The sequence below is a fragment of the Panicum virgatum genome, chromosome 2N, assembly GCF_016808335.1.
Source record: "Panicum virgatum strain AP13 chromosome 2N, P.virgatum_v5, whole genome shotgun sequence".
In the NCBI taxonomy this organism is placed as follows: Eukaryota; Viridiplantae; Streptophyta; class Magnoliopsida; order Poales; family Poaceae; genus Panicum; species Panicum virgatum.
In genome coordinates this window covers 26038048-26108817 of record NC_053146.1, presented here as the reverse complement: position 1 = coordinate 26108817, position 70770 = coordinate 26038048, and the positions used below count along the sequence as shown (strand labels likewise).

General features: G+C 48.2%; 2 protein-coding genes, 1 long non-coding RNA gene and 1 other non-coding gene across 15 annotated transcripts; 2 read left to right on the top strand and 2 right to left on the bottom strand.

The window, feature by feature from the left end:
* Nucleotides 1-23229: 23229 nt before the first annotated feature.
* On the bottom strand, nucleotides 23230-33686 carry LOC120660133 (protein CLMP1-like). 8 transcript variants are annotated; one of them, XM_039938498.1, is made up of 12 exons: nucleotides 29807-33686; nucleotides 29550-29723; nucleotides 29144-29234; nucleotides 28979-29050; nucleotides 28419-28888; nucleotides 26404-26505; nucleotides 25332-25454; nucleotides 25169-25226; nucleotides 24708-24761; nucleotides 24345-24480; nucleotides 24125-24227; nucleotides 23230-23732 (listed from the first exon to the last, which is right to left on the bottom strand). In XM_039938498.1, the coding sequence occupies exon 1, from the start codon at nucleotides 33565-33567 to the stop codon at nucleotides 31219-31221; it is 2349 nt and encodes a 782-aa protein (XP_039794432.1). In that variant the 5' UTR covers nucleotides 33568-33686; the 3' UTR covers nucleotides 23230-23732; nucleotides 24125-24227; nucleotides 24345-24480; nucleotides 24708-24761; nucleotides 25169-25226; nucleotides 25332-25454; nucleotides 26404-26505; nucleotides 28419-28888; nucleotides 28979-29050; nucleotides 29144-29234; nucleotides 29550-29723; nucleotides 29807-31218. The 8 variants fall into 8 exon arrangements, with proteins under 8 accessions (XP_039794432.1, XP_039794427.1, XP_039794428.1 ...); XM_039938493.1 differs by lacking the exon at nucleotides 24708-24761 and adding an exon at nucleotides 27761-27864 and having other exon boundaries at nucleotides 25169-25454; XM_039938494.1 differs by having other exon boundaries at nucleotides 24708-25095; nucleotides 25169-25454.
* A 483-nt stretch (nucleotides 33687-34169) lies between these two features.
* LOC120660135 lies at nucleotides 34170-37481 on the bottom strand. 5 transcript variants are annotated; one of them, XR_005669384.1, is made up of 3 exons: nucleotides 36642-37481; nucleotides 36460-36560; nucleotides 34170-36387 (listed from the first exon to the last, which is right to left on the bottom strand). It is a non-coding gene; the product is annotated as an uncharacterized LOC120660135 (long non-coding RNA). The 5 variants fall into 5 exon arrangements; XR_005669383.1 differs by having other exon boundaries at nucleotides 36466-36560; nucleotides 36642-37249; XR_005669382.1 differs by having other exon boundaries at nucleotides 34170-34422; nucleotides 34637-36387; nucleotides 36466-37143.
* Nucleotides 37482-44918: 7437 nt separating this feature from the next.
* Nucleotides 44919-45025, top strand: LOC120663237. Its single transcript, XR_005670453.1, has one exon. It is a non-coding gene; the product is annotated as a small nucleolar RNA R71 (small nucleolar RNA).
* A 5469-nt stretch (nucleotides 45026-50494) lies between these two features.
* LOC120660132 (serine/threonine-protein kinase D6PK-like) lies at nucleotides 50495-55284 on the top strand. Its single transcript, XM_039938490.1, has 3 exons — nucleotides 50495-50686; nucleotides 50862-51818; nucleotides 54179-55284. Exons 2-3 carry the CDS (start codon nucleotides 50965-50967, stop codon nucleotides 55038-55040), a joined length of 1716 nt encoding a protein of 571 aa, XP_039794424.1. The 5' UTR covers nucleotides 50495-50686; nucleotides 50862-50964; the 3' UTR covers nucleotides 55041-55284.
* Nucleotides 55285-70770: the final 15486 nt, after the last annotated feature.

Genomic DNA, 70770 nt, shown 5'->3' with positions numbered 1-70770 from the left:
GGGGCTTCATTTGTCAGTTTGCTCTGTTTTGTGGGCCCTCTTTGTAAGTGTGATGCAGGGTTGGATATTCTTTGCAATTGTGTTGCATCTTTTGTCTGTTTTCACCTTAATCCGTGTATGGGTGCCTGCAATCCAAGAAACACCAAAACTTGTGGAAATGGTTAGAAATAAGCCCTATAACTACTTTTGGTGTTCAAAAGTTATAAAAAGATGCAGGAGTTGACGGCTTTATTTCTGACTTAAGGACCGTCAACACTAAGGTAGTGACCTCATATGCATGCATGGTGCCCGGGTATGTGGGGTCCCTCGGATATGACGGATTGATGGTGCTCCACGGTTTGACTGGAGTAGACCGCAGGTGGTGACAGCCCTATCGGTCCGCCGGGAAGCTGCTTCTCGGTTAGCGTACTCCCCGACGTTCGGGTATCGTGTAGGAGTTTATGCAAAGATGAAACAAGACTGGATGTTCTCCAGTGCGGGTCATTCTCCCTGATGTCCCTAATTTCCTGGCACCTTCAGCTCTAAGCATGTGGCTAACATAACTTATCTGCTGACATGAATAGTATATTAGGATTTGTGCCTATGCTCCCACTAATCTTAGGTGTGCTTGTTTATACTTTATTCATGAGAGTTGGCTGTTCTATGTGTGTCACATTACCCCTGATTATCTTTTATTTATCACTTACCCCTGTATAATCAATAGTTTGCACCTTATTTCATAATGTCATGGTTATGTAACTAGTAAACATCTTTACACAACCATGTCATCCCTTGGGAAAATATAAATAACGATACCCTGAATACTTCTGGGTGAAATGCTACAACGGTATATCCGTACGCCAGCGGATCATTCTGTAAATGTTAAGACATACCAACCTAGCATTTCTAGTGTCGTTGCTAGGGACGAGCGTAACACCCCCGTTCCTAGTGATTGCGCTAAGAAATGCCAACAAGGTCTGTCGCCGGCGGCGAGGGAGAAGTTGGTGAAGAGGTTCAGGGCTCGGTGGCGAACCTTGGGGTGGTCGGGGTTGGGTCGGAAGGGGTCAGAAAAGGCGGCTCCACGGCGGAGCAGAAGCGGCGGAGAAGTTCGTCTAAGTCCGGCGAGCTCCGGCGAGCTCGGGCCGGCGCGGCTAGGTTTGAAAACTTCACCGGAGGTCGAGGAAGGTGAGACGGGGTCCGGCCGGGGCAATGCAGGAGCGGAGGAGGCTCGTTGGCGCGGCGCAGAGCGTCGCCGCCGATGGAGGAGGAGGCAGAGCAGGGGAGGTGGTGTGTCCGCGCACGAGGGCTAGCTACAGGGTTTATATAGGCGCGGGGGAGAGTGTAGGGGTGGGTTTGTTTCGCCTGGGAGGCAATGCGCTGCTGGGGGCAGTCGGAACTAGGCGGCCGGCGAGGTGGCGGCGCTGGCGGGCGGAGGGATCTCATGGCGACGTTTCCTGACGTCTAGGACGCGTGTGCGCACAGGGAGGAGCCAAGGGGTAGGACAGGTGGCCTTGGCGGGCTCTCTCGGGTCCACTTGGCTGTGGACGCACCGTGGACGAGGTCCACCGGCGGCGTACGGGCGAGCGGTGGCGGAGCAGAGAGGGGAAAGGAACCAGGGATGGTTTTGTGATTTCCAAAAGTTTAGGGATCTCTCTGTAAACTAAAATTATCTCTATCTTCTTGGACTCAAATGAAAAAGTGTTGAATACCCAACTTGTGTAACTTTTCAAGATCTACAACTTTTGTTTTAGTCAAATTTTCATTTGAAGTTCACACTTTGAACTATTTCATAATTACCAACTTGCAATTTTGGGCTTTGGTTTTTATTTGATTTTTGAGTGTATTTGGCTGAAACATGAATAAGGCACATGTCTTTTAAGGTACTAGTTTCAACCCAAACTCGTTCTTGTGCATGTTTTCAAACATGATTTGAATGTATTTTAAATATTCTTGTCCTCACATTCAATATCCAAAAGTGTGATTTAATTTGAATTTGACTTTTTCCTTCCTAATTTACTCTCCAAATTCAGTCTATGGGTTATTTGAATTAAATGGACTGACCTTTCATGTACAGACATCAGAGGTGTCACAGGCGGGGGTGATCCTTGGCTCGCATGCGCCTCAGCCGCGGGAGCATCCCCCCTGGGGAAGCGATCGTCGCGGCGCGTGCTTTGCTCCGTCACCCCCCGCTGAGGGCAGGAGCAGGCACCCATGAGGGGGAATGGCTGGACGAGCTGGCCAGCCTGGTGCGGAAGGCCACACCAAGACCCAAGGCGCAAAGTTCCGGCGCCACCCGTGGAAGACCCGTGGCACAGCCCCAGTGATCGGCTACATGCGTCGGGGGAACCCCTGACCACAGCTCTCACCTCAACACGTTGAGGGCCAACAAAGACTCCCGCACTCTGGAAAGAGTGCGGGAGAGACGGCGCCAAGCCATCGACGAGCACGCATCATCTGGCATGCTCATGGGCATCAGCACCACCTCCGACGACGACACCGGCCCATACAGGGCCGGCTGCCGGGCTTTTAGGACGAACTTGAGGTAGGTCAACTGGCCCACCAAGTTCCGACTGGACCTGCCCGAGAAGTACGATGGCACCATTGACCCGGAGGAATTCCTCTAGATCTACACCACCGCCATCCAGGCGGCCGGAGGAGGTCCCCAGGTCATGGCGACCTACTTCCATGTCGCCCTACGGGGCACGGCCCGCTCGTGGCTGATGAACCTCCCGTCAAGATCCGTCGGATCCTGGGGGGAGCTGTGCGAGCAGTTCGTCACCAACTTCTCCGGGTCATTCACCTGACCCAGAACACATGGCGATCTCCTCGCTGTCTGACAATGCAAGGGCGAAACGCTGTGATAGTACATCCAGTGTTTCAGCTAGGTACGCAACACCATCCCCCGCATCTCACTAACCACCGTCTTCATGGCTTTCAGCGAGGGAGTCACCAACAAACGGTTGGTGGCCAAGCTGGAGACCCACAATGTGGAAACCGTCTTTGAACTGTTCGCTTTGGCAGACAAATACGCTCGGGAGGCTGAGGTGTACGCCAGCGTCGAACGCCGGAGTGCCGCGGAGGAATCTCCGGCGAGTGATGGCCCCAAGTCAGGCACCAAGGCAAACAACCGGAAGGCTGCCACCGTCCTAACCACGAAGGGGCGCCCAAGGCAGCCCCCCAAGGGAAACCCTATGGGAGGCGAAAGAAAACCTGCTTCAGCCCGCCGGGACGGCGACAAATGGTGTGAGCTCCACTCCACTGATAGGCAGGACCTCACCAAGTGCCGCCTCGTCAAGGACCTTACGGCACGCCACTAGCGAGGCCGCAACGACCGTCGCTCTGACGACCGCGACGGCCACGATGAACACGACCAGGCCGGCCCAGGCGGGGCTGGCTTGGGATTCCAGGAGTCGCAGCACATGGTCGCCACCATCTTCGGTGGGGCGAGTGCACCGCTGTCCCGGAGGAGGGCCAAGCTCCTCTGGAGGGAGGTCTGCGCGGCGTCCCAGGCACCCGAGGGCTCCCAACCTCTCAAGTGGTCGAGCACTCCCGTCACTTTTGACCGGAACAACCACCCCTCCAACATGGCGGGTGTGGGCCTCCTCCCGGTCGTCGTGACGCCCACCATCTGCAACATCGGGGTCGGGAGGACCCTGGTGGATGGCGAAGCAGGCCTCAACCTACTGTCACCAGAAGTATTCTGCAGAATGCAGATCGAGGAGCGCAAGTTCACCCCTTCTGCCCCTTTCTGTGGAGTGACCAACGGGAAGACCGTCCCGGTAGGGTAGATAGAACTACCTGTCACGTTCGACGGAAGGGAAAACTTCCGCACGCAGAACATCACATTCGATGTGGTGCACCTCGACCTTCCCTACAATGCCATACATGGGCGCCCAGTGCTTGCCAAGTTCATGGCCATGGTCCACTATGCCTACAACACCCTCAAGCTCCTCGGCCCGGCCGGGGTCAACTCCATCAAGGCTGACGTGAAAGGCTCGGTGCACTACACCGAGCGGCTCTACGAGGCGGTGGCCACCACGTCCTCTGATGATGTGGAACGCCCCAAGAGGTCTGCCCCTCCATCAACAAAGCAGCACCTATCTCCTGACAGTTCTACCCTCGTCGAAGAAATTGCCTCGATAGGGGCAGAGCTGGGGGGCAAATAGGAAGGTGCACTTGTCACCCCCCTCCTGGAGAGTGTCGACGGAGTCGCATACAATCCGATCAGCGTCCCCACGGTTCCTAGAGAGGTGATTGGGCACTCTGGTGTACGACCGATTCAACAGAAGACCCGGCGCCATTGTGTCCGCATGCCCTTCGGGCTCAAGAACACTAGTTCGGCATTCTAGCGGACCATGCGCATCAACCTATAGAACTCCCAGTCCCACAATGTCGAAACATATTTTGGCGACATTGAGGAAGAGGTTCGGCAACCGACGCCCTCCCTGCGGATCTGTCGGAAGTTTTCAATAACATGCGCATCACCCCGTGACGATGACGCAGCACAGCGTGCCACAATGCCCCTCCTTGTCGGGAACCCGGCACTGCGCCAATTTCAATCACACGAAGGGATGAACAAAACCCCCACCCACATGGGAAAGAAAATCCCCTTCCGTGTGACAGAGAAAAAACCGGCCCGGCGTGCCTAGGACTACCGACAAGGGTGGGGTGCGAGTGCCCAACGCTTGGTGAACCCAAGCATCTCTGTAAGTCTCGTATGTAGATAGGGGAGAGTCTTCATGCTCTGGCATAAGGACCAAGCGACCCGAGGCCACCTCGGGAAGCTTAACCCGGGGGGCTCCTTCCTACCTATGTACCTTTTTGCTTCGTAAGCATGTTTTGAATACCTTGCCAAATCAAAAACTTCCTGCGTCTCTTGCTCAGGTCGGCACGCTGGTCGCGGGGATCACAGGCTCTTCCCGGCCAACTTCGACTCCCTGCTTGGTCTCCGGACTCCAAGATCAGTTGCCTGTCGGCAACCCTACGCCCCCACCAACTCCTCGCACCGAGAAGCTCCGGAGTAGTGAAACAAGCAGACTGTCCCGGGACGTGGAGCTTTTTCGCATAAGAAAACAAATGACCATGTATAAAGTTTTCCACAAACAACAAAGGTCGAGGCCGGCTAGGATCTCACGATCTCGAAAAACAAAAACTTTATTGTTTTTTCTTGCATATACCTAGCGCAGGACATAAGCCCGGATGAGCAAAACCGCAATGGAAGATCTCCTACACGGGATTGCCAGGCACCAACAGAAGAGAAAAACTCCTGCTCTGGCATAAGGACCAAGCCACTCGAGGTCACCTCAAGAAGCTTGGCCTGGGGGCTCCCTCCTACCTAGATATGGATACATGAAGCTGCCGCGAAGAACTTCCTGGTCGACCAAGAGCACCACGCCGCGGCCAGAGCGGGGCTATAGTGAGGCCAAGGTGAACTAACTCGCCGGACCGCGAGTAGGAAGGGCAACGGGACCAATATGTAGCCCCGAAGTGTGGGAAGAGATGAGAGCATATGCTCTCGTCCACCCCGCGCATCCTGGGCTAGCATATTGGAGCAACTGCTGAAAGCAATCGCCCCGCTGAAGATGCTACCGAAGGACCCTGACGACTTCTGTGCAGCCGACAAAGCAAGCGGCGCCCTCCCGCGGGGGGTTGTTGGAGGAAATGGCAGCACTGGGGAGGATGAGAAAGGCTCCAAGCCCCTCATCTGAGCCAGCAGCATAAACTGGCCCAGCTCTAATGCCGACACCAGCACCAACAGCCAGCTCCATCATCCGGAGGTGGGCCGCCAGTTGATAAGGAAGATGAGGATCCCTCATCGAAAATGGCGACCTCCAATGGACGGCGGCTAGCCGGGGGCTAGCAGTCCCTGAGGAGCGGCAGCAGCCCCAAGGAAGCCGCTCCACCGTGGGTACAAGACTGCAAACGCCCTCCTCCCTCACAGTGGAGGAAGACGTCAAGCCGATGAAGTGGTGGAGCAGCAGCTCCCTCATTTGGACGTGCTACGGATTCCGGCAGCAGTAGGGGCAGAAGGCAGCGGGCACGAGTGCTATGAGGAGGAACACTCGTAGCAGCTCTTCCCCCTCTTCCCGGGAAACAAGCTCCCCTTCGACCCCTCTCGACTACACTCAAGTCAGATGGGGATGCTTTAGGGGGGAGCTTCCCGGGCTGCCGCTAGAGAACACGGAGGACCGCCTCCTCCGTGCTTCAGGAGAGCCGTGGGTGCCCAGGCCCACGGCACCATTTCGACCCGACTCTACTACACTGGAAGGGTGAGGGGTGACAGCACCCCCATGCTCTCCACCGACCGCGGAGGGCAAGACTGCAAGGGTGGCCCCCGGGGAAGACGAAGGCATGCGGAGGGGTCGTCTACCTCCACATACAGCCACTGCCTCTCCCAGTTCTCCCACTTGCCCTTCCAAGCAAGGGGAAGGAAGTCGTCGCCGTGCCACCTAAAGAAAACACCGCTGACCGTGCGGTTCTGTAGGGCAGCACCGGGGCCAGTGGAGAGGGAAGGAGATCTCACTAAGCTAAAGAAGTGGTAGAGCAGCGCCACCGACGGGCTCACCCCCATGAACACCTCACACGCGTGCGCAAAGAGCGCAAGAGTGACGACGGCATTGGGAGTGGGGTGCACGAGGAGGAGGCCGTACTCCTCCAGCGCCACCATGAAGAACGATGAGAAAGATGGGACCAGCCCCACCAATAGGAAGGGGAGGAAGGTCACCACCTCCCGCGAGTTCCGCGGTGCCAGGAGGGCTCTGCCCCGGTGCAACACGGTGCCCGCCGGCACCAACTTCGCCACCACCCTCAAGGCGGCATCATCATCCGCCGCCGAAGGGGCGAAGTCCAGCACTCGCAGACTGCTGGCTTGGGCGCCTCGGCGAGCCATGGCAAGAGCTATGGAAGCTGGAGGAGGAAGGCAAGGAAGACGAAAGGGTTTTGGGGTAGAACGAGGACGTGGCGGCCAGTTGTGCCCGCCTCTCCGCTTATATACTTATGGGCGGGGAGGGGCGGATCGACAGGTTAATCTGCTGCCGCGGCGCCTTGACTCCACCGACGGATTCGGCACGGCCCCCACGACAGCGACATGGGGAGCCGTGGCTACTGCATTAATAGGGCTCTTGGCTCCACCACCAACCCACTCCGCGGGTTACCAGTGGGCCCGGGGGCTACTGTCAGCGTAATGGGAACGGGGTCCCCATAACCCCGAATTCATGCGTGATAAAAGAGGGAGGGGCCCACCAGCCGCGTCAGCCAGAGATGTTAGCCGAGAGCAGTCGTGGGCCCCACGAACATCCACACATGGGGTGTAGGCACCCACCGAAAGCGGGCTGGGCCTGGCTCGACGCGCAAAACCCGGGGGAACGTTTCCTTTCCCTCAAAGACACCCGCCCGGTAAAAAGGATCTTTACCAGGCGGTTACGGCGCCTCACCGCAGGACTCTATACAGAGCTCGAGGGGGTGTGCGACTTCCTCGTAAGAGCATCATGATTACGGGGATGCCGTGCGCTCAGAAGATAAGACGATAGGTGATGGATAGCTTATCTCTGTGCTGCCCGTCCCATCGACTTGAAAAGGGTCTGTGACCCACCTCCATTTACCATGCCCCCGTCGCGGTAAAAGCCGAGGTCACCCCGAACAAATCCCCGGGGTTGGCCGGGGTCGCCCCGGGCCAGAAGGGTCCACCGGACGACCCTGGAGGCCACCACGTGGCCATACTCTCGCTATCCCGGATGCCCCGGAACGCTCAGATCAAACAGAAGGTCCCGGAGCGCCTCGGGAAGAAGGGCCCACCGGCCAGTGTCTATGACCACCCCGGGCTCTCTCGGGGTAACCCCGGACGGCTCTGATGCTCGTGGGGCCCCAGGTGGCTATTACAGCAGACCCGACAAGAGGCCTGCCTGCCTGGCAGGGGCAGGACAGTCTGGAAGACGGCGCCCACCATGCAAAGGGTGCATTCACATTAATTAGAGAGCAACAGAGAAGGCAGATGTAGTCTATAAATAGAAAGATCCCAGGACATGGAAGACCGATTTTTTTCGGGACCTAACTAGATCACTGGTTCCGTGCTTGGGCTTTCCAACTCGGGATCTCCAAAGAACCAATGCATACACTCACACAGGACGTAGGGTATTACGCCTTCGGATGGCTTGAACCTGTCTAAATCCACCATCTCAATCCGCTTCCTTAGGGAAAATTCTTGTGCGGTTTATACCCCATGGCCGAATCTCTAAACGGGGGTTACCAATAATCCCTGCTAGCTGTAATCGTACACCATCATGGTGAGTGTGCATACGTTGTGAATATCTGAGTTGTACTGTGTAATCACAAAAAAAAAGTTTATATAATACAAACGAAAACCAGATATCATCCTTAGGCAGAAAAGAAATGGTAAAAAGGGTAGAACTCATCGTGATCTGATGCGCCATCCTAAAACCATGACTCAGATGAGTTTGCAGAACAAAATTTTCAACTATCCACTACAACAGAACATGGTTTTAGTAACACCAAATTGTGTACTATAGCTATATAAAAGTTTTACAAGGCTTGCTAGTAACACATCCTTTTAGCATTACTATAGCTGATGTTGATGCAGCCTTGCGAGATATGATGCGAATCAATAACTGGTAGATGAATCTAGACGAAACCACAATGATGCGCCCGGTAGTTAAAGCCTAGAACACTGGTAAACAGCGACACCTGCAGATGAGTGTTTGTGGTCGATTTCGATGATTTTTACCGCCAACATTCCTTCGAATTGCATGCTTCTAGAACTATGTAGTTATAATTTTCACTAACATTAACAAGTTCCATGAGTTTTGGTGAGTATTTGAATCCAGGAGCAACATGTACGAAAATGAGCCAAAATGGGGTGAGTCCCAGGCCGGCCGGCCTAGGCAAGGCCGGCCGGCCTACCCCTGCTAAATTTCGTCGTGCAACTTTGTGGAACATGGCTTGAGCACAAGATCAAGTTCACACCAATGTGGTTCAGGCAGAATTCACAAGTCAAGATCGAAAGGCTTGAACCAAGTTGAGTTAAGCCCAAATCCAACGACAACAAGAAGAATCAGAACCCAACTCAACTTGAGGAGCAAGTGGGCCCTGTGAGCAACGTGCTAGAGTGACGGAGGCCAGAGCCGAGCCAGAGCCAGGCTGGCCAGCTTGGGAGAAGACGGCCGGCCTCTAACTGCCTCCGTTGGTGCCACGCAACCAACACAGACTTCAGGAAGAGATCCAGAGCGTCCACTCAAATGTGGTGGCCAGATGGCCACATTCCCAGGCCGGCCGGCCTAGGGGAGGCCGGCCGGCCCCACCTGGCAGCCTCTGATGCTCTCCCTTGGCGTGAAAGACAAGCACAACTACCTCACCTGCATACAACCGACGCTCAGCTCAGTACCGACCATAGAGTAGTATAAATAGAGCCCAAACCCCCTCTTGTAACACACACCCATCCATTAGAGAAGAGAGTCCCTTGTTACACTCTTGTGTTGAGTAGGAAGAGAGTGAGGTGAGTGCTTTGGTGAAAGCCGAGCTGAAAGGAGCGGACTCGAGTTCTCTCGGTCTTACTCCACTTTTGTATCCACCTCGGAGGAATATACTTGAGTAAGTTCTTTGTCTCAACTTCAGTTTCTCGCTAGCTTTACTTTCTGTCTTAGTTACTTGTTTAAGTACTTTCCTTGATCTGCAGAATCCTGAGTCTGTGTAAGTAGCAAGTTCTGCTTATTTGAGATTGCTTTCTATCTAAGTACACGGTAGGAGCAAGTAGCTCGAGAGCTGTGGGCGTGGTGCCCAGGCTTGGTAGTTATCTCAGGTTGTGTTCCACCCCATGGAACCGTTGTGGTAGGCGGTAGGTGGTGACAGTCCTATCCGTCCCTCATAGTCCACCATGTTCGGGTGTTTTCATAGAAGTAGTTGCAGGTTGCCGTCGGACTCCCCTCTCATCCCTTTCTGAAGTCCTTCCTCTTCCAGCCGCCGAAGCAGATCAAGTCAGTAGTTAGCAAATCAACTAGTCAGAATAGTAGGTTATCTAGAGTTAGGCCCTCTTTTCTTGGTCTTCTTCTCGCTAGTTGTGTCCAGTTGAAGATCTCTAAACTTGGTCGAAGCTTTACCGTTCCTTGTATTCAATATCCCAGGTATACTCCCTGGTGAAAGCTACAATCGGTCTCTGTGTGCTTGCGGAGTAATTCGTTAGGCTAAGGAGTGCCAACAAGCTTTCTGGCGCTGTTGCCGGGGAAAGGAAGCAACACTAGATTTAGAGCTAATCAACCGTACGACTTTCCATACATCCACATAGAGTTTTCTCCTATTTATTCGGCAGTTCCATCTCGCGAGTATTTGGAACCGCCACCATCTTGCCACCCCATTCTATCTGATGGTTACGAGATATGTCCCAGTCTCGTAGCCATGGTTCGCGCACAGTCCTTCTTTGGTAAAAAGGACGAGTGTCCCTATGCTCACTTGCAAATATTTGAAGAGAACTGTTCTCTTCTGATTATACCCGGTATGACCCAAACACCTTACGGTGGAAGATTTTCCTGTTCTCTCTGACGGGGGAAGCCAGGATTTGGTACAACCGGACGGCAAGGAGAGTCGGAGGAGATTGGATACAGTTGAAGGATGAATTTTGCTTGTTCTTCAATCCTATCTCCAAAGTTATTCCCCATCGGAAACAACTGCTATCATTTGAGCAAGGCGATGAATTACTTGGAGTAGCCTGGGCTAGATTCATGCATTTTGTAGACTCCAGGTCACCACATCAGATGCCAGAGGAAATACTTGTGCAACACTTCTTCTATGGCCTTAAACCAAAAAGTGCACATTTCAGGAATGTGGCTTCCGAGGGATCCGTCATGTACAAGACAGTGGCTGAAGTTAGAACTCTCCTAGAGAAGGTTCTGAATAGCACTGACTACACCGGTATCTATGACGATCCACCAAAGCCGATAGAGCAGCCCAGCGAGACACAGCAGCTTCAAATCCTTTCAGCCACATCCTCTCCACCTCCACCATACATAGAGGAAATAACCGAACCACCAAAGTCCCCAGATCATGAGCCCCTCATCGAAGACATGTCTATGTTCATACCCGATCTCTTCACAGAGGAAGAGTACTTGGAACTCGATAATGCTGCAAGCATGCCGAAGGAACATAAGTGTATTTGCTCAAGATCTGAGGCGTTCATTCCCGAAGCTTCATCGCAGATAGAGGGTCTTTCTGCGATCATAAGTAAGGAATGGACAGAGGAAGCCGAGGCCAGCAGTAGCATCATCCAGATCTACTACAATCCTAGAGTGCTCCTCTGCACTATTGGGGACGCTGAACCACAAGAAACTTTTTACGACCCGAAGGTCGGGGTGAACGTGATGTCCAAAACCTTGGCGGATCACGTTTTATGTGAGCCCCTGACCTTCTCGCGTAAGCACCTGAAGTGGATCGACGGCCAAATCATGGAAAGTAAGGGAATTCTCCATGCTATGTCCCTGAAGATGGGACGTAACAAGGTTTTCCTGGACTTCCACATCTTCGATGTCCCGGAAGGTGAAGAGTTTGTCTTGATTGGTCAGCCAATAGAGCCCCTTGTCAATCCAAATGGAGACCGAGCAACTCTCGAGGTCAAGATTGGCAAAAAGAAAAAGTCCCGGTCAGTCTAGTTCATTCATGCAACACCATTGCTGAGGTTGGACCGGAGCAGGACCCATTGGAGGACGCAGTGAACATCAACCAAGAAGAGCAAACTCAGCCCATTCTTGAGGAAGATGTCTCACACTTCATCCAGGAAATAGATTCGGCTGGCAAAAGTAAGCTCGACGGAGAGGAAATCCCGCAACCTCCTCTTCCTGAGCTGAAGCCACTGCCCCCTGGTTTGAAGTATGCATTCCTCCACGACAACAGAACCACGCCAGTTGTTATCAGTGATAAGCAGACAGAGAGTGAAACTCGGCGACTTGTTGCAGTCTTAGAGAAATATCGGTCCGTCATTGGATATTCTCTCCAAGACTTGAAGGGGATCAGCCCAATCTATGCACCCATCGCATTCCAATGGAGCCGGAACATAAGCCGTCACAAGAACATCAAAGGCGGCTTAACGATGCCATGAGGGAGGTAGTCAAGAAAGAGGTACTTAAGCTACTACACGCGGGCATGACGGTGAGTGGGTCAGCCCAGTTCAAGTGGTCCCGAAGAAGGGAGGCATGACGGTAGTCCGAAATGAGAGGAACGAGCTCATACCTCAGCGAACAGTGACCGGATGGAGAATGTGTATCGATTACCGGATGCTTAACAAGGCTACCCGGAAAGATCACTTCCCTCTTTCCTTCATTGACGAGATGCTTGAACGGTTGGCAAAGCACTCATACTTTGGCTACCTTGATGGATACTCTGGTTATTATCAGATCCCTATCCACCCCGATGACCAGAGCAAGACTACCTTCACCTGCCCCTATGGTCCGTTCGCCTATCGGCGAATGTCCTTCAGTCTATGCAACGCACCAGCGTCATTCCAAAGGTGCATGATGGCAATCTTCTCAGACCTGATTGAGCACATCATCGAAGTGTTCATGGATGACTTCTCAGTCTATGGCAAAGACTTCGATCAATGCCTTGAGAATTTGGAAAAGGTTCTCAAGAGGTGCCGAGAGACACACCTAGTTCTCAATTGGGAAAAGTGTCACTTCATGGTCAGAGAGGGGATTGTTCTCGGACATAGAGTGTTTGAGGGAGGGATAGAAGTGGATCGGGCAAAGATCAATGTTATCAAACAGTTGCCACCCCCAACTAATGTCAAGGGAGTCAGGAGTTTCTTGGGTCATGCTAGTTTTTACAGGAGGTTCATTAAGGACTTCTCCCGTATATCCAGACCCTTGACGAACCTGCTGGCAAAAGACGCCGCGTTCAACTTTGACGAGGAATGCCTCGTGGCCTTCTATACCCTAAAGAAGGCACTCGTGTCCGCGCCCATCATCCAGCCTCCCGATTGGAAACTTCCTTTCGAGATCATGTGCGATGCAAGCGACTATGCCGTAGGCGCAGTGCTTGGTCAATGTAGAGATAAGCAACATTACGCTATATCCTACGCAAGTAAGACATTGAACGGACCACAACTCAACTACACCACAATGGAAAAGGAACTCCTGGCGGTAGTATTCGCCATGGACAAGTTCAGATCCTACTTGGTAGGTGCAAAGGTGATTGTGTATAGGGACCACGCAACACTAAAGTACTTCCTAACCAAGAAGGATGCCAAGCCACGACTCATCCGTTGGATTCTGCTCCTACAAGAGTTTGATCTGGAAATAAGAGATAAGAAAGGAGCAGATAATTGTGTGGTAGACCATCTCTCAAGAATGCAAGTACAAGGATCGGATCTGCCGATCAATGATTACTTGAGAGATGACACTCTCCTGAAGGTCACCTCATCCAGTCCATGGTATGCAAACTTAGTGAATTTCATGGTGACTGGATATATACCTCCAAGAGAAGACAAGAAGAAACTGATACACCTCAGCAGATTCCATTTATGGGATGACCCGTATCTGTTCAAAGTCTGCGCTGATGGTTTACTCCGCCGTTGTATCCCGTTATGTGAGACCCGCAAGATTCTAGAGCGTTGTCACTCCTCACCCAATGGAGGACATTACGGAGCCTTCCGAACACATGCAAAAGTTTGGCAAAGTGGATTCTTTTGGCCAAACATGTATGGAGACGCGAAAGAATTCGTGCGGCGTTGCCCAAGATGTCAAAAACACGGGAATATCAATTCCCGAGACGCAATGCCACTAAAGAGCAATCTTCAAGTGGATATCTTCGACGTTTGGGGAGTCGACTTCATGGGTCCTTTCCCAATGTCGAACAATGCGAATACATCTTGGTGGCAGTGGACTACGTGTCCAAGTGGGTCGAAGCACTTCCTTGTGTTGCGGCCGATTCAAAGAGCTCCAAGAAAATGTTCCAAGAAATCATATTTCCTCACTTTGGAGTTTCGAGAGTCATGATCATCGATGGAGGCTCACACTTCATCGACAGAACCTTCAGGAAGTGCCTCAGCGAGTTAGGAGTAGACCACCGAGTTGCAACACCATACCATCCCCAAACAAGTGGTCAGGCAGAGACGTCCAATAAGCAAATCAAGAACATCCTGCAGAAGACGGTCAATGCCATGGGGAAGGGTTGGAAAAGCAAATTGCCCGAGGCATTATGGGCTTATCAGATGGCTTTTAAGACGCCGATTGGTATGATACCATATCAACTAGTTTATGGCAAGACTTGCCATTTGCCAGTTGAACTCGAGTATAAGTCCCATTGGGCAATTAAGAGGTGGAACATGGACCTCCAATCAGCCGGCATCAAGCGTCAAATCCAACTGGCTGAATTGGATGAATAGAGGGAGAAGGCCTACCACAGCTCTAAACTCTACAAAGAACGAACAAAATGATGGCACGATAAGCGTATCAAGATCAAACATTTCAAAACAGGAGATAAGGTACTCCTCTTCAACTCCTATGTTCGTTTGTTCGGTCACGGTAAGCTTAGGAGCAAGTGGGAAGGCCCCTTCTCAGTGCTTAACGCCACTGACCACGGCGCTATAACCCTCCAGGACGATGACGGGAATGTTTTCAAGGTCAATGGCCAGAGATTGAAAATATTCCTCGAGCCTGAAATTCCCGAGCTCGAAGAAGTAGATGTCTACGAGCTTTCTGAGATAGAATAATCATCTACGGTCGTCGCCGTACCTAAAACATGCCCTATCTTAGGCTAGATCTTTCTTTTCTCTTCCCCTCTATTCTTTCTTCCCTTTTCTAGACCAAACCACCAAAATACCTGAGAAAGGAAAGGATCAGGAGGAGCTTCCAGAAGATCTGAGCCCACACCTGACAAGGTGGGTCCGGCCGGCCGGCCTGGCCCCGAGGCCGTTCGGCCTCATCCTCTCGTGCAACGTTCACCTCAGCGCAACCGTTCCATTCCTAGGTGTTCGGTGCATGATGAGTCGATTTAAACCGAAAGGCTCCCTTCTCTTCCTCATTTCACAACCATTCACCAGATCTCTTCCCGAGTTTCATCCCTTTCTCCGAGATCACCACCATGGCCTCGCAATCTTCTCCTAAAACACCAAAATCCGAAGCCATGGACACACCCACTCCTAGAGCACCCTCCAAGTCCAACCAAACCCGTGCATCATCGAGCAGCGTCAGGATCTTGGAACCGGTGGAGATCGACGCGTTCTCACCATTGCCGCCGGCTGGCCAGGGGCGCCAGCTCCAGGCCGGCCAGCCTATGGGAGGCCGGCCGGCCTCACCCCAAGGTTGCCTGTCTCCCAGCTCGGTGGAGAGTTCTGTCCAGGGCCCGGGATCAGGGGCCCTCGTGCACTCCCGCACGCGTAGCCCGACACGACCTACCACAGGGGTTCTTTCCCCTAGGAAGGTTGTGATGAAGCGCGCGGGAACATCGTTGGGAGGGGCACGTGTCGCTCAAGTCGCTGCACTCCAGATGGTGCAGCAGGACTTGTCCACATACTCCCCCGAGTACTCTCCCGCCAGTCCTAGCTCTCCACGCCATCGCGTGACTGGGGCAAAGGTCGGCAGGGGGAAGATGCTCACCCCCTCTATTGGATCGCACCGGCACAAATCTTCTGCCGAGTTCGGTGCGTCGCCATATCCGGCCACCACCGATCCATGGACCACCAGAGGTCCACGCCTACACCGACTCCGACGAGGAGGAGGAGGAGGAGGAGGAGGAGGAGGAGCCCAACGACATCGCTTCACTCCGCGAGCAGCTCACTGTTCTCCGACTACGCCTCAACAACATGGATGAGCGCGTAGTCGAGACGGAGATTGATAGGATGGAGTTAGGGGATAGGGTGGACACCCTTCGCAAGGCAGTTTGTTCCAAGATCAAACGCCTTGCGAAGGCGACCGGGAACGAGGATCTCTATAGATCCCCGGATCCCAAGTAGATGTTAGGTCTAGATTAGTATTATTTTAGTTTGGGTGCTTTATTTTCCTTCATTTCTTTGTTTCATTTAATTTGTAATCAACAGCACCCCCATCTTTACTTTGAATAAAATAAAATTTCAAGTTTATTCCTCTTAATGTTTATGTGGTTGGTGCACATGTGTGTGCCAACCACACCCCTGCTCTCACGTTTGACTACTGCGCAGCAAAACCGAATGAGGAGGGCTAACTCAACATTCAAGAAAAAATCGGACGAATTCCAAAAGAAAAGCAAGCCGGGCGGTTCAAACCAGGCCGGCCGGCCTGAGATCTTTGAAAGATCACCAAAACAACCCCCCTGGAGTAGAACAGACCGAACTTGAACTTGTGCAAAAAGGCCACGAAGGATGGCCACAGGTCCAGGCCGACCAGCCTCTCCTAGGCCGGCCAGCCCCACCTGTCGGCTATTCTCTGGCCCCCTTCGCGTACGCATGGTTTGCTATCTTTACTCCCTGATCCTTCCTGGTTTCGTTCAAATTCATTCAAAATTATGCCAATTAAATTCAAATAAAATGCTTGAATAAAATGACCAGAAAGAGTTGAAATCTTTTCATGAACATGGTCTTGCTAAGTTTTATTTCCTATGCAAGTACTGAATTGCCTCCGAAACTCATGTTTAGGATCACTTGATTGTTCGCTAATTGCTCTCTATGATATAATGACATGATGTTGTGCTAGCTCTTTACTCAAGGTCTTGGAAACTTTTATTTCGAAAATGCAAAACTAGGCAAAACTCTTATGCTCATCTTTACCGATACCCATTCCAGAGCCATACTTATGAATTCCAAACCTATAGCTATCCACTGCATTGTGAGCTTGCTCAAATTTAGTGCCTCCAAAAGACGTTTAGATTGATTCATCTTCTTGGGATCATTCACGCACACGTCCATCAACCCAAAGTCCATGAGACGTGGTTGCAAAACAGCACTACACCCCCGTAAAAAGAAAAAAAGCATGAATGACATTCATGTCTCTCAAAAAAAAAAGAGAAGAAGAAGGGGGAGGTGTAGGGTGCCAGACACAAAACCACCATGGAAATATATCTTCATTTCTCACTCGCACTTGACCCATGAGATGAACATCTGGACTACTAAGAGACACAAGGTTTGATCTTGCAATATAAATGTTGAGGGTATGCGACATCCTTCACTTAGCTCCACATACTCGTATACAGAACAACTACTGGGAGAGCTAGTAAGGTTGTGAACAAAAATCGAGTGAATGAGTGACTTGAGCAAAAAGAGTATGCCTTGAATTTATTTAAAAACAAAAATCTTCCAAGTACTGTGAAACCGGAGCTAGTCATGATCTTTGTTGATTTATTCTAGAGATCAATAGGTGAACATGAAGGTGTTAGCCACCCAGAATCCGAGATATGAAAGGAAAGCTCTGAAATAATTCTTATGCATACCTGAGTTCGTGAACCTCGGACTTTGCTTGATCCTCAGGATCTTTGTCGACTCCTTTTGCTCGGGACGAGCAAAGTCTAGGTGTGGGGGTGTGTTGGCGGTCGATTTCGATGATTTTTACCGCCAACATTCCTTCGGATTTCATGCTTCTAGAACTATGTAGATATAATTTTCACTAACATTAACAAGTTCCATGAGTTTTGGTGAGTATTTGAATCCAGGAGCAACATGTACGAAAATGAGCCAAAATGGGGTGAATCCCAGGCCGGCCGGCCTACCCCTGCAACATTTCGTCGTGCAACTTTGTGGAACATGGCTTAAGCACAAGATCAAGTTCACACCAATGTGGTTCAGGCAGAATTCACAAGTCAAGACCGAAAGGCTTGAACCAAGTTGACTTAAGCCCAAATCCAATGACAACCCGAAGATTCAGAACTCAACTCAACTTGAGGAGCAATGTGGGCCCTGTGAGCAACATACCAGAGTGACGGAGGCCCGAGCCGAGCCAGAGCCAGGCCAGCCAGCCTGGGAGAAGCCGGTCGGCCTCTAACTGCCTCTGTTAGTGCCACGCAACCGCCACCGACTTCAGGAAGAGATCCAGAGCGTCCACTCAAAGGTGGTGGCCAGATGGCCACATCCCCAGGCCGGCCAGCCTAGGGGAGGCCGGCCGGCCCCACTTGGCGGCCTCTGATGCTCTCCCTTGGCGTGAAAGACAAGCACAACTACCTTACCTGCGTACAACCGACGCTCAGCTCAGTACCGACCATAGAGTAGTATAAATAGAGCCCAAACCCCCTCTTGTAACACACACCCATCCATTAGAGAAGAGAGTATCTTGTTACACTCTTGTGTTGAGTAGGAAGAGAGTGAGGTGAGTGCTCTGGTGAAAGCCGAGCTGAAAGGAGCGGACTCGAGTTCTCTCGGTCTTACTCCACTTTTGTATCCACCTCAGAGGAATATACTTGAGTAAGTTCTTTGTCTCAACTTCAGTTTCTCGCTAGCTTTACTTTCTGTCTTAGTTACTTGTTTAAGTACTTTCTTTGATCTGCGGAATCCTGAGTCTGCGTAAGTAGCAAGTTCTGCTTATTTGAGATTGCTTTCTATCTAAGTACACGGTAGGAGCAAGTAGCTCGAGAGCTATGGGCGTGGTGCCCAGGCTTGGTAGTTATCTCAGGTTGTGTTCCACCCCACGGAACCGTTGTGGTAGGCGGTAGGTGGTAACAGCCCTATCCGTCCCTCGTAGTCCACCATGTTCAGGTGTTTTCATAGCAGTAGTTGCAGGTTGCCGTCATACTCCCCTCTCATCCCTTTCTGAAGTCCTTCCTCTTCCAGCCGCCGAAGCAGATCAAGTCAGTAGTTAGCTCATCAACTAGTCAGAATAGTAGGTTATCTGGAGTTAGGCCCTCTTTCCTTGGTCTTCTTCTTGCTGGTTGTGTCCGGTTGAAGATCTCTAAACTTGGTCGAAGCTTTACCGTTCCTTGGATTCGATATCCCAGGTATACTCCTTGGTGAAAGCTACAATCGGTCTCTGTGCGCTTGCGGAGTAATTCGTTAGGCTAAGGAGTGCCAACAATTAGCCGGAGTCGAGGTGATGCAGCCCTACTCATTGAAGAAGCCACCGGAGAACTACATTACTCCTACTCCTAGGGTAATGGCGTGAAGCCGAAAGGTAGATACATAAAGGTAAATGTGTAAAGGTAAATGGGTTTGTTTGATCGAGAGGTGGTAAATCTAATTACAAGCCCATACGCTAATATTTATAAGCTACAAACCCTAGTAGATGATGACATGACTTGACTAAAAGAAATAAAGTTTCTAAAACCTAGTTTTGACACGATAACTTGCTGACGAAGTCTACCTGCCCAATTCTTGCTCCATTAGCTACGACGCCCTTTTGGCCCATAGGCTCAATTTGCTATTATCCTTTTCCTGCCTTAACGTCGGCTTGCTTCCATCAGCTTCCTTATCATGCAGCATTCGATTGACACGTTTCAAAAAAAACCAGTTTCGGGGTATGAAGATTTCATGCTTCGAAACTTTGTGCATCCAATGTCTCAATCTACACGATGGACTCAATACCTCGACTTTTTTTATGCTGCCCTTTCGTCACCAATGTCTCCCTTCAATTTCCTTGCCAGAATTTAGTTAATGGCTCCAATATGACAACCTTGATACTTTGATAACTAACAGATGAATCTAGACGAAAAGACAGTGATGCGCCTAGAAGTTATAGCCTCGAACACCTAACAGATGAAGATCGTAGCGATGTGGAGACCATAATAAACTTTTTTGGTACAACCCTTTTTCATAGTAGATGATTCTCTTCAGGCTTTATATCATAATTTTTAAAGCCAATGTGGAGAGTCAAACCAAGTCTACTCTTGCCAAATAACTTTTGTCTTTTGAAAGAAAAATATAACTTTGCTCCACGACTATTCTCTCGGATCACTCAATGTGTATGATTCCTCACCAAGGCATTGGATCATCTCTTTCCTCCCTATCTCTAATAAGGCTTTTTGTGGAGCTCAAGGTAGGGGATGAAGAGGAAGAATACTTGTACTGCATATTTTGCAAAGTCAAAAACTGGATCATGGAGAAAATAAGTCATACAATCAGATCAATATGTGTATGTGTGTGGAATTTCTGGATGGAACTTGCATCCCTTTTTGCACATCTCTCTTTTTTATTTCTTTCTTGAGATATGGGCTATCTTTCTTTCTTCTCTTTTTTTTTCTTTTCCATACTTTTGGGCACAGATATGTTTTTTCCTTTCTTTTTGCATAGCCAATATCTTTCTGCATGATGAATATGAAGAGCTGTGTCAAAGTGATGGAGCACTTTTGTACGGATGGAAGACATGTTTTTTGCGTAACTTCCATTGTAGAAGCCCGCATATGAGTGTCTGAGTAGATGAGTCTAGATAAAACCACAGCAATGTGCCCGGTAGTTAATATCTAGAAAACCCAGCAATGGAAGGATATGTGGAATGTACGTGATGTTGATCTTAAAAGCATGAAATTAATCTCAAAAGGGTCACAAACAATTTGACATTGCTCAGTGCAAAAACAAGTAGCATATGTATAAGATTTTCAAATATGTATCCACATATGGATTTGGTAGGAATTTATCATATCATTGAGGAGCTAAGCTACTTTTATTTTTGCAAGATAAAATTCCCAAGTATTTTGCAGTAAGAAATAATAAAGTCTTTCTCGTCATATCGTCTCAGCAGCATTAGCAACAACATAATCATGTGATCGCCCGTCCCTACTGCTCAATAATAATCATCGGCTATTTGTTCGTGTCTTCATCATGATCATCAAAGTCTTGATCTATTGACACGAGCTTTTAGAGCCAATTGCTCGAATCGGCTCTAGCCAGAGACTCGTAGGAAGTCGTCCTCTTAGACTTTTCTAGAAAAGCACTCCATGCCTCTGATCTACCATGCAGGTGCATCGGCCGTAACGACTGACTACTGACGTATCAGTAATGAGGACATCACCATGCTGGACATGCTCAAGCCGGCCTCATCACCAAGCTACAAGTCGTCGCCAACTTGGACTGCGGGTTCGGTTTGGAATCAGCCAAAAGCCCTGCACTCAAACGGTGATGTCTCCCTCATATGTCTTCCAAATAAGGTGTTCTCAAATGCATTGGAAACTTGACGGTGAGACGCTTCTTTTGGTTCGGGTCCCAGCTCCAGAAGATTCATGGATCATTCTGTGTCCACGACAAGGTGCTACGTCACCTGTTTTGGGCCGAGCAGGCCTTTGTATCGTGTCGGGCCTTAAGCCCAAGTTGTGGGCACCCCTTGGTCTCCCCCAACCCTAGGACGTCCCTATTTCTGGTATAAACTCAATAGCTTCCGCCACTTAGGGTTTGGGTTTTGCTTAGTGCTTGTTTTCCATTGAGAAACAATCATCTTCATTGTAACTGAGATGTCGAGTCCTTTTGCTTTGAATCAGGGCGTCCGTTCTTGTTTTTCACCACTGTGGTGATTAGTCCTTTTATGATCAGAGCTTGAACCCCATCTTGGTTTTTGCTTCATACACATCTGCCATTTCAGATTTTGTGTTTACCCTTTCTTGCTTGTGTTCTCCGATTCGCTTGCAAAAAAAGTTTTCTTGGCGAAGCCAATCGAGTTGTGGTTGGTTGATAACTAACGGAGCAGCGGTGTAACAGTTGCATGACTTTGAATCGTGTGTGATTAGAAGCTGTATCGCCAACATCGAGGTTCCACCTATCAAATTTACCTCTACCTCTCGAAAGATCGGGTCACGTCCCCATCAATCAACCGATACAACCTTGTCGATGGTGAATTCCACGTTCAGATCTTCCTCTACCCTGCAAAAGATTTCCGCCGAAGTCCCTGAGTATCAGATCGGTCTTGATCAAATCTTCGAGAGTTTTCCGATGCTCTCAACATGTGGTGTACAACACAAAGTTGATTGCAGCGCCACTTTCCACCAGCACATTGGTCGTCGGCTTATTTGGAATGAAGCCCTTTAGGTACAACAACCTGAGATGCTGATGCTTCCTCTCGTCAGACTTCTGGAATACGGTGTAAGACTAAGGAAAAAAGTGACACTTAGCCCCTTTTTAAATATTTATCAACAAACCACCAGAATTTTTCTTCCAGTCTTGGTGAGTAAGTCGGCTTTTCCAAAGCAATCTTATCAATGAACGGATGGATATGATTTCTTACAATTTATGGGCTAAGAGGGGTACTCCTAGATATTTATATTTGCAAGCAAATCTGAGATTGAGCAACGAAGGCTCTCAAGCAATATTGCTCTGTCCTATTCTTGACAGTGTAGTGGGAGAGCAGAACTTTTGTACATATTAGTTCAGAAGCCCGAGGCTTCACCAAAGACGGTAAAATATCGAGTGATTCCAATATCCTCTGCTGCTGGTTGGAGGAAGATGACTACTTCCTCCGTCCACAAAAGAATGCAACTGTAGGATCCGTGTTTGTCAAACTAGTTCAAATTTGATCAAATTTATAATAAATAGTATTAGCACTTATATCTCCAAACAAATTTATTATGAAAATATACTCAATAACCAATGTAATGATACTTATGTATCATGAGTATTATTACATTTTTATATAACTTTAGTCAAAGTTCAAACTGTTGACTCATCAAAAAGCGAGAATTGCATTATTTGTGAACCAAGGGAGTACATCGCTAGCGTAAAGAGAGATCCGTTTCTGCATTGCTCTTGCAGCCAGTGGTTGGAGAAGCCCCTTATCCGAGGCCTTTTTCACCGTAAGACACAAAATATCCATCACAAGAATGAAGACACATCAGGGGTAGAAGATCCTCTTGCCTCACCACTGCAGTGTGCGATTCTATTTGCAGGGGAGCGAACTGTGGAGGGTGTCCACTAATGCAGTGGTGAGGCAAATAAGTATCATTAGATTTTGTGCCACTAATGCAGTTTGCGCCTCGATGGAAGAGCAGAGATGGTCTGCCAAAAAACTTGACCTGCAAATCGAGGGGAAGGCCAAATAAAAAAAAACATAACTTTCATGGGTTGTAGCTTGACTACTGGTTTTCATAAGGAGTGCGATTGTCGCAATATTCTCTTATGAGTGCGATTGATTCGGCACTCTTTGTTGTCCAAATGATCCTTACACCACTTTTAGTCCACCACAGGTTTGGGACGAAACTCATGAAAATATCCAAAAATTACGAGTTGCGACATCATTTTCGTTTTCAAAATAAGCTTCAAAAAAGAATAAAAAAAAGGTCTTCAAAACGATATTCAACACAACAAATTCGAAAAAAGTAGAACCCATCATGGCTGCAAAACCAAACAAACACTAAACCCTATTAACGACAGACCACGGCTTCAAAATGCATGCTCCATTATTTGTCTTTTTAATAACAGGAAAAGTTATCATCTACAATGTACAGCTCCCACATTGATGCCAGTAAGGTAATGAAAAAAAGGGAGGAAAAATTTCTGGGCAGCCACAGCACAAGTACTGGCAGGGGGTATAGCAAAATCTGAACAGATGTCTACTCAAATCCTTACTCAGCAAATGAAAAAAATAGGCTAATTTCTCCTTTCCCGGGCGACCGCAAAAAAATAGGCTAATTTCTCCTTTCCCGGGTGACCGCAAAGTTTTCATGCCGAGCTTGGACCTACTTAGTCCCAGCCTTGCTATGTGCGGCCACGGGCCACCGTCACAGTGCTGCTACTGCCACCTGTCTGTTTCTCTGCCGCCTCATGGGTTTTCTCCTTCGCCTTGAAATCATCCAGGGTCCAGAACTCCTCCCTAAGGAGCCTCTCCAACTCTGGATGCTTATCTATAGGGCCGGTATCTGGATTTCAATAATGGTGAAATGCCCTGGTCCAATCAACAAAAGAATATATCAGTGACTAAGCATCATAATCCTACAGCTGCTGGTTTGGGCAGTAAATCTGGCCAAAGTTTGAACCAAATTTTTAGTTCTCATTTTAAGTTGGGCTTGCAGTTTTGCAGTTTTGAGTACAAATTTTACACCCTTTTTCATGTAAGAAAGCACATGTTTAACCAATTATAGGAATTTGCATGAACTTTGGCATCCATGCAGCAAGTCATAAGGTGACACAAGAAGTTACAGCAACAGCCAGCAGTTTGTTCCTTCATTAAAGATAAATAAATAAATCTCCAGCAACAAATTCACATAAGTATGGGATTGCAGTAAGCCAGTAGAGCGGCAACTAATAGAGTACTGCAAAATTTAAGAAGAAAGTTACCAGTATTTTTCGAGTCCATAAAAATCACCATTATGGTAGAATTCGAGCATAAGCTTCTCGAAATTCTCATACATTGGGTTGGAAGTTTTTCTCCAAACCATAACTGCAAAGGAGTAGGTGGTAAATGATGCTGCTTTATTGCAATACTGATCCAAAAAGGATATTGCAGATGTAAATAAACAATGATTGGAAGCTTATTCCTCAAATTTGCATGCCATACCTATAAAATCTGAAGAGACACTCAAGTCCATATCTGTAGCTTGCTGCTGCATCCTCCAGTGCAAATTTCTTAAAATGCTTTCATTAAAATTGTCTCTCAGATAGTATGACCAAAACCGATACAGCGAGTTCATTTGCTGCAGACCATTGAAAGCACATGTGTCAATAATAATGAAAAATATTAACATTAAGTTCATGACACAAGGGCATACATAAAATTTAATTAAATTAAATAAGTATCCAACAATCCAACAGGTAATGTAGCCGCACATAAAAATTAACCTGATCAGCTTATTTTCTTTCCTCTATAATAAGTATTACAAAGTTGCCATTACAAGACAAATACATAAGAGGAAGACTGAACCTTGCTGTGACCAGTGCCTAACTTCTTACGTTCCATAAGGCAGTGATCTTTGAACTTATTGTACCATCACGCAGAAAAAGAATGTCAACAGATCAGTTCAAAAGGTGGGACTGAATGTAGTAGAGGGTGCTGATGAATAATGTTTTTCAAGGGCATTAGAACTTAAAAGTTTGCCATCGTAAAGGCAGCTGTTGCTGGAGTTTATTTTTTCTAGAAGATGATAAGTTAGATTCTGACATTGTGTAGAAGATTTGGGCATTGATCCAATAGGTGAGCTCCCAGTAGGAATTCCGTGATTGAGAAGAACTCAGCTTTGAACTCTTATAGCTAATCATCATAGGGATCATCAAACCAACAACAATTTGAAACAGTAAATAGGTAGGTTTTACTGTAAGTGAACATGGATCAACTATTAACCTACCTGTCTACTGTAAGTGAACATGGATCAATTATTAACCTACCTGTGATTTTCTGGAGTGGATCCGTAGAAATACCCAACTGAATTGCCTGGAGGACTTTCTGATACAGCACCATATTGGTCAGGGTTACTTATGAAATTACCAGCAAAGAACCTCTGTTTATGTGAGCTGTGTGCTTTTCTATTGCCTCTACTTTGGCACTTACGTGGAATAGGCTGTCCAGTTTCTCCAGTACCATTTGGACCACTGCTAACGTGGTTCTCCTTTGAACCACCAGGTGGTTTAGAATCGGTGTCTGGAGTATCAGCCTGCACCGACCATGCAGTGCCTGAAGTCAAAATCGATGTCATAATATTAGCATGAGCAACAACAACAACAACAACATAGCCTTTTGTCCCAAGCGAGTTGGGGTAGGCTAGAGATGAAACCCAAAAGACACAAAGGTCATGGTTCAGGTACGTTGATAGCTAGTCTCCAAGTGCTCCTATCCAAAGCTAACTCCTCAGAGATATCCCAATCTTTAGCATGAGCACAGAACAAAATGTAAAATTATAGAATTGGTAGCCTTTGAGAGACAGAAAAAGGCTACCATAACAGTCCAATGTGTCCAGTCTGAGATCAAGCCAACTTGATGAAATGTGCCCTCCTCCCCCACCCCCACAACCAAAAATAAAAAAAATACATGCACTTGTTTCAAATAGTTCCAAAATTTAAATAATAAACATGTGGATTAGTGATACAGCTGGTTGGAATCTAAGACTCAAAATAGCAACAGGAAACTAATACCAGGCGAGTTGACATTAAAATTAGGTTAAAATGTTTATTTACTTCTCTTGGATGAAAAATTGAATGGATGTACAGCCAATCAATTATTTAGTAGGGAAATGGAGAGCAAGGCAGAGCAACTCCAGTGGAGTGACTAAATTTGAGTGACTAAAACTCATTTTAGTCACCCACTTTCCAAGTTTAGTCACCCAAAATATAGTCTCTACTCCAGCAGCACCGATTAAATAGACTTCTAAATAGACTAAAAGGAAAAGAAAATGGTGGGCCCTACTTTTGGTAGCCTAAGTAGAGGGTGACCAAATTGAGGGGGTGGGAGAGGAAATTTAGTCACCCAAGTAGGGACCCTGCTGGAGATGAAAATTTGAACAAAGTGACTAAAATGTGGGATTAGTCACTCAAATAGGAGCCCTGCTGGAGTTGCTCTAAGGTCACTGGTATGTCCTTTGGGCATTTGCCAGTGTCATATGAACTGTAAGTCTGTAATGTGTCACCTTATAATGATATAAGGCATCGCTTATTCTTCATGCTTCCTCTGCTGAAAATGCCTGATGTATGCTTGTGCGGCTTTTGTCATCCTTTGCTAACCCAGGATCCTGTGAGATGTACAATTTTAACAAGATCTCAGTTAAACATACTCAAAATGTTAATAAATGATACTAGCTGCGGTAACAATAAGTTTCATTTCATACATTTGTTCGATCTGCAAAATACTTTGATCTGCTGAAAAGCTAATGAATTCTAATGTATGGAAATACTTTTCAAAAAATTCAGTCCATATCATTTCATATGCCTAATCCAAATTGTCACTTATTTAACAGTCCTAAGTGTTCTACTACAACAATCGTGCACAATCTGAAAGAAACAGAAGAAACAAACAATTTATTCCTAAATTATAAATGATTATCCAAAAAACAGATAAATTATTGTAGTACCATAAACATGATTTTGGGCATAAAAATACTGAAAGGCATCAAAGTCTATCTCAATCATGTATATCTGAGCTAAACCATTAAGGGCCTGCTCACCCCCTATCCAACCCCCCCCCCCCCCCCCCCCCCCCCAGGCACCAAGATTTTTTTTGGTGAAAAAAATCTTATAAGTGCAAGCAGACTAGAAATAGGCTGTGTTCCTCAAAAGCATAAAGTTCCTTCAGAAGCCCATAAATACAATTGCATATAACTGATTAAGCTAAACTGTCAAATTGTCATCATACAAATGCTTTACGATGGATCACAAGTTCACCACATCATTATCAAAAATGACAATATAACCTCCTGATGGTTAGTAGTAAAATAAATAAATAAAATTTACATGTATGAATGAAATTAAGAGAATTAGAAGTTTAGAATCTAGAGATTCACCAAGTAGGTGCATAGCTTTTAGCCTACTAGGAGAATACTATCCAATCTGTGTCATGTTAGTGCATTACATATAGAAAACAAGCAATTGTATTTCATGATTTCAGAACAGATTTTATCGAAGAACTACTTTCTACTCAACAATGAATTTACTCTCCTTAAGGGCATCAATTGCAATGCGAATGCTAAGACCAGTAATTTAGGCCGGTAAACCATAAGGGTGATGCCCCGTCTCTTTATAGCATAAAAGAAAATTAATGCGTACAGGGATACATGACATACTAATTGAAAAAAACTCAACGTTGTAAGTACAAGTCAGATAAGATATGAAAAGGGCGACCTTCTAACCGTAATTACCCAGAAAAAATATTTAAGATGCGTAATTGCCCAAAATTGTTCAACCATTGTCCATAAAATATTAAGAAAATAAAATGGAGGCTAAATCAAGTGCATTATTAGTTATGACGGCAAGCAGGGAAATTAGAGGCACCATATTGAAGTACAACAAAAAAAAGTCCAACACATGTGACAACTTAATAAGCCTATTAACATCTTGGTCGTCAACAAAAAAAGTCCTCATCCTCTTCATCACCCCTGCTTAAAACAAACATATTACAAAAAAGAAATATTTGTAGTACCCGAATCATATAATATGAGCAATGGAACACTACTTTGAGGTATACACAAACATCATCAACCTGACTTTTGATCTTTGTGGTAATGCATGCCATTTAGGGCACTAAAATTCTTTTATAAGATGTAGAAATGAACTGTTCTGCTATGGATACAAAATATTAGTTTGTGGAAGAATATGTTATGCATAACACAAGTTGAACACACTATTGTAGTGTAATAATGCCATTAAATATAGCGTATGCCCTAAAATATATCCTTACATTACATATCTTGACATATATGCGAAATACAAATAAACACACTGTTATGACTTCAACAGCTAGTTTGCCCATTGATGAAATATCACATTGATTTAGCATTATTGTTCATTGATGAAATATCACATACACTGATACATATCAGTTGTCTTCACAAACTCAAAGAATCTCCTAGATATATCCTACCACATGCATACATACTTAGAAAAGAACAAGTAATGTGTGAAACATAGACTTATACTAGCTAAAGTTTACCTTTTATGGTCATCGCGTGCATGGTCCGCATGTTCCAATTCCAATTACTCATCAAGCATGAAAATGCTTTGGTCACCACCAAAGCTAGAAAAGTCGTTTTGAGAATCAGGCATGTGTGTCTTTGACTTCACTTTCTGAACTTTGAAATCACCATATCTAAAAGAAGGTTAATGTTTGCTTGACTTTGTAGGGTGTGGAGCAAGACTCTTAGGCTTTTCATCAATACTAAGGGCAGATAAGTCCCTATTCAATGAAGAGCTATGTGAGTCCTGGACTTGTTCATCAGCAACTTCTGCTTTCATACCATGCTTATTTTGATCTTCAGAATCAACATCCTTATTTGAAAAGCCACCAATATTCCTCTCACCCATGCTGCTATCCATACTCGCAGATGATGGGCTTGCAACAGATGTTGTTCCAGAAAAAGAGAACCACTTTGACCAGTCAGAACGCCTTCTAATTTTATCATCCTGGTAATAGACAAGCAAAGGATAAGATAAACCAAGCACCTAGACAAAACAAGAAAATTGTGCGATAACAATTGAAATAAACAGAGAAACCTGGACTTCTAGAAGACTTGAGTTTGTCGATGCATCTACAATCAACTGTATATCCGTGGTCATTTTCTTAAGCTGCGCATGAACCAGAAACCAAAATGTTATTTCCTAACACAAGGGCAAAATAATATAGATCCAATTTCTGAAAAATCTGCAAAGAAGTCATACTCTATTGAAGTCTGCAACTTTTGAAACTGGAACCCAGCCACTCTCATCCATTAAACATTTCAAGAAATCATCACGATCCAGATTTGAATCACTGAAACACATCATAACAATTAACAAGTAAACAAAGGTCGCATGCCAAGGCATGTTTTGTCACACATAATGTTATGAAAATATATAAAGTTCTCAATTGTAGGCTGCATTGGTATTTGCATGCATGTTGAAGCAATATTAAACTGATTTCATGCAGGTCATGTTTCTGAATAGCAGTGTATATCCAATGAAAATAAAATTGCCCAGTACCAACTGAAACTAAATGAAAATTTTCCAACATATTGTACAAACTCACATGCCCATTTTATAGGTATCACACTTTCATGTAGCTTCAACAGAAGATAATAAAATTTACCTGAAATAGTACTCCACCTGAGTAAGTATATTATTAGATCTTAACTCAGCAGCTTCAGGGGATAAAACAGGGCTAGGCGCTGGTTGGTTTTGCCGTTTTGGATGTAGCATGGTGGGCCTCTCATCGGCTCCATAGGTACAGCAGGCATGTAATAGTACATGGGATGCATAGGGCCTGAAGTCAAAGAATTCATCATTGTTAGTGCCCAAAAAACTCCAAAATAGCAAACATGTCGTATCCAGTGAGTAGAGAATTACCAGGATATGGTGGTCCATTGAATCCAAGAGGAGGCACCATTGGTCTGACAAAAGCTCTCGGCCCAACACCTCGTGGCAAACCTGTGTTTCCTTCTTGTACCAAACGCCTGAGGGTTTGGCCAAGTCTGACCAAAATGGCCATGACCTTCAGGACCAAGATGGGGTCTAGCACCACAAGTACCAACAAGAGGCCACCAAGAATGAGGATCTCCCCTAGGATGAGGCATTGTCCTGTTACCTTCATTGGTACAAACTTGATCTACTGGAACAAATCCAGATTTTCCAACATGTCGCTCATGATTCAGGACTGGAACAGGAAATGGATGGTAAGGATATTCTTGTAGCATCATCGGACTGGGAAGCACAGGGACGGTAAAAAATCGGTTGCCCCGGATGTTGGTGATATGGCATTGGGATGGTGCACCATTAGCTGCAGGAAAACAGCGCTTTGGCCCATTTTTATGGTGTGCTTGGTGATTTCTGTTGGGATTCCCATGGTCATCAAACATGTGCGTACGACTAGCCACCTAAAAAGTTCTCCACATTTTTATCAAACTGAAGCAAAGTATGACTAGTACACGAAAAATGCTTTTAGGATTTAAGCGGGGAAGAGTGAGTCTATGCAACAGTGGTACAAACACTATAACTTCAGTCCACAAACTAAGATGCTCTCATCGGTTACATAGAGGGAGATACAGGGATGTAATGTAGCAAAACCAAATCCAAATAATGTTGACATTTTAATGCAACAGAGGAAGGATATAATGGCTATGTTGTTGTTGTTGTTGTAGAGGAAGGATATAATGGGAACAACACAATCTTTCAAGATGTTTATCACCTTTCAGAACAGTGCTTGCCTCAAATGCATTCCATAAAATGTTTTTCAGCTGTTCAGGTAGGCGACAACCGACAAACTGGCATTACCATTGATAATGTAACCCACTTCAAACATAGCACAACCTGGTTAGCAAGAACCACATCTAACATGAATGCACCCGACAAAGTTGGACCCACTCTAAAAGTAGCAAAGCCCTTGCAACTTACCAATGAAGCAACAAACGCCAGGACCCTTATGGTTACTCACATTATTACAATGAAATATGAAATCTACTCAAACATAGTGCAACCTGGTTGGCAGGAACCCCACATACAACATGAATCTGTTGAAACCAGTCTAAATTAGCAAAGATTCAGTACCCACCAATGAAAACGACAAACACCTACACCCTGCTAGTTAGCATAAAAAGGTGATATTGATGCATATCTACGAAAACGAGTAACTGCTACTACTTGCGAGTTGCCAAGATGTCACTAACAGATGACCATATTACCAAGAACAAATGAAGTCTATCAAGAAATTGAATACGATACACATTGATGCCATTCAGCTTCAAACCATGAGCACTTAGCTCTCAACTCTCAACCACACACTTATCCTCAATATTGTCATTTGTTTGGGAAATCTCTGTGCCTGAAGTCATGACTTTCTTCTCTTCACACTCAGAGACTGCATTAGAAAAGTGATTCTTCAACACTGTCGAAATATCTGATTTCGAAGCTCCAGCCAATTTAAACCTTTCAACAGACGCATCAAGATTTTTCTTCCAATCACCAACACTGAGCTTAAACTCCACTTGAGAGCGCTCAAAAAGCATATTACCCCAGAAGAGGTGAATTTGTTGCCTCATTACTGCTGCTTGCTCAGCTGCCTCTTCTGATGTCAACTCCGGCTGACCATCTGTGCTGTGTTGTTTCCTCTTTTTCCTCAGTACCTCATCCTTTTCACCTGCACCTGGTTCTCTTAACTCTGTCATTCTCTGTTCTTCCACCTTTTCCCACATCTCTGTTGCAGCCCTCATATTCTGCTCAGCACTGTCAAAAAGCTTGAATGTCTCTGAAGAATCCCAGGTAGATAGGTCTACCTTATCTGTCAATGCAAATGACCAATGAAGCTTTGCAGTCTCAAAGTGTTGCTGGCCTAAAGCAAGAAGCCCTTCATAGAAGTCTGGCTTGATTTTTAGGGCCTCCTCATACTTGTGCCCTGCAAGAGCATACCTCTCTCTCACCCAATCATAAGCTGTGTGGAGCTGAGCAGCCATGACTTCCTTTGGAGAAGATTCGTCGAGAGGGATGCGCTTCCTTGCTGCACACATGTGCACGTTTCCCCAATTGAATAAGGCCAAGGCTGCAACCTCCTGAAATTTAGAAGCAGCCATCTCAAAAAGGACCTGAGCCTCCTCACTTGTCACAATTTCCTCAAGAGCCTCTGAACACAGCTCCATTCCCAACTCATGCAAGTCTAGATGTGCATCTGCATCAATCCCAACCTGGTTCCGGAACAACTCTACAAACTGAAGCAACCAATCATCAATTTCAGCATCCTTGCACTCAGCATGGCCACAGTCCTTTGCAGTCTCCATCATCTGTTCAGCAACTCTGTTCTCCACGTCTTGCTTTGTGACCTCAGTGTCGGCTACCTCTGAAGGAGTATGTGAAGTCTCCTGAAGGAGACTATCTTCACCCTTGATCAACAGCTCCTCATCCTCCTCCAACTTCTCTTCTGATGACAAATCCGGCTCCTGGTCTGGGCTCACTTCAACAAGGTGCAGCCTCAACATTGGGAGCTTATTGTCCCCCTCCTCCTTCCCATTATCTATAACCGAGTGACCAACTTTATCAACAAACGATTCAGCTAACCGGAGCTCTTCCGTGGATGTGATGGTAACTAGATCCCCTTCAGCATCCTTATACTTAATCAACACTGCCTTAGATGATGGGAACCTCTTCGCCACAAATTCCCGGAGCATCACGGCGCTGCATTTCTCTGGGATCTGCCCAAGCCTAATGTCATGGTCATACACCAGCTTGAGAGGCCTCCATCTCGTCACAACCTTTCTGTCTATAAGGGGTGCTGCTGTTGCCAGTGGCAAAGAGTTCACTGGTGGTGTCAGTGTGGCCTTCTGGGAGCTATTAGCAGCTGAAGCCTTGGCTGAAGATGGTGGAGAATTAGAGAACGGTACCAGCTTAGGCGATGATGCTTGGTTAGATTTCAAGATCACATTAGGATTTGAATGCGAAGGAGTGACTGGGGCCAGGGCTGATTGTTTCTTGGGGAATGGGCGGGCGGGGAGGGAAGGGCCAAGTCCGGCGACAACAGCAGAGGCACCAAGGGCAGCAGGGGAGGGGCGGCTGGTAGGCTCGGGCGCAGGCGAAGCCGAGGCGGCTGTCGACGCGTTGACACGGGAGCGGAGTCGGTGCGAGAGGTCGATGGCGTCGCGGTGGTCGGGGTCGAGTGCGAGGAGCGCGAGCGCGTCGGCGAGGGCGAGCTCGTGTCGGCCGAGCGCCTCGAGCGCGCGGGCGCGGCGGAGGAGCGCTCGCGGGAAGCGCGGCTCGGCCTGGAGCGCGAGGGAGCACTCCTGGGCGACGGCCTCGTGGTCGACGGGGCGGAGCTGGAGGAGACAGGCGGCGCGGTTGCTATGGAAGACGGCGCTGTCGGGGTGGCCAAGCGGGGCGATGCGGAGCGCGAGCTCGTACTGGCGCAGCGCCCCATCGTACTCGCGCGACTGGAACAGGCGGTTGCCCTCCTCCTTGAGCTCGTGCGCGCGCCGCAGGAGGACGCCGGCGTCCACCACCTGGTGTGGCCCCGTGCCGTTCACCGCGGAGGGCGTGGTCGGAGGCGCCGTCGCCTTTGGCTCGGCCAATGCGGGCGCCGGCTTCGCGGCGGCGGCCGGCTTCTTCTTTTTGGCGCCGGACTTGCCCATGGGGATAGATCAGGAGGAGCGAAAGTTTGGAGGCTTAGCAGCAAACCCTAAAGAAGTTGAGCGCCGCCGTCCAGAACGTTCCATCCGGGATGGGGATGGGGGCTGTGGATCGGGATCGAAGGATGCTGAGGTTGTTGCCAATTTAGGCCTTTTTTAGATCCCGTCAAAAAATTTACACTCCTACCACATCAAAGAGAATTTTACCCTTTAGAAATATTAAATAAATTTGTTTAATTTTTTACACAGATGAATTGTAAATCGCGAAATGAATCTAATAGACCTGCTTAATTCATGATTTGCAACAGTGATGCTACAGTAACCATCCGCTATTCATGAATAAATTAGCTAATCATGAATAAATTAGTCTCATTAGATTCATCTCGCGAGTTACAACTCATTCGTGCAAAATGTTTTATAATCAGATTTTTATTTAATACTCCTAAATAGTAGAATTCTCTTTCAAAAAAAATTTACGGAGGAACTAAACAAGGCCTTAGGTACATAGTTGTGTGTTGGAACGGAAGTTTAAAAGAACTAGAACATTTGGCGCGCTTTGCGCGCCCTACCACATAACCCCATTCAGAGCAATGCTCCCAGTCACGTTAAAAAGAAGCCAATAAAAATACATTAATTTCTTGACAATGCATATAATGGTCAATCGTGACAATAAGCAAGTGCTACATGAATGCGTAATATTCGTAGTATAACCGTAAGAGACAGTCAATGCCCCGCAGTCTTGATTAAGCTTTTAGGACACCTTAAAAACCTTCACATAACTATCTTCTTATATAATCCCAGGGCCTTTTAACTTGAGATCATCAGAGTATCTGACCACCAGGTATTCTAGCTGTGGGGCTGCACCAAATTAAACATTCTCTAATCAGTAGTTAGCAACATGAATGGCAGTGAGTGGAAAACAACAGCATCAGGTTTATGCCGTTAAACAATAGAAATGGAGTAACTTAAAGCATTTTTCAAGCAAGCAAGCATGATGCAGCCCTGCAGGGGAGCCCAAGACAGGCCATGAATGATATAGAAACATGCATGATGCAGATGCTTTTTTTATTACCAAGAGTTCAAGAGGTTAATGTGGAGCCATCAAAGCAGCAGTTTAGTTGTGTATACTGATGTTTACTCTTTTCTTTTTGCTCCTACCAATGGATCCTTCTGCACATAGGACAACTTTCGACATAGGGATGCAAGAGGTTCAGTTGATCTAAAACAAGTAGTGCTAGAACACATTACCTTGTCGTTCTTGTGTCTGTGCAATTGCTTCCATAGCTATCCTACTGATGGAAGAAGGAATTAGCACATGTGTAGCTGAAGGATATTCTGTTTGGTGAGACATTTTTGAAATAGTTCAGATGTAAGAAAAGAAAGGAAAACTATGGCTACCATGATTTGATAATACGCAGTATTTTCTGGAACCCAGCAGCCTAGTTAACCAGGCTACTAAATTACTAATTTGCAGCCGGAACCACGTTTCCAGACTTCCAAGATTTTAATGCAAATGCCAAAAAAAGAGAGGTAGTCATACTGATGCACTGGCAAGAGTTATGCATAACAGTTTTACAACAGATAGATGATATTTTATATTTATGTTTGCTACTGACGTACTATCAAACAGCAACTGGTTTTCCTTCTTCGCTAATTGTAGTCATTTATTCATTTTACAAACATTAGCCAAGTCACAGGCTATATATAATTCTCTTCTTCTTTCAAAGGAAGCTAGTGAGGTGTCCAATGTAACCATTGTGGAATGAAAATCTAACTACCTAACAATGGAGGCAGAAATCTTATGAATGATCCACATTATTTATCATAAATAAAAGAGATCCATAATCATGAGAAGCTCCTAAATAAGGCATGAGATAGCAAATGGAAGAATACAAATGTAGGAACCCAACATGGCATTGAATACAGATTGCAGTCACAATAAATTAAAAGACACAAAAATGCAACAAAAGGAAAATATGAAGTTTTATATTCCAAATGGAGGCTGTCCTAGGTTACATGACAAAATAGATACCAAAACACATGAACAGATGAGGCCACAATGAACAAACTAAAAGTCAGGCAAGCATCTCAAATATATTTTGCAAGATATAATGCACGTGCATGCTGGTTAGGACAATCAATGGCTACCTAATTGTATGCCTTCTGTTCTGTGTTCTCCGTGGTCAGACCAAACATATTTATGAACACTTACTTGAACAGAAGACATCACAACTCATTTTGATTTAATCAAAATGGAATTACTATATTTAACCAGATGCAAATGCAAACAAAATGGAGCATGAAAAAAGCCAGTCAGTGCAATATACCTGTTAAGTTAAAATATCAGAAATGTGTTTACATAAAAAATGGTTTCCAAGTTATTCCCATTGAACTATATATGTCACATAATGCAGGACTTCACAAAATCACTACTGCTAAAAAAACTATGTTCTGTAGAAGTAACACATGAATCAATGGCCATCTGATTAAACCAGCATAGTCAAAATCTTACTGAGTGCGGGTCTAGTTTCATTACTTGAATCAGATTGGAGGTGAGCAAATAGGACATGAAAGCATCGGTGAAGCAGGCGTTGCAGTGGATCAGTTCAGCGGATTCTTCTGCCTTCAGTGCTTGGATTCTCCGCGCGCGAAGCAGCAGTAAGAAACGAACGCCGCCATGTGCCCATGCAGGCATGCGAGCCACGCCGCCGCTTGCGTCGAGTCCAACAAGCATCGGGCGCAGCCCGCATCCTTCTCCTCCTCAACCAATCATGGCTGGCTCAGAGAGAGGAGACACGAAGCATGGCTACTGATTGGAGTTGCCTGCAGGCACGTAGGAGCACCGACGTGTCAGCGGAGGGGATGAGGAGGCGGGACCGGCGCTAGGGTTCGTACCCTTACTTGTGAGATGCGAGCAGTATCCAATCCTTGCCGCGGCTCATGTAGAGGAATCCCATCCCTGACTCCGCGCGGAGGCGGGAGCGGAGGAGGAGGAGCTGGTCAGCCGTCGGGTTTAGATGCGGATACGGAAGAGAAAAGGAGGGAGGGCCAGAGGGGGATCGGGAGACGCGGATGACCTCGCCGGATCTGAGAGCGAAGGGAGGGACTGCAGCTCTGCGACTCCAGCCGCCGCCGCTCCCTCCAGGCGCACGCCACTCCCGCAGTCGGTCGCCGTGCCATCGCAGCTCCTGCCCCCGCCCGCGCGAGATCTCCGATGCCGTGCCCGAGCCCGGCTAGGGCCTCCGCTCCGGGGACCTCTGGTGCCGTGCCCGAGGCCGACCAGGGCCTCCGCACCGGGGGGTCGCCGGCCGCCGCGCCGAGCACGCCCCCGCCAGATCTAGCGCGGGATGCCCTGCAGCCGGGCTACAGCCGCGTGCCGGCAGAGGTAGGGGCCGGGGTGGGAGGGGCAGGCGAGGGCCGGGGAGGCGAAGGCTGGGGGGCTGAGCTGGGCGAGGCGGCGTGGGAGACGATGCGGCAGCGGTGTAGGCAGGCGGAGAGCTAGATAGCGAGGGGAGGCAGAGGCACGAGGGCAGGGAGAGTGGCGGCGGCGGCGGCAGGGAGAGGAGAGGGAAGAAGAAGAGAGAGAGAGGGGGGGGGATGGAAGTGGGTGAGGGTTTGGATTGGGGAGGGGGTTTTCCGAAAAACGATACGCGGGCGGTTTTTTGTAAAATGACAAGAATTCCGATTTTTCTCTTCTTCATGTTGAAATAAGATTTACAATAAGGATCTAAACGCAAAAAATATAAAGTTTTTACTGTTCCAATCTGATAAGTTAGACTGCTGGATGATTTTAAGAAAGTGGAAGGGCCTTTTTGGAAAAATGCCATACCGAGCGCTGATCGACACGCGTCCGTTTTTTTACCGTCGAACGCGGGGAGGAGCCCAAAGGGCAGTAGGTTTTAATCAACCTGATTGAGTAAATTGCACTCAGATCCTCAAACTTATGCAGTAGTTTCATCCACATCCTCAAATTCTCTAATCCTCCCATTGGATTCATGAATCATGTTAAATGGTTCATCCGAAGACTTAAACACGCCACACAAGCTCTCAGCGCCGACTTGGCATGACATGTGATGTCTCGTTGGCGAATATATGCAAAGAAGCATTTATTTTGTCTGCATTTCTCCAATTTGCTCCACTCTCCCTGCATCTAAGGTCCCTCCGCCGCCGGCCACTCCCCCTCCCTCTCCAATCTCTCTCTACCCCTAACCAAAGTAGCATCTACATTGACCGAGCTCTACCTCTCCGGCGTCATTTCCCTCCCTCTCTCTCCTTGCTGTCGGGTGTGAACATTAAGGATACCCAAAGACGATGGATTAGTAGATAAACCACCCGGTTAAGGTCGAAAGATGATGATGCCCAACCGGGTGGTCCGACCTTCACGGAGGACTCCGCATCGCCTGACCAGCGGGAGGAGGCCCCACCTCGCCCGAACGACGAACGGGCAAGCAAAACATGCCCAACCAATGTGAGGGCCCACCATGACCCGCATCGCACGGGGAATGACACCGGCAAGGACGGACAGATGACAAGATGTGCCCTAACATAGCGCACAGTGGACCGTCCCTCCCCATCATGGCCTATGACGGTGTAGGCCGTAGAGTACGGGCGTGCCGCGCCTCAACGAAGGCGCCTCCACATTTCCTGCTTTGCAGACCATGCGACGGGACAGACCCGGCCATGGAGGAGGAGGGTGGTTGTTGACGCTTGTTATAGACCAATTTCAAGAGTCAATTTGATCAGAAAATCTTGAGAGTTTAAATATTTTACATTCATATTTATCTAAAATAATGCCTAAACCCACTATGCTCTTAGAAAATATGCAATGTTGGAAATTGAGCTAAAATGCAAGTTATAAGCACATTATGATCCACGGGAAAAAATCGTCGACCAATCAGAGCGTAGGAATCAGGCTCACATGAATGAAGGGCCCACATGCAGTACCAAACCGACTTATCAAAAGCCAAGGCACGTGGAACAATGACCAGAGGACACGTGGAAGCCCACTAGAGCAACAAGAGGTCGATGGGTCCAGTGGGCAGTCGGTCGACCACCTGGTTGGCCGACTGGCCCAAGGCACCACCATCTTACTCCTTCTGCAAGCAGTGTCGTGGTAGGTTCCATAAGGCGGTTCTCGGTGCTTGGATGGTTGGAACACAGCTGAAGACACCCCCTTGCATCCTCTATAAATATGAGAGGGGGTGAGAATAGGGACACACAACCAAGTGCAAGCTCAAGCTCGTTCCTCCCTTGTGTAGTACTAGGATAGTAGAGTTTAGGTATGTGTTCGATTCTAGATCGCCTTTGTAATACTCGGTCGTTTGTAATAGACTTATCTTACAGTTATTTGTGTTTGCATAATCTATGTACTGTGGTGTCAGATAAAGATTGCATGATTAGTTTGCTTTGTTACTATATCCTTTGCATGGTTAGACAATAAGAATTTAAATGTTTTAGTTTTCGAATGTTTGTTCTAGTATGGTATCTGTCCATCCGAAGGGTGGGGGCTCCGCGCGGGATACTAGAGGATCGCTTATTAATGTAGACATGGTGTCTGTGTTAATTAAGTGTTGCTAGAAGTCGCCCTTTCCAATGGTTTGTAGAGGTAGCCTGCAGGTAGTGACAGTCCTGTTTTGTGCCATCGTAACCCTTCACGTTCGGTTAGAGGTAGAAAGGTTATAAAATGCTGTGATGGCTAGGCAGTAGTATGCTAACTAGAGTTAGGCTAACCACGTGTAAAATATAAAACGCTTAGTAAAACTATATAATTAATGTAAGTACATTAGAGACCTGATCTGCTAACTTCTGCCTAGCTTCCTGCCCTTTTTATCTTTACTTAAGCTAAGTTCAGTTGTGTGTCACACTACCTTTTATCCAATATTTATCTTACCCCTGTTTATGCAATTGAATATTCCATTGCAATCAGTTCATTTACATGTCTACACAACTTAGTTGCCACCTTCCCTGCGAAAGTATAAATGATACCCCAGAATACTCTCTGGGTAAAATGCTACACCAGTAATTCCGTGCGCTTACGAAACGATCCATAGTTCATGAATAGATTTTTTCCCCTAGTAATTGCTTTATAAAATGTCAAGGCATTTCTGGCGCTGTTACCGGGATTAGGCTGCCCCCCTCCTCTCTCTCCATTCAATCTGCCCAACCCGCCGCCGCTCTCATTCTCCCTCTAGAGAGCGAGCGGGCGGTGTAAGGATCGATGGACCAAGAGGGGGGGTGAATTGGGCCTTTTTTAAATTTCTAAGACAAAGTAAAGCAACCTTAACCTATGCAATACTAGTAAGTCTCAATTCACCCACCGGCTAACTTAAGCAAACTACACAAGCTATAAAGGATATAACAAGATATGAAACTAAGTAAGGTAGAGCTAAGTTATGATCTCTAAGGTCAAGCACATGAATAATTGCATGAAAGTAAGTGCTTGAAAGTAAAGAGTGGGCAAGAGACGACCGGATTTTTTTCCGTGGTGTCGATGTGTTGGCACACACCCCTAATCCACGTTGTGACACTCACTAAGAGTCTTGTCACCTCCCAAGTCACCGAGACTAGGGCGCTCACTAAGTCTCCGTTCACCATCCCGGCGTGGTGGAGCTCAAGCCACGTACATAACTTCTTCGGGCTCCCACAATCCTTGGCAAGCTCCGGAAGAAACACCTCAATCACCAAGATCACCTAGGTGCTGCCAATCACCAAGAGTAACAAGCTAGGGCCTTCACTTGAGCAAGAGCCGATCACCAAGAACGGATGCACACAAGCTTCTCTCTACTCAAGTCCTTAGTCTTGCTTCTTGAATGATTGAATGACCAAATGTGTGGAATATGAAGCTCAAGGTGGCTCTCAACAATAGTATGGGTGTATGAATGTTGCCTGGTGTCAAGACACCTCAAAATGACCCATTGGAGGGGTATATATAGGCAGCTCACACGAATAGAGCCGTTGGAGAAAAGCTGCCAGAAAAGTACGCAACGCCGGTTAATCCGACGGTCCTCCAAAAGTCATCGTCGGTTTAACCGATGAATGTAAACTGCCCATTTGGAAAACTAGCCGTTACAACTCGGGCATATTAACCGACGCATCATCGGTTTAACCAGTGAGTGTAGTTGTCCACTGATCAACTGAAAAACCAACTCTCTGGACAACTGCACCGATGCTAACTCAAATCCATCGTCGGTTTAACCGGTGAGTATAACTTCTGAAATCCCTGGAAAAACCAACTCACTGGACAATTGCACCGACGTTAATTTCAAATATCGTCGGTTTAACCGGTGAATGTAACCTTGAAACACCCTAGAAAACCAACGTTCTGGACAACTGCACTAACGTTAATTTTCAAATACCGTCGGTTTAACCGGTGTATGAACTTGTCCAGACTCTGATAACTGCGTTTAACCGACGTATAGAAAGTTGGAGTCGTCGGTTAAATCGGTGTATAGACTTTTTCTGATTTTGCCTTTTCTGATTTGAGTCTTGAATGAAATTCAAATATTCTTTAGATATAAGTTGAAAACCACTTATTTGAACTTCTTAGAACTTGAGTGACCATAGTGTGCATCCATTTTTGATTGACCATGTCCATGCTCAAGTTACTTGGCCTTAACCCCTCTTAATAGTGTGATCTCTACAAAACTATAAAACCTATACTAACCTAAGTGTCCTTCTCAACCTTGTGACACTTAGGACTAGAAAGATCCTTAGTCTTGTTACATACTTGAGTTGAATACGGAGATCGCCTTTTTGAATAATGAAATTGAAGGGCCTCTTTAACATATGACTAAATGAGCGATAATATTTCATTAAGCTGCACAAACTCATTAGTCACAATAATGGTTGTCATTAATCACCGAAACAAACCTAGAGGGCTTAGATGCTTACAGGCGGGCTCGTGCCAGCGCCTCCACCGATGACAGATCTGGGGCCAGCGGGCAGCGGCGCCACCTCGACCCCTGGCGTTTCCATGTCGATGGTAGCCAGCACCTCCACCGGTCGGCCAAGCACCTCCACCAGCAGATCCAGGAGGCTAGCAGCTGATCCGGGCAGGGGCGTGGCGGATCCGGTCGGGGCGCAGCGTATCCGGCCTGGGGACGGCGGCGACGATCACAGCAACGGCGGTGGCCGCAGGCTCGGCGGCGGTGGGAGGACGCGGCGTGCGGTCGGCGGGGCAGATCTGGCAGGGGTGCGGCGGATCCCGCAGCGACGACGGGTGTTGGCGTTCCTTATGCCCAATAGAACAGATATTCCGCAAGCGCACAGAATCACCGCTGTAACACTTCACCTTGGAGTATTCCAGGATATTGTATTTTTCCTCAGGGAGCACTATGGTAAAGAGCACCTCTTGCATGGCCGTAAGTCTGCCTCTTCAGTAGCTCAAGTGCTTGCCGTCCGTAGTCGTTCTTGACGACAATTTGTTCAACCATCGTCAGGATCCTGATGCGGAAACGGCTTCGTGGGACAGTGGGAACTTCTTCTTCTTCCCGGGATGCGTGTGAACGGTGACTGGAGTCGACTGACATGTTATCCCGGGAAGAAGACAAACTCCGCGAGCTTCTTGACCTTCTCGAGAGTACTTTCTTGACCTTCTCCTTGGCTCGATTCAGCATGGTGCCTGCAAAAGATTAGTACAAGCAATACCCGAAGGAATCAAGGAGTTAAGAAGAGGGTTAGCGTTAGTGTTAGTCGTTCTTGCGGGGCGTTAAACGACCACAAACGTTCAACGTTCAGCGTGCCATGATTTTATTTGGAGGGGAAATATTTTTGTGTTTTCTGGTTTATGAACTTCACTAATTACTACTCAAGTTTTATTTATTTTTGGGGTGAGCTGGCACTTAAGTTCTTTACTTAATCAACTCAATAGAGCTCAATTAAGCAAAGAAACTCAAGGAAGGGAAAAGAGATGAAAGTGCTCGGGCTGAGGCAATTGAACCTGAGCTTGTGGTGCACCGAGGAACGTCGAGCTCGTCGGCTTTTATAGCCTGGCGCCAGGGCCAGGACGGCCGGCCTGGGACAGGCCGATCGGCCCCTGCGCGGCGGCCAGCGAGCCACGCCGTCGTCCTATGCCCCTAGACCTGCAGGTAACGTGCCTTCGTCGGTGGTGATGGCACTCAAGTGGAGGGCAGAGGCCGGCCGGCCTGTATGGGGCCGCGCGGCCTGCCTCCTGCACGTTCAGTGCTCCTCCTTTTGTCTTTGCTTCATGATTAATCAAAGAACCCACTCCCTGCTGCCCCTGCCAGAGAAAAGAAAGTGCGGCCGGCCAGCCTAGGTGGGGCCGGCCGGCCTTGTACTCGGCCAAGAATTTTCGAGGTTTTTCTGTGAAGTTCTATGGATGCAAACTTTAGAATTTTAAACATGCATTAGTTAATTTTCAAACATGCTTATGCAAAAGGAAAAGAAATTTATGCAAGGAAAAATTAAACTATCCTATATGCAATGCAATGATGTATATGTGCCACGTACCTCATGGCGAGGGCTCGGGTTTAGAGTCCGGAGCCGGACTCTCCATTCCTTTGGTTTGGTTGTCGTCGCCGGATGGAGTCTTTGGCGATGACACTTTCTTCCGCCACACTTTCTTAGGTGTGGGTGGTGTTTCGACCTTTGTCTTCTGTGACTCTAGAAATTTCTTGGGCTGGATTCTTCGTTTGGCATTCCTTTGATTGTGAAGCTTGATTTGCTTCGCTTCCTCCTGAATCCGCGGGCTCTCTATGAACTCAATGAGGGCTTCAATGTTGGGAAGTGATGGATCTTCGCCTCTTTCTTGGGTTTGTTTTTCCGGTGGACCTCCTTGACTTGTGAGCATTGTTCGACCTTCGGTTTGAAGGCGAACTTCTCCTTCTGACCATTGATGTTGAGCTGAATTTTTCCAGCTCCAACATCGATATGGGTGTTTGCTGTATTCAAGAACAGCCTACCCAGGATGAGCGGCGTCTTGGTGTCGACTTCCATGTCAAGCACGACGAAGTCGACGGGAATGAAGAAATTCCGGATTTTCACCGGAATGTTCTCTGCTATTCCCGTGGGGTAGCGGACCGTTTGATCCGCTAGCTGCAAACACATGGTAGTAGGGGCAAGTGCATGATGGTTAAGTTTGTCGTAAACTACCTTTGGCATGACACTGACGCTTGCTCCTAAGTCACGGAGGGTGTTCGAAAAGTGTTGGGCCCCGATTGAGCAAGTGATGGTAGGGCAGCCTGGGTCTTTCTTCTTCACCAGGAGAGGATCGAGTATAGCAGCGCTACACTCTTTTGTTAACTGCACGACCTCGGTGGTGGGCAGCGTCCGCTTGTTTCCAAGAATATCTTTGATATACTTGGCATACGTGGGTACCTACATAGCATCAAGAAGCGGTATATTTACATACAACTTTATTACCTCGACAAACTTGCCGAATTGTTCGTCGCCCACAGGCTTCCTTATCCGCTCTGGAAACGGTAAAGCGGTTGTGTCATGATAGTCCCGTGAAGTTCTAGGGGGTTCCACGGGGTCTTCCTGGGTAGCAGATGTGTTGGATTCATCGGTCTCCTCCTGCACTTCATCTTCAACTTCGGTATGGCTAGCGGTTACGGTCTTCCACTACTTTCCTGCATCATGTGGAAAAGGTGGCTCTTGCGTGGTCCTACCACCACACATGGTCACCGCACTAACATTTTTTTCGGGGTTACTTCCGGTTGCCCGGGCAGTTTCCCTGTGTTAATGTTAGGACAAGAAGATGCAAGCTGAGCTACTTTAGTTTCTATTATCTTGTTAAAAGCTCAGTTGGTTTTTAATAATGGAATTAAATTCCTCTAGCTGTGCAGCCATGGACTCCAAAATTTTGTCATTAGCAAGGAATTTCTTACTAATGTTGTCGTTAATTTGCTTTTGGCCGTACAGTAGGTCTTTTAATGTGGGTCGAAAACTATTATTAAAATTCATACCTTGTTGTTGACCGAAGGGGAGGTTGGGCTTGGAGTTCCAACCCTGCTGAGGACGAAATCCCGACGAAGTTTGCGTCCTCTTGAGTTAATGGGCATGAGTTGCCCGAGTACCTAGTCTCGCCACATGTTTCACATGTCATACGAGATTCTGAAACCTGATTAACCTCCTGATGTGGAGATTCCAGCTTCTTCATCAAAAGTACCATTTTGGCAGCTAACATGTCGATACTATCGATCTGATGCACGCCCCTGGGATGGACTGGCTGCCTTTCTTCTTTCCAACTCTGGTTGGAAGCTATCTTGTCAATCAGCGTCTTCACTCTCGCAATGTCGAGAGAAAGGAAGGAACCGCCCGCTGCTGCATCGACATGGTCCTGGGCTTGCTGATTCAGGCCATGGAAGAAGTTCTAAATAATCAGCCACTCTTCTATGCCGTGATGTGGGCATGCTTGAATGTATTCCTGGAGACGTTCCCAGACTTCCGGAATGCTCTCATCCGGTAATTGTTGAATTCCGGTGATCCTATTCCGGAGGGCATTGGTCTTGCCTACTGGAAAGTACTTTGCTAGGAATGCATTTGAACAAGCTTCCCATGTGGTGAAAGCTTCCTTGTTGGAATAGAACCACGTCTTGGCCTTCCCGACCTGTGAGAACGGGAACAGCCGAAGGCGGACGATATCCAATGTAGTTCCTCTGGGGTTAATGGTGTTACTCACCTCCAGAAAGTTCTGGAGATGGGCATTGGCATCCTCGGATGCCTTTCCGCATAACGGACTTGCTTGGACCATGTTCACGAGTCCAGTCTTCAGCTCAAAGTCGTCATTGCCGGCTTGGTTGACGTTCAATCCAGTAGGAATGTGGTTACTGGACGGGGCAGAAAACTGACGAAGAATCTTCTGAGCCATGGATGAGGATGCTGAAGTGGAGGGTGAACTAAAGGGCCAAGTGAGTCTCTTCTGAGGTGGGACGACGCAGCATCTCACAATTCTCCCAATTCTTTCAGGATTTGGGTTGAAGTTACTTGGTAGGTCGAAACCGGTCATGCACTGCTCTGCATCGATCAAAAGATAGAGAGAGCAATGGTAAGCCTGCTAGGGTTAGTGGCGACAAACTAGTAGAGTTTATCAAACTATCTACGATATCTTTAGCCAATTGCTTCTCCGGCAACGGCGCCAAAAATGTTTGTTGGCGTTCCTTATGCCCGATAGAATAGTTATTCTGCAAGCGCACAGAATCACCGTTGTAGCACTTCACCTTGGAGTATTCCAGGGTATCATATTTTTCCTCAGGGAAGCACTATGGTAAAGAGTATCGTAAATCGAATGATAACCGTACTAGCTTGATCGACCGACTGACTAGACGGGGGTAAGCCAGATAGGTGAGTGAGATAAATGGCCAGACAATGACTGAGTGACACACGGAGATTCAATTCCTTAGAGAGGTAGCAGCTGGGAGGACAACGAGCGAGATAAGACACATGATACACTTCTGAACTATCGAGCTAGCCTCTCTAGATCAGACTAAACACCTAACTAGTTTTCGGGAAAGCAGAGCTTACTTCAGCGGCTAGAAGAGGAAGGACTTCAGAAAGGAATGAGAGGGGAGTCCAATGGCAACCTGCACTACTGCTATGAAAACACCCGAACGTGGTGGACTACAAAGGACGGATAGGGCTGTCACCACCTACCGACTACCACAACGGTTCCGTGGGGTGGAACACACTTTCTAGCTAACACTAAGATCAGACACCATGTCTGTACTTGGTGTTAGGATTTCTCTCGAGGCCTTCGAGAGAAATCCCCCTCAACCTAGAGCACTAACTTGAGATACTCTAGTCCGGGCGAGAAAACCCGTAAGATAAGATCCCGATCACTAAGAAGGATAACTTAGTCTAAGCTAAAGGAAAACTTCCGCGCTCGAGCTGGACACTCAGACTCGAGTAAATAAAAGATAGCGGAAGGTAAAGCTAACTCAGAAAAGTAAAGACGATAACTTATATTGATAACGTCAAAAGAAAGATACAAGAGCTATACCAGACTTCCTACGACTCCGGAATCCCGAGCAAGCTCGACTCGACTCTAACTCCCAAGCTACTAACCTACTCTAGAAAGTACAAGTGAAGAGAGAAGAGCTCCAATGGTGTGTGTCTTGAAGTGATGGATGGTGCTTCTATTTATAGCCCTTCCAAGGTCAGTTCTGGCAGTTAATCCCCATAGCGTCAGTTGTAAACAGGTAAGGTCGGTGTACTTGTCTTCCATGCGAAGCCGGGACGCGAGACGCTACAATGTGGGGCCGATCGGCCTCCCATAGGCCGGCCGACCTGGGATTTCGGCCATCTGGCCACCGCCTTTGCACAGACGTCCTGGATTGCCTCCTGAAGTCGGTAGTCGTTGCGTTGCCCGAACGCTGACAGTTGGAGGCTGGCCGGCCTCTCTCTGGCCCAACTCAGCCCTCTGTTGCGCCGACGTGTCACTCCACATTTGCGCTGTCTCCAGGAAAGTGGGTCACTGATTTTCACTTGATCTTGTGCTGCCTTGTGGGTCTTTGGATCAATGCCAATGCCCTTTGGTCCATTCGATTAAACCGAGACCCAATCCTTGACTCAGAGCATCATGATTGTGCCACATTGCCATTGGATCGAAGCCGGGACCGTGTCCTTAGAGGTGCCAGGCCGGCCGGCCTAGGAGAGGCCGCCCGGCCTAGGTTTTTGCCCATTTCTGTCCATTTTTGGTGCATTTGTTCCTGAAAGCAAAACTCATCCAAAACTTGTGGAACTCGTTAGAAATAAACAAAATATGAATAGAACATAGTGTAAAGCTCATGTTATTTCCGAGAAGTTGACGGCTAGAATGTGAATTTATGGCCGTCAACAATGCAAGAGGGTCGGTTGACGTAACTTCCATGCGAAGTTGAGCCTGAGACGCTGCAAAGTGGGGCCGGCCGGCCTAGGGTCCTCCGATTTTCGCTCGTGCCCCCCATATCCTTTCTTGCAACGTTGGTTGGAGCAACTACCAACTTGATTTGGTCCGAACGGCTAAAAAGTGAGGCCGGTCGGACTAGGTGAGGCCGGCCAGTCTGGGATTCCTTCGTCAGGCGTCGGATCAACCACCATTATGTGATGGACGACGTGTAGTAACTCCTCCAAGGCAGTTTTGAGTCGGTTGGACGTTATTCATGCGGAAGGTGGGTCCTTTGATCCATGTGACAAGCTCATCCATCCATTAACTTGTGTTATCTTCCATCCAATGGTTGGCATTAATTTTACTTGTGTTTCTTTGCATGTAGGTGCAGCTCCAATACTTGGATGATCATCCCAACATCGAGTGCCCATTTCGGGAGCCCATCGGAGGGACATATGAGGCCTTTCGGTCTTACTTTCACTTCTAGCTTGCCTCCCAAGTGTTTGGGGGGTCCATTGGTGAGTCCCCAAGGCTATGATGATGAGTGGCAAGTGTTTTGGGGAGGTGCCAGGCCGACCGGCCTTGTCCAAGTCTGCCGGCCTATATCAGGCTAACCGGCCAGGCAGGGCCTCGTCGGTGATTTTTCCGGAGGCATAATTTTTTCGTCCGGATTTCAAATTGGGTGATCCAAGTGTCCATTTCGATCATCTCGATGAGCTATTCAACATGGTGGTGTCCAATTTGGCATTTGATAATATTTATAATGGTGTTATATTATATCAATATTTCACCATTATTGCATATGCTCCATTAAGCGTTGTTTCTTGTGTATTTTCAGCATAGTCCTGCAAAACATCTCAAACCACCAAAACTCGTGGAACCCATTAGTTTAAATAAACTTTATATCCCAACTACTTCAAGTTTCTTTATTATTTGCAATTGTTGGCGGTCAAAATAGGAATATAATGACCATTAACAGTAACAAAGTAAACTAATCAGGAAATATATGTCTGACACCGCAGGACATAAATTATGCAAATATAAATAACTATAAGATAAGTCAAGTATACATGACCGAACAATACAAAAGAGAAATAGTAGCGAACCCATACCTCTTCTCCGAAGCAGGTCCGCCGAACTGACAACTACTTCACCTAAACTCCACAAGCCTAGAACTACTCAAGAGAGAAATGGAGCTAGAGCTTCAACTTGTGCTTGCCTCATTCTTACACCCCCTTCTCATATTTATAGTGAGAACCAACAGAGGGTCTTACGCCGATTCACAGCTTCCCAGGCATTTGGAACCGACTTAAGGAAGGAGGGAGGAAGCTTCTTGCAAAAGGGATAGGCCGGTGGAGGCCGGGCCCTGGCAGGTGGGCCCCATCGGCTCCCCTTTGCTCAAAAGCAAACCCACATGTCCTCTTATCATTTCCCCGCGTGCCGGACTTCTGGTAAGTCGGTTTGGTACTGCATGTGGGCCCTTTGATCCATGTGAGCCTAAATTTTGCGCTCTGATTGGTCGACGATTTTTCCCGTGAATCACAAGGCCCTTTACAACCTGCGTTGTAGTCATTTTCCTAATATTGTATAGTTTCTAAGAGCATAATAGATTTTTACTTTATTTAAAATAAATGTGCATCTTAAATATTTAAACTCTAAAGATTTTATGATCAAATTAACATTTGAAATTGGTCGCTAACAAACATCAACATGCAACATGCACCAATAACGGAGAAGTTGTGGGTGTCGCACCGTTGCCCGTGTGGGTGTACTCACTAAATGGTTATCTTTTTTTATCACTGCTTTTAGGTCTAGCTAAAAAGCGTAGAAGATTTTTTTTTTTTTTTTTTTTTGCAGTGGTTGTTACCGTGCACGAGGAGGCAGAGGCCTGGCAAGCGACGGCGGCGCGGCCGGCTGCAAGTCCCCCAAGGCGATGTTCTGGTTAATTCAATTATTCCGAATAGCTTCTTGCATATGGTAGCCCTCCTAGAAAAAAAAATAGTGTAGCATAGGGAAAGCTTTGTGTACTTGTAAGGATCCGCTGGCTCTACAAAAAATTTGTAAATGCTATACAAATCCATTTATTACTGTAGAATTAAAATGGTCTTGTTTGATTTGTCTTTATAATATACTAGAATGCACTTCGACCGCTAATTAGGGGTGTTAAATAAAGTCAATTTACAACCAACTTCATAACTCCTGCACTAGGAACCCTGAAGAATCTAATGAGGCCTTCGACCACATGATTAGAGAATGATCACTGTAGCATCACTGTAGCCGATCATTAATTAATTACCGTCATTAGATTCCTCGCAAAATTTTTCATGAAAATCCTTGACAAAATTTTGTAAATAAATTTAATTTAGTATTTCATGTGCATTCCAGAATGTTCCAAAAAAAACCAAACAAGGCTAATATTTGGTTAGTAGAGGTGGCCTGATGATTTTATTGCATGGCTCATTGGCTAAATATTGTAGCATCGAATGGATACCAATATGCAAGTGAATCATAATCAAAACCAGATAAGCTTTATTGTACTTGTGGACATTTTGATGATACATACTCCCTCCGTTACTAAACAAGTGTTGTTTGCGCTTTCCGAAAAATAACTTTGATTAATTTTATATTAAAAGATATTAATAGTTATGATACATAATTAGTATCAATTATCACTGGAAAGATATTTGAATCTAGTTTTTAACAAAATTATTTGGAGACTCAAATATTGCACATATTTACTACAAATCGAGTCAAATTTGTGACACGCACACCAACGGCGACGCTTATTTAGGGACGGAGGGAGTTCATGTAAATATGTAATCTCGTAATAAATCAAAGCTAGACAAATCGAAGGACCTGCATGCCACCTTCGAACCGATGACCAAGGACGTTGGCCTTTTAAAATGACACCAACCTATCTATATCTATATATATGTTGCATCTTCCAATCTCATATTTAGTTGAACTAATTTGCTAGAATTATTTTTTAAAAATAAGTTAAACGAGGATCGGTAAAGAAATAGAAAATACTAAAACTCTATCAAACGGGGCCTAACTGTACTACATTATTTATTTCAGTCTTAATATAAGGCTGCACGTGATATTTCCATCGGAGTCCATAATCCATTCCCCATTTTTCTTTTTAGGTTTCTCCCGTTGATTTCGCCCTTCCACTGTGCTGCCACCACCACTTCGTGGGGAACCACCCTCCTCGATCCCCTCCCGAACCCACCGGCGGCGGCGGAGGAGGCGGAGGCGAGTGGCGGCGGAGAACTCCCCCGAGGTCACACCTACTCGGTAAGCAGTCCTCTCCTCTCCATCGTGCTGCCTCCGGTTTCCTCGAGTAAACCCCTCCAGTCTCAGATCCATCGACTGTTATTTGGGCATTTCTGGGTTCTCGATTGGTTTCGTGATCAGTTCATCGATCCATCTCCCTTCCCCCATCCTAATCTGCGCGCAATCTCTGTGGCAGGATCGGATTGCCTTCGTGGTTCGTGATTGGTTGGTCGCCCGCGGCAATGGGACGAAGGGCGTGGTGGTCTCCATAGGGAACTCTCGATTGCGTCCTTGTTGTGATGGCTTCGACTGCCGCCCCTGAGGTCGTCGCGGAGAAGAAATGCGACAAAACCGTCGCGGGTAAGAGTAACGCCGCACCATTGACTTGCCAAGGGCAGTCCAAGGACTCGGCTGAGAACGCCAGCAAATTGGGGCCCGCTTCGCCATGTGAAATCATGACCAGCGATGCGCCTACATCCAGTGGGGTCAAAGAAAGCAGCAATTCTGCTGATGGTTCTTTGAAGCTGGATGACAGTGAAGATGCTGAGAAGAGCTCCCTACGGGGAAGCGTTAAGGATAGCTCTGTGTCTGCTAAATGCAGTGACAGGGAAAGCAGCCTGTCCAAAGCCAGCGGGAGCGCCAAGGTTAGCGACCAAGCTGCTGATATGGTTGAGAGTGGCAAGAGTAGCCTCTATCGGGCGAGTGGTGGCAGTGATGTGAGCGATGAGAGCACCTGCAGCAGTATATGCAGCAGTGTCAGCAAGCCTCACAAGTCCAATGACTCAAAGTGGGAAGCGATTCAGGCGGTCCGAGCGAAAGAAGGCTCAGTAAGTCTAAGTCATTTCAGGCTGCTCAAGAGGCTTGGCTGTGGTGACATTGGCAGCGTGTATTTGTCAGAGCTTAGTGGCACGAAATGTTACTTTGCTATGAAAATTATGGACAAGACATCTCTAGCAAGCCGCAAAAAGCTGCTGAGGGCACAGACTGAAAGGGAGATATTGCAGTGCCTGGACCATCCTTTTCTTCCAACATTGTACACTCACTTTGAAACAGATAAGTTCTCATGCTTGGTGATGGAGTTCTGCCCTGGAGGTGACCTGCATACCCTAAGGCAAAAGCAGCCTGGCAAGTATTTCCCTGAACAAGCTGCCAAGTAAGTGCCTTGTTTCCAATAGTTTGTTGTTTGGCAGCTATGAATGGAAAGTCTTTTATTCATTCTTTTATAAAGCACTCATTTGGCGTATTCTAAATATTGTGATTCGAATTGCCTGGGCAACCATTAGAGGGTAACGTCTAAGTTTTTTGTTCTTACTATGTAATCATTAGTATGGATGATATTATGTTTAATTAGACAAGATTACATAGTAATGCCTGATTAGAGGATAACTGTCAGCATCGTACCTCACTTTGGTGCTGTGCTCATATTGTTCTTCCCATCATTTCAAATATGTGAAAGTTATAAAATCTGTTTCCTTTTATGTGCCAGTTTTTGCAATTTAGCTAGCTTTCTTTGTTTTGGACATTTACTCTTATCCTGTTAAACATTGAATGATAAGTTTTGGGTTATGTGAACTGTATGGCTGCTCCGAGTCTATTATTTCTACAGGGAAGTGCTTTCTTTTGTGTGGGTCATCTTTCAATGATTGATGTTACCAAGGAACCATTGAAATTTAGTTGTTCCTATTTGTTGTTTGCTTGTTGAAAATTGAGTGCTGCTTATATGTTTATTGGAATCAAAATCCAAAAGGATGAATTTACCTGATATTTGTAAAAAGTGAAGGTGCATCGGAGCAACAAAATACTGAAATCATTAGACCTGTCAGCATTTTATATGGCAATGACTTGGTGGTTGAATGAGATTCTTGGGTCTTGGATTTTCAGATCGTTCCAGTTTTGATACAATTCTGATATATCAATTTCATCTATTTATCAATTTTCTGTGTTCCCTTTTGTTGGAGTATAAGTGAATTGCCCACCTTTCCCCATCAGCTTAGGCTTTTGGGTTGAACTGGTTGGTGCATGCAACTCAATATGGTATCAAAGCCAGAGGTCTCGAGTTCGAATCCTGGCTGGCACAATTTAATAAATAAATTGCTGCCCACTCCAATATTCCACGTTTGCGGCCTGGGGGAGCCTGCACGTGAGAGGGAGTGTTGGAGTATAAGTGAATTGCCCACCTTTCCCCATCAGCTTAGGCTTTTGGGTTGAACTGGTCGGTGCATGCAACTCAATACCTTTTTTATGTTGTCAACCAAGAAGTGCTTTGCAAGTTAATGTGGTTTCTCTCCTATTGCATTTGGTTAATTTGGGCTCTGTTCTTTTCTTCTCTCCATTTGATATGAATCATATGATTGTTGTTGTACTCCAATGAAAAAATTCATCCATGTGCACTAGTTATGTAGTCCCTAAAATATATATTAGCATGGCATTTTATTCTGATAGTAGATGTGGTATAATATAAATGATGGTATTTTTGTTTGTGTAATGCGTTTTCAGTGAAATGTTTAATTGAATTTCTTAATTTCCTTTACAACAGACGCACCTGATTTTTAGATTGGTTTCTGAAAATGACATGTAAAATACTTCCATATATTAAAAAAAAAACTTGACCTGGGTTGGGACCTATTTTCCATGTGCTTAGGCATGTAGGCAGGTGAGGGAATTTTTTTAACCCCAGCCTGAATTTCACTCCCCATCAGGAGTCGAACTTAGGACCTGAGGAGTGCTACTGAGGCCACCTAACCAATCGGCTAGGCACCTGTTCGCATACTTCTATATATTATAAACTATTTAGCTTTACAAATATAAATAATAGAAAATGGACTTGTAATCTATAATTGTACCCCTCCATTCTTGAATGCTTGATGTTGGTTAGTTCAACAAACATCAAACATATTAGGATGGAGGTAGTACCCATTTTTGGCTGGTTGGAATCTTCATTCTGGATTTTAAATCATGTCTTGATTTAAATGGCCTGGCATGTCTTTGGATCATGAACATTACGGCCGTGTCTTCCACCTAATTTAGTTTCTCAATTTTTTTTTGGTGACATTGCAGCACACGTATCAAGTTCTTTAGCAAATCTTATTGTTATTGTGCGATTCCTTTTGCCCCCCCTGTGCTGTGTTTTGATACTTAGTGTGTTTGTGATGAACTGTGTGTGAAGCCTTTATTCTAATAACCTTTCAAACCTATCTTGCTCGTCTCGTGTTGATCCCCCCTTTTCCCTTTTAACTTTTTGAGATATTCATTACTAGTTTGCAGGCTCAATTGTTTCCCCACCATTTCATTATATCAGGTGGACGTGCGTAAAGGAACTTCACTTTCTTTTTCTTTCTTAAACGATGCTGTTTTTGACAGTTTCTTGTTGCTTTGATATGTCCACCGATTTTGATGCTATAGAATAATATTCTTATTCTTTCTTGGTATTTAGCATGATATGCTGCCCTGATTCTTGTATCATGGACAACTACAGTTTTTTAAGAACTTGCGTTGATGTTGAAATTTATGCAGGTTTTATGTAGCAGAGGTTCTTTTGGCTCTTGAATATCTGCACATGCTTGGTATCATATACCGTGATTTGAAGCCAGAGAATGTTCTTGTGAGAGAAGATGGCCATATCATGTTGTCAGATTTTGATTTATCCCTCCGATGTGCTGTGAGCCCTACACTTCTCAGATCTTCTAACCCCAGTGCAGATAACCAAAAGAGCAATCCAGCTTACTGCGTGCAGCCTGTGTGCATTGAGCCTGCCTGCATTCAGCCATCTTGTGTCACGACAACCACATGCTTCTCTCCTCGCTTTTTCTCCTCCAAGTCCAAGAAAGAGAAAAAGGAGAAGAAGGCAAAGGCAGACTTGGCAAATCAGGTCAGACCACTACCTGAGCTTGTTGCAGAGCCGACAGATGCAAGGTCTATGTCTTTTGTTGGCACCCATGAGTATTTGGCACCAGAGATTATAAAGGGCGAGGGACATGGAAGTGCCGTGGACTGGTGGACATTTGGGATATTCTTGTATGAACTTCTTTTTGGCAAGACCCCATTCAAAGGTTCTGGCAATAGGGCAACTTTGTTCAATGTAGTTGGACAGCCCTTAAGGTTCCCAGAATCACCAGTAGTGAGTTTTGCCGCAAGGGATCTTATTAGGGGGTTGCTCATCAAGGAACCGCAGTATCGATTAGCTTATAAGCGTGGAGCCACAGAAATAAAACAGCATCCCTTCTTCGAAGGTGTTAACTGGGCATTGATAAGGTGTGCTACACCACCAGATATCCCCAAACCCGTTGAGATCCCTCGTTCAGTAGCCTCGTCAAGCCAGAAGGCTACATCAGCAGCTGAGAAAGGTTCAGACTATCTTGAATTGGAGTTCTTTTAGTGGAGTCATCTATGATCTCCCATGTGCAAGTTGTAAAGTTTATCTTTTTCCCCTTAGACTTCTCCTTCTTCTCTGGATTCTAATAACTTTATATGTTGATGCATATGGTCCTAGTGTCGTTCTCTTTCAGTTTGGTTCTCAGTCCATTTCATTAAATGGGAGCCTCTATCAGGTGGAATTTGTAATCTGTCATTGGTTACCTTGCACTAGGTTCTCTCAATAACATGGAAACATTTTTCTTTCATATGCGGCTGCGATTTTACAATCTGTATAGTGTGCTTGGAAGCTCATCACACCTTGTTAGTATGGTAGAGTATCAGTCGTGGCAGTTGCGTGCCCTGTAAAATGGTATGGATTTTCGGCATCTGCTGGCCCTGTGTCACTCATCGCAATTCGCACAAGTACTAAGATTTTTTTTTTTTTTGACTCAACAAGTACTAAGATTAGTCTATGCTCATTGTGCTGTTTGATCTTAAAAATGCTCAGGTCTAATCGATAACAATGAACATCTGTCTCTACAGTATGACTTCTTCCATGCCACTCCCAACTCTACAAATAAAAGAAGTTTGTGATCGAGCCCCAATGACGTTAGTCGTTAGATCCTCTGGCTTAGAATTGATGAGACTACTTGAGTGCCCAAAGCTAACTTATAACTTTGAATCGATATTATTTTCCTAACCTAAAATGCAATCTTGCAAACCAAATTGGAGAGGTTTGCTCAAGCACTACTATTTTCCTAAGGTCTAATAGTTCTCGTATCATTGAAAATTGGAGAGGTTTGCTCATGCACTACTATTTTAAAACTACTAGTAGATTTGATCCATAAGAAGTTCCTAAGGTCTAATAGAATATTATTGAAAATTGGAGAGGTTTGCTCATGCACTACTATTTTCCATGAGGCCGCAAAACTACTAGTAGATTTGATTCATAACTTCTTAGTGTAGTATTGCACGAGCAGTGTTTGGGAGAGCTCCACTCCATGAATTCCAGCTCCACTCCCAATTTTCATGCCAGCTCCAATGATTTTGAGGAGCTTCTCTTGGTACTCCAAATTTTTCTTTCATACCTCCTCGTGGAGTTGCGGAGTAAGGCCTGTTTGGAAGCATTCCACTCCAAAAAAAAACAGCTCCACTCCAAATTCTAGCTCCGCTACATTAATTTTTTCCCATCATGTTTGGGAGAGCTCCACTCCATAAATCTCATTCTCATAAGCCCAGTTCTCTACACCTCACTAGTCTAGTGTGCAACCAGTGGCCCAGCTAGGCCCATCTAAACTCCTCTCACTTCCACGCGGGTCCCATTTGTCAGGTCATCTTCAACCTCAACCCACTGTTCCTTTCTTCCTCTTCCCCTCTTCCCATTTGAGCTAACCGCAACTGCGGGCGGAGGCGGCTTGTCCCGGCCGGCAGAGGAGGTGCTAGCGGTGCAGCCCGGCGGGAGGAGGCTGCGCGCCCCGGGCTCGGCGACCGGAGGGGCTGCAGCGGGCGGCCCCGAGCTCGGGCAGCGGCGGGTGGACGTCGGCCTTGGGGAGGCGCACCCGGATCCGCACGGCACCATCCCTGGTGGCTTCCACGGCCGGTCGCGCGGGGGACGCGAGCTCAATCGACGGGATGGGCCCTGGTGGGCGGCGGCAGCACGACCCCGAGCTCTGTCTGTGGCGGGAGGGGCCCTTGTGGGCGGCGGCAGCGCGGCCCTGAGCTCTGGCGGGCGGCGGGAGGGGGCCCGTGGGTGGCGGCATCACGGCCCCGAGCTCGGGCGGCGGCTGGAGGACCTCCGGCGGGCGGCGCAAGGAGCTCCGGCCAGCGGCAGGAGGGGCTCCAGTGGGGTGCGACGGGAGAAGGCCGCAGATGTTGACCGAAATAGACCAGGTTGAAATGTTTTTTTGTGTAATCAGTGGCAATGGTGGGTAATTTCACCCAACTCCAACAGCTCCACAAAATGTTGGAGCACCTCTTGAGGAGCTTCACAAAAAAGGTGGAGTGGAGTGGAGTGGACTTGGTAGAGGTGTTTGCTTATTCTTTTCTGAAGTGGAGCTAAAAACATAGAGTGGAGTACTCCCAAACACCCCCACATTTTCCACGTTACAACATACCTGCTCGTGGAGTTGCGGAGTACTTTTTTTTTGCGAAAAAAATTAGAACACGACGCCCCACCCCGACCTTTCTTCTTCCGCTGCCGTTTCTTCCTGTTCCCCGCCGTCAGGTCACATCCAGGATGCTGCCGCCGCCCCTTCAAAATTCCCCGCCAGTAAGACTGAGTCCAACAACAAGTGCTATTCTCGCGAGGCAAATCCATCTTTGCCTCGCGTGAACAATACTTTTCGTTTCCTCCTCAAAGCCGTACCTCCAACAGCCGTTGGATTCGCGTTTGCATCCTCCGCACGCCCACCCGACACCGTGCCACCGCCGCTCTGCCCCCGACACCGCAGCAGCTCCGCCGGAGAGAAGACCCGGCCTCCCCGCTCGCCGTCGCTCGGGAGGCGGTCCCCGCGCCAGGCCGCCAGGCCTCCCCTGCCCGCCACTGCCGCTCCGCGCAGGCCAAGCGCCGCGCTCGCGCATGCCGTCCGACGAGCTCGCCAGGCCGCCGCGCTCGCCGAGGTCCACCGCGCGCTCGCCGAGGCACCGTCGCGGCGGTGGAGCCCGGCGGAGGAGGCCTCTCCGGCCGCATCCGCGCAGGATCTCGCCGCGCGTCCTTGCCGTGCCCCCAGCTCCGATGGCTCCACGTTCCGCGTCCAGACCGCCTGTTCCTAGCTCCCACGACACCGGTGCGCTAGGGCAGGGGCCACAGGGGCGGCCCGTCATCGGCACCGAGCGGGGAGCCGGGCCAGGATGCTAATCCAGGATTGCAGCAAGACTAGCGTGAATGGTGGTCGGTGGAAGGATCAGAAAAAGCTAGGATCCAACTGGCTATCCATCCAAGCGTCGACCGCAGCTGCCGGTGGTTTGGCTTTCGTGCAGAGCCAATTGATTATTCAAGGTTACGCCGTTACGCACGGACGATTTTGTGATCCTGATTGTGGTAGTTACCACAGCTCTGCAGGATCGCAAGAACTACGCCCAAATGCAGGAAGGTTGCTTTTGTCCCCAAACTTGAATTGATACTTGAACTACATACAACCCTGGTGGACATTTTGCTCGTCCGAGCATTTTATTTGAGTGCTCTTCTGGCAAGGTTTATTCTTCTGGTGAATCAGTGAAAGTAATAGACCAAACAACATAGATACACCAGAGTTCACACTTAATTTCTACACGGTGTCTCAATGCTTTGAAGGCACGAATACGTAGAAGACATGTCAATTTTGGTTGTGAATATGATTTGGGAATGCACTAATTTTTTTTCCAGGAAAGTGAATATTCCACGAGTACATGTTTTTCTGATTACTGTAGAAACGTGATACTGTAGCGCGTGGTGCTCTAGTAGGAAAAATGAAACTCTCAAAATGTGTGAAGAACCAGCGCATAAAATAGGAGAAGGAAGGGGAAATTTAGAAAATCAGCTGTTTCGGGCGCCAAACAGGATAAAGCTTAGGTTGGCTTGGCCTAGTGCTACTGCTAACCTATCAATGTCTTAGGGTATTTTTTTGGGAAAATTCCCCGTAGCCCTAGAAAAAATGGCGCTCTCTTATATGGCCAAAGTTCAGCCTCCCTTTCTTGACAATTGTTTCATTTTACATCCTTTTATGACCATATCGTCATACACGTTAGCCTGATTCCTAGTGGAACAAGAGAAATTGAATTTTGTGGACTAAAATACCCCCGGAAGGCCCATCCAAGCATCCACATGCCCGTATCAGCGCCTCCACCCCTGCGCCTCCAGCCCGAGTTACTCTCCTCCATCCTGGGACGCGTGCCCCTAGACTCCACGGGCGGCGGCAGACGGTGGTGGTGGCCACACAGCGGTGGTTACAACGGCGCTGGTGCCCACGAGCTGCGCCACGAGGAGGAACGTGATGGCGGCCACGCCCAGCTAGAAGGTGGAGCTCCTTGGCAGCGAGCTGGATGCCGTGCGCACAGCGCGCATGCTGGGCTGTGGCGACATGGCGTTCCCCGCCGGCGACATGGCCGGGCGGCATCAGGCAAGGCGGACAGGCAAGACGGTGGCGCGCGGTGGCGCAGCGGGACGCCGCGGGGGACCCCGCCTGCGACGGGCGCGTCTACGGTGCGGCAGCCGCGGCGGCGTTCTGGCAGTGGCGGCGCCGGGAGCTGATGGGAAGGGGGCCAGTGAGAAAGAGGTGGACGCGACGGAGCTCACCGAGAGCTCGAATTGAGCGGAGGAAGGCTGGAAGCAGGGGTCGGCGGCGAGGTGGTCGGGGTTGACGGCGGGGCTTCTGGCCTGCCGGAAATCAGTCGATTCCGGCCGGGAAGGGCTCGGCGACGACGCAATCAGCGTGCTCGAGTTTGCCTCGGCTTCTGCGCGGTGGGGGACGTGCCGCGCGCAACCGGCGGCTGACGTCCGGAGCCTGCCTGGCTGCCCCTGCGGCTGCGGGCCTGCCTGCGGCCCTGCGCGAGCCGCGAGGGCGACAAGTGCGGCGGCCGGCGGCCAGGCACAAGGCGGTGGCAGGGAGCGCCAGAGCGGGGACTTGACGCCGAGGCCGAAGATGAGGAGCGGGGACTTGGCGGCAGGGATCTCAATTCCTAGTTGTTTGTCCCAAGGGCATTTTCGTCTTTTCACAGCCACTTAACTGGGGTTTAGCTAGAGATCTCACGGTAGGGCCATAGAAGGGATGTAAAATGAAAACATGGTCAAGGAAGGGAGGCCGAACTTTGCAGGATCATAGAAGTGAGTGTCATTTCTTCTAGGGCCACACAGGGAATTTTCCCAATTTCTTTCCGCATACCCTCTTACAGAGTCTCGACCAACCTAAATAGCAGTTGGCTTGGTCATTAACTTAAACAAAGATTAACTGAAATGACAGAGTTTATAATTAACTGAAGATGCGATTAGATTGATAGTAATATACTCTTCTCGTTAAGCCATTGGATGGTGTAAGGAACATGGCCTCATTAGACCATTGTTTGTGATTTTAGTGATTGTGTGACAACATAATCAATGGAACTAACAAGTTTGTGAGATCATATTTATAGGATTTTTAGGTCCCATGAATAAAATCCAATGTGTCCAATTTACCACATAGATGCGTCCAATGCACCGCTGAGACACTCAACCATAGTGAAAAAGCAGAGACAAATTGGACAAGTGGATGCAAAGTTAGTTGCACCAGTTTAACTGGTGACTAAGCACCGGTCTAACCGGAGGTCTCCGGATAAACCAGCGCATAAGCATCGGTGCATTGGACAATGTGTATGGAGGCAAAGTCAAGAAATTACAGTAGCACCGGTTGAACCGGTGGTGCCAAGTTGAGGCATCGGTGCATTCACCGTACTATCCTTCAGAGACGATGTCAAACGGCCGAGAAGCAGGTCTTCAGCACCGGTTGAACCGATGGGGAATCGGAGCAATGCACCGGTGCAATGCCATGTCAGCTGAGAAGAAAATGAGAAGACTAGTTGAACCGATGCCAAGACACCGGTCTAACCGGTGACTACTACGTCAGCTGTCAGGAAGGCCAACGGCTAGCTCAGAGCCGTGAGTGACCGGTTACACCGGTGCCCTATCACCGGTGCAACCGGTGCTCTGCGCAGAAAAGGCCCAACGGCTACAAATGGCTCTATGGACTTGGTGGCCTATATATATGGGTTCCCCCGGGCATTTCAAGGTTGCTGGAGTTCAGAGACATCACACCCACATCCAAGAACACCTCTAAGCCATCCAAGAGCTTAGTGGTCATATCCTTAGTCCTTAGCACACATTTGAGAGTGTTAGTGCTAGGTTAGCTCTTTAGAGAGTGAGAGAGCAAGGCTTTGAGCCCTTGTGCTGCGGTTCTTAAGTGAACCAACAAGATATCTTGTTGCGCCGGCCCCTTGGAGCTTTGAGGCTCGCCGGCAACGTCAACGACCCTCCGACTTGGTGTGGAGCGGCGTGAACGACCTTGTGCGGGGGACGTGGAGACCCCCATCCTTTGTGGAGAAGCTCCTTAGTGAAAATTTGGATCAAGGTGACCGCTATTTTGTCCACGGAAGAGACTTGATTGCCGGGAAGCGATACTCTTAGTGAGTGCTTCAACAACATGGATGTAGGTGTGTCTTTGTGGCTAACCGAACCACGGGATAAACACCCGCGTCGAGAGTTTGCTTCCTCCTATCCCGCTCTTTACGTTTCCGCATTTTATACTAGCTTCCTTGTGTGACTTTACTTTCATAGAGTAGTATTTTGATAGAAAAGGCTATATGTTGCTAATCTCTTTTGGGATAGGGGTTTCACACTAGAAAAACCGTAGTTGCACATATACATAGCATGTTTTAGTTTAATATTATGCAATTTAGTTGGAGCCATAGGTTAAGATTTTAAGTTGCCTAATTCACCCTCTCCCCCTCTTAGGCTAGAGCACCCGATCCGATCTTTCAGATGGCCATCGGACGACCCAGACAATGTCGTTGAAACGTTCTGAAGAGTGCCGACTACCTTGTAGCTTGACTTCTTAACTTATGATGAAATTGAAGAAACTGAATTAAAGCATATGTTTCCTGACAACCCCCCCCCCCCCCGAAGCATCCTTGTGCTCAAGGATGGAAAGAAGGGAAAATCTTGGTAACGAAGTTGGCATCTTCCCATGTTGCTTCACTTACTGGAAGGTTAGTCCACTAAATCTTCCACTGAACAACTGGCTCATTGTTTCTTGGAACCATCCTTCTTTCCAGAATAACAAATGGAGACTTTGATATTGCCGTTGTCATCAACTAATTGTAACTCTTTAGAGGGAACAACCTTGGGACCAATATGTTTCTTTAACTGGCTCACATGAAACACTGGATGTAGGTGATAGTGGTCAGGTAAAAGGATTTTGTATTTCCAACTTTTTCCAAAATTCTGAAAGGCCCATAGAATTTTGAGTGCAATTTCAAGGAATTGTGCAGTCTCAGTGAAGTGTGCCTGTATGGTTGAATTTTCAAATACACCATGTCCCGCGCTTCTAACACTCTCTCAGTTCTATGTTTTTCAGTCTGGTGCTTAATTCTAGACTGAGCTTTAATCAAAGTATCCTTGATTATTTGAGTTGCCGACTGCCTATTTTGTATGATTGCTCTAGCATTGTCATCGGGGCAATCAAGTAGGACGACTTCAACAACCATTGGTGGGGCAAACCCATACAGAGCTTGAAATGTTGTCATGTTCAAAGAAGTATGGTAAGAAGTGTTGTACCACCATTCAACTAAAAATACCCAATAACCCCATCTTCTAGGTGCAGTGAAGCACATACACCTTAAATAGTTCTCCACATTGATTTATTCTCTCAGATTGGCCATCTATTTGAGGATGGTAAGCAATGCTCAGATGTAATTTGACATCCATGGCTTTGAATAGGGACTGCCACATATTGCTAGTAAAGATTCTATCTCTATCTGTCACCATGACCACTGGTACTCTATGTAACTTGAAGGCATTATCAGTAAGAAGGGTGATGATACCGGACATAGTATACTAATTGAGATGAAATGTGAATATTTCGTGAATCTATCCACCACTACTAAAATAACATCTTTGCCATTAGATTTAGGTAGACCCTCTATAAAATCCATGGAGATATGAGTCCAAGCCATATCAAGAACATGAAGAGGTTCAAATAATCCAGGGTAAGGAGTGTGCTCAGCTTTGTTATGTTGTAGCCTTGTAGGTTGTACCATTTTAAGTTTTTAGGCCTCTACAGTGAATAATCCCTGGGACAATCGGGTGCAAGGCCAATCAATTCAGGCTCTTGTGCTAAAACTGTACAAGTGCATTGGGCAGTTAGCAAGAAATGGTGGGATAGCAAGGGATGGGCAATCACATCAGAGTTGGATTTAGAGATGTCAACGAAGCTCTCTCAATGCAAGCCATGTATCAAGTTATCCAGCCATGGTGTGTACTTGACCCAGCGTATCAACTATTTTCTATAGTATTCTGATTAAGGACTTGTATAAATTAGAGAATTTTCCTACTGTCCGTTTCTTTACAGTAAAGACCTAGAGAATTCTCTTATACCCTAACCCTGCTCCATAAATTGCACGTTTTTGAACTTTGTTTGCTCTCAATCAAGATGTGTGAGCATAGCTTCCACTTATGTTTTTGTGTAGTCTCTGTTAGGAAACTTTTTAGTGGTTTCGCATCTGTCTATTACTGAAATTTAAATATCAATATCTGGGGAGTTAACAAGTGCTTGTTACTATTGGAGCTTGTCGCAGAGATTGGATATATTTGGAAGGATTTCATTACTTTTTGCCATCATCATGTGGTTGCCTCTTGCTTTCTCTAATTCGTGTTCATGTTGTGGCGTTTCATTTTCATTCCTACTTCTAGCATCACATAATGGAGCGTCCAACCTTGAAATGCTTTTGTATCCCTGGCTTTCTCAGGTTACATGTTGCAAAGTGGATGCAATTCTCATACTGCTTATCTTATCCATATATTTATCCAATTTCTTATCTTCTTCATATCCCTATGAAATTTTATTTGCTCAAGAGTGAAGGCGCAACAGCAAGTGACAACTCCCTCCATTGATCTGCAAAGAGATTGATTTACCTTGATAGTTTTTAAGCATTGTTTCAGTTAAGTCTGGTACGAGCCCAAGGCATTGGCATATTGTGATTTTGTTACACACCTTTCTTAGACCTATGTACCTTCCCGCATTATTTTCTCTATAAATAGTTTAGAATGTCTTGGAATATATAGATGAATGACTCTTCGATTTTGGTTTCAAATTCACAACACGGGTTTGAATATCATCTATATTTTTGAATCAAGCATTGTCGTGGTGTGGCAAACCACAGCCGGGTGGCAGAATGCACCCGCCCAAGCCCAAAGGGTGAGTACTCGGGGGTTAGCTAGGACTAGTTCGATCTCGCTCAGGAACACGATGAACACAGCCGGTTAGAGTGGTTCGGGCCGCCGGAGCGTAATACCCTACTTCCACTGTGTGTTGTATTGCTTGAGCCTGGAAGAGTTTTGAGCCGAGTCCAGCGTGCGTCTTAGTGTGCTTGGAGAGCTTGTGTGTATACAGCGAGCGCCTCCCTTTTATATCTCAAGGGAGGTGCATACATGGCCGTTGGGTCCCCGACAGATGGGCCCAATGATGCAGTCCAAAATAACATACTGTTCATACATTATGGCATTGCAGGCGGAGGAGATCTCTCTCTGGATTTCCTTGCCTGCTCCTGGAATCCTCCGTTCAGAATGTCCAGGCGCTGTCTTGTCGAAACGGCGCTAGGCGTAGCTTGCATCGTCGCCTGCCACGTAGCTGGACGGGTCGTGCAGCTTGCGGCGTAGGCAGCATGATGGAAAAGTGCCGTGCCGTCGCATCCAATTAATGCGGCAGATGAGCTCCACGCGGCTGCTGCACAGGCGGCTGCACTGTGTACCTCGGTAATACGTGGTCTACAGTGAGGCTGACAAAGTCTGCCTCGCGAGCCGCGGCGGCAGAGCACGCCTCATCCACCCGCATTGAATACGGTGGGTGTGCGAGTCTTCTAGCGGAAGACTCGCGCCCGCGTCCCCGGGACTCGTGGCGTCTCTGGACCCCCCCCGGCGGCATGTTGGCTCTCCCGCGTGGGGGGCCCGGATGGACGCGGGAGGTCCCGGATCCCTATGGGGGGTCCGAGGCCTCGGCTGTCGACTCGGAGCTTCCCCTTCTTAGGGACACGTGGCGTCACCGGACCCGCCCTAGAGCGGGGAGCGGGTCCGGGGCCGTTGGCCTGGTGAGGTAAGAGCCTGACCCGTGGGGCCCGGCTGCTCCGCCCCTTATGGCGTAGTTATAGATAACTACGCGGGTCTTGTCTTGTTGCAGTAGAAGTGGGTACACCTACTACGAGGTACCGACAGTGGCCCCTGGGCCCGCCTCGGGGAGGTACGAACCCGTAGGTGGGTCCACTACTGCGATTTGGCTCTGCATAACTTGAAGCCTCTTACTGCAGGGGTCTTGACCGGCTTTGACCATCCATCGGTTGTTTGCTGCCTCATCACATCGCAACGGTTTACTGACTCGTGGCCCCCACGCACAATGGTTCACCTAGTCACGCGCACAACGCTCGGCATTGTTGCGGCCGGAGTAAATGGGATATTTACCACCGGCGCAGTTCCCGAAAAGCTTGGTCATGCCAGCGCTTAATGCGCGCACGTCAGCCTAGCTCCCGCCTCGCTTCGCGCGCGGGCGACGGTTCAGATCCCGCCTTTTCACACCTTTGTTTGTTACCCGCTCTCCCTGACAGGCGGGCCTGGGCCCCCTTGTCATGGACTGGACGGTTAACACCAAGTGCGAGCGTCGCTTGGGTTCCAGCGACGGTTCCGGGGCGCGCCGGTTGGGTCAGGCTTCATAAAGGGATGAACCGCATACCGCGGTTACTTTCCAGCATTCGCCTTCTTCCTTCCAACCTTTTGCATCCCTTTGCCTTCGAGCCTCCTCACACCTTGCTTCCCTGCGTAGATTGCTCCCCACCTCCGTAGCGAAATGGCATCCCTTGGTCGTCCCCGCCGTTTCCAGACTGAGGAGGAGCTGAACACAGTGCGCCGCCTGCTTGGGTGGAGTGCACAGGAGACTGCTTGGGGGATTCGAGCAGGCTCGCTTCCCCTCGGCAACCTGCGCGCCGGGGAGTTTGTGCTGTTCATCTCGCACATCTCCACCGGCTTGGGGCTGCCGATCTCCTCATTCTTTCTGCTGCTGCTGGAAGATTTCAGCCTCCAGCTTCAACACCTCACTCCGCACTCCATCCTCCTGACGGCCATCTTCGTGCACCTGTGCGAGATGTTCGTGGGGGTGCGGCCCTGCGTCATCCTCTTCCGCCACTTCTTCATCCTGGTGAAGTCTGGGAAGGGCAAAGATGAAGTGGGGGCGTACTACTTCCAGTCGAGAAGTGACCTGCGGATGCCGTACATCCCCGGACTCATTGGCGGAAAGTGGGAGGAGTGGCGCCAGGAGTGGGTGATCACCACCACCGAAGCCAACGAGTGCCTGGTCATGCTGATCGGGGAACCCGCCTCCGACCGTCTGTCCTAGAGGGCCAAGCCGTCGCTGCCACCGGATTTCGACTCCGTGCTGAGCAAGATCCGGTCGCTGGTGGAGAGCGGCCTCACCTCGCTGCACGTGCTCGGGGACTTCCTGAAGCGCCGCATCGCCCCCTTGAAACAGCGGCCGCGCCCTGCTTGGAGCTTCACCGGCCTCAATGACTGCAGTAGGACCCACCGCGGAGAGGGGAGCGACCTGACCCAGGAAGCCCTGGAGGTCCTGGTGCGGGCGGTGACGGGGGAAATCTTCATCCCGGAGCACCTGATCCTCCCTCAGGGTGTCGTCCCCCTCTGCGAGGACTCACGCCTAAGGACCGCGGTGCTGGCGACCCTGCCAACCCTCGACGACGGGGGGCTGGCAGTGCGCCAGACTGGAGGTGACCCGGACCGTGGGCTCCGGATCCCTGGTGCATCCGGGGAACAAGCCATGCCGAGCTCCGCGGGGTCCGGCCCCACTACCAAGGGCAAGCAGGCCATGGCCGGTAGCGCCGCCACGAGCGGTCCCAGCCAGGCCCAGAGCAGCTCCGGCGCATCGTCGGGAGAAGCAGGCCGGCGCAGGTTGCACCGGGGTGATGGGACCCCAGTCACGGAGTCCGCCGCGAAGCGTCAAAGGACCGCTGAGGACGCGGGCCAGGGTAGCTCCCGGGCCTCCGGCCCTCACGGGACCTCCGGGGTGGCCGCGTCGCCACCATCACCGCCGAGAGATACCTCCCCCGGGCGGCAACAGCAGTAGCGGTAGCCACGGGAGCAGGAGCAGTAGCAGCAACAGCAGGAGCAGCCTCAGGTTGCTCCTCCGTCGCAGCCACGGGAGCAGCAGCGGCAGCAGAAATAGTCGTTGAGCCTCCGTGGACGCGGGAGACCTGGCGCTTCAGGGTTAGTGTTATTCTGTTCAATCCCTTTATTCTCGGTGCTCCACCTTTTGCTGAAAGCTTCTTCTCTTTGTTTGCCAGGACTTCTTGCCCAAGCAGTTTTCCACCGCCGCTGGCTCGTCAGCGGGGTTCCAGGCGACAGGGGCCTCGGTGGCGATGGCGGGTGCGACGGCGGGTGCGGGGAGCCCGGGTGCAGCGGTTTCCGCTGACCCGGTGGCGCCCAACACGGCGGCGACGGGTGCGCCAACAGCAAGTGCTGCAACACCTGACGCAACGGCGGGAGCTTCGGCAGGTGCGGGGAGCCCGGGTGCAGTGGCTTCGGCCAACCCGGTGGCACCCAATATGGTGGCGGCGGGTGCGCCAACTCCAGGCGCTGCTACGCTCGACGCAGCAGTGGCGGATGCGCCAGTGTCAGGCGCAGCCGCACCTGACACGGTGGCGGCGGTTGCGCTAGTGTCAAGCGCAGCCACACCAGACGCGGTGGCCCCCGAGGTCTCGGCTACGGTGACGGGCGCGGCAACGGCGAGCACAGCGGCAGCAGGTGCGGCAACAGTGAGTTCCTTGGCTTCTGAGGTCTCGACGCCTGTACCGGACGTCCCCTCCCCCAGTGCTCAACCTTCGACAGAGGAAGAGCTAGAGGAGTTCTCTGGTAGGCGGCTCCTGCAGGGTCCCCCGGGTGCTGGTCCAGGTCCGGCGGTCGATAGAGGAGGCAACCTCTTCCGCCGAGGCGGCCTTCCGGCGACAGTGGGCTGCTCTGGAGAGCGAGCGCCAGCGCCTCTTCGACTGACACACCCGCCTGGAGGCGCACATGAAGGCCGAAGCCTCCCATGCTGCGGAAGCCCGGTCCAAACTCAAAGCCGACCAAGAGGCCTATCGAGCCAATCTTCGGAAGGTATTCGACCGGGAAGTCGCAGTAGCGAGCCGGGAATAAGCCCTGGCGCAGCGGGAGGAGACTTTTGCCAATGAGGTGGCCAGCTTCGTGGCTCAGCGGTCCGAACTTGAGACCCGCCTCGCGGCCCAGCGGTCCGAGCTTGAGACTCGCAGCCAGGGTCTCAAGATCCGAAAGCAGGATCTCGACAAGCTCTCTGCCACTCTGCAAGGATGGCGCGAGCAGCTGCAGGAAAGAGCCAGCAAGCAGGCTATTGCCGAGTCAGAGCTAGAGGAGGACAGGAAGTCCCTCGATAGGCGGGAATCCCACGCCGCCAACATGGAGAAATAGCTTGAGCGCCAGCGCGAGGCCCTCAAGAACCTGAAGGAGTCGGCGGCGAGGAGGGCGGCCCAGCTCGAGGAGAGGGCCCACGAGGTGGAGGAGGCCAAGGCAGCACTGGACACCCGGGTGCAGGAGGCATTCCAGGAGGCGGTCCGGAAGCTGCATGAGGACCAGCGCGTGGGGGCCCAGCGAATCGTCGACTGGGCGAGCGAAGCGAGCTTAGCGCTGGTGCCACTTGGAATGAGCCCAATCCAAGTGGCGGAGCTGCCAGCTTCAATTGCTGACGCCCTCCCAGTGCTGAACTCTGCTTCAGATAGGCTCCGGCGTCTGGAGTAGGTCCTTGCTGGCCAGCTTGAGGCCGAGGGCCGCGAGCTGATTCGGATGGTGGCGGAGCACATTCTGACCTACCTCCGGAGCCACGACCCGGCCATCTCGCTAGCCCCCGTGGTCGATGGTCCAGTGGCGGAGACAGAGGCCGCCGCTCGGGAAAGCATGCAGGACGTCGTGACTTCGTCGCCACCTACTTCAAGCGGGAGCCTGCAGACTCCTGAGCTGGACATTGTACTTTTGTTTTGTTTTTTGTGTTATGTAACAAAACATTGTACTTGTTGAAAATTTTAAATAGAAGAAAATTTCAACTTAGCTGTTTGTCAGTTGCTGGTTTGCGGTATGCAGTACCCCGGCGCCCTGGCCCCCTGGCAGATAGGTTCAGTTGTTTGGACCTATCCACCATCTGAGCTGAAGAAGACACTCCGGACCCCTGTATGAGGTTGAGCAAGCGTCCTTGGGCATAGGTACAGCATAGATTACAAGTCAAACGAGCGTCTTATTCCCTGTGTAGCGGAAAGAACTACAGAGAGGAGAATCAAACTCGCTTATATGGTAGTAATGATACTGCAACTTAGCTGCTTGACGCATGCAAAATCGATCTGTGATGTCTGTCTCAAAGCGAATGCTCCGGGCCCCCTGGGAGACAGGCTCAGTTGTTTTGAGTCTGTGTACCACCGAGACTGGACCTGGATCTGCATGAAACCTTTAAAGTGGATGCTGGGACACCCTGGTAGGTAGGCTCAATGATTTGAGGCTAGCTACCACCAGTCAAGGCTTAACCTGCGTACCACTCAAAGTCACAGCTTAGTAGCAGACCCGCGGGACCTATCCTAGACCGGCCCCCAGGCTAGTAGGAGGTCCGGAGCTCCGTATAAACAGGTCCAGGCAGTTCAATGCTTGTTACAGAGGGGTGGAGTGTATAGGCTTAGGGTGCGGAACCAGGCTAAGGCACTACTGTAACACCCTAATTTAAATTCCAGCTTTTAATAATAAATTTAATTGGCTTTATTTAATTTTCTAAGGTTTATTGTGTTAGACTTGCATTTAATCTAAAATTTTGGTCCTTAAGTAATTAAAATTTTATCATAGGCTTACTTTAGTGTTGCATTCATGCTGGAGCATTTATTTTGCTTGTGTGCATAAGGTTGTGGAATTCAAAGTTTTGTTTGAATTCAAATAGTTGGTTTGAATTAGAAATAGAAGAGAAGAAGAATTAGAAAAGGAGCCCAAATCCTAGCACTAGCCCAGCCCAAAAACCCCACAGCCTCAACCCAGCACACCGCGGCCCAACGACCCACACCGGCCCAGCCTCTCCCTCTGCTCGGCCCGCTACAGCCTTCTCTACCCCTTCGCTCAGTCCATGCCCACGCTCCCTCTCTGTCGGGCCAGACCGCTCGGCCTCCCTCCCGCTCAGCGCTCGCACGGCCCGCGCCCCTTTCCCCTTCACTGACACGCCGGCCCCACCTCGTCAGCTCCTCCTTCCTCCCCGCGCCGGAGTTCCTCTGCTCGTGAAACCCGCTCGCCACCGCACCATCCCTGCCCGTGGCCCCGCTTCACCCCACGCCCATGCGTGGACACGTTGGCCAGCCCGAGCACATCACCTCCCTTCTAGAAACCACGCCCTGAGCCGGGATTTCTGCCAGGCCGTTGGCACGTCTGCCTTCACCGCGCGCGGATGTCAATCCCGCGATTCTCGCCGGGATCACACCGGGCACGCACACCCAGGATCCCTGGCTCCCCTCTTTAAACCTGTCCCCTTCCCCAAACCTGTGCGCTGCACCTAGCCCACTTTCCTAGCCAGATTTGAACTAGTGCTGCTGCCTTGCTCCGCTCCTGTAACACCCGGTTGAATAGAGTATGCTGTATCATGGGCCTCACTCAGAATCAACTTCCGAAGATCCTTCACATCTGGCACACAGATCCGGTTCTTGTACCACATGGTACCCTGATCATCCTCTCTGAAATGAGGAGCCTTGCCCTTCTTGAGCAACTCACGGATCTCCTGCAGCTTCTCATCATCTTTCTGATGCTGCCTGATCTCGGACTCTAGAGTCGGTACTGCCTCGAATGCTGCACTGGAAGTATGATGCAAGAAGCCCAGACTCAACTGCTCGAACTCCTCGCATAACTCTGGAGGCATCTGGAAAGCCACGGCCATGTTGACATAACTTCTCCTGCTCAGAGCATCTGCTACAACATTGGCCTTGCCCGGATGATAGTGAATCTCCAG

Excerpts from the sequence above, each read along its gene's own strand:
- LOC120660133 (XM_039938493.1), bottom strand. The coding sequence starts at position 33,567 with ATGGGCAAGTCCGGCGCCAAAAAGAAGAAGCCGGCCGCCGCCGCGAAG.
- LOC120660132 (XM_039938490.1), top strand. The coding sequence starts at position 50,965 with ATGGCTTCGACTGCCGCCCCTGAGGTCGTCGCGGAGAAGAAATGCGAC. Across the intron at positions 51,819-54,178 it reads TTCCCTGAACAAGCTGCCAA|GTTTTATGTAGCAGAGGTTC; the intron begins GTAAGTGCCTTG and ends AAATTTATGCAG.